This window comes from Phodopus roborovskii, unplaced genomic scaffold, assembly GCF_943737965.1.
Source record: "Phodopus roborovskii unplaced genomic scaffold, PHOROB, whole genome shotgun sequence".
NCBI lineage: Eukaryota > Metazoa > Chordata > Mammalia > Rodentia > Cricetidae > Phodopus > Phodopus roborovskii.
In genome coordinates this window covers 5,072,976-5,145,064 of record NW_026125444.1, presented here as the reverse complement: position 1 = coordinate 5,145,064, position 72,089 = coordinate 5,072,976, and positions in this window count along the sequence as shown.

Below are 72,089 nucleotides of genomic sequence, written 5' to 3'. Positions count from 1 at the left end.
CAATCAAAAATTAAGAAAATAAAACTTAGCCAGTTAAATATGTCTGTGATATCTTATATTGCATATTAAGACAGATCACTCAGAAACAGCAGTCCTAACCTTTAGCACTAATTTTTCAAGCAGGACAGACAACATTCAAACCATGGATCCCTGTTCATATCACATCAATTTTATGGCACTTACAGAGCTCAAGGTGGTCAATATACTGTGTGCAAGATGTAAGCATATTTTCCTTCTTCATTTCCAGATGGCCCCAACATCTCCCTAGAGATATATACTCTGATGAGATTCCCAGTCTGTCATCTTGGTCTCTAGGAAAGAAAAACATAAGCTCCCCTTTTGTTTGTTGATTAGTCAGTGCCTTAAAGTACAAATCAATTACCACTGCAGCAAATCTGTGTTTTATAATATAAACAAGGATGTCCCCAACATGTGAAAAAAGGAATAGACATTCATGTTATATACAACTATTGAGTGTGCTGCACATAGCACCTGAATAAACATGTAGAAAGAGTCCCCAAGACTCTGTATTTTTGTTTTGTTTTGTTTTGTTTTGAGACAGGGTTTCTGTGTATTGCTTTGGAGCTTGTCCTGGAACTAGCTCTGTAGACCAGGCTGGCCTCAAACTCACAGAGATCCTCCTGCCTCTGCCTTCTGAGTGCTGGGATTAAACACATGTGCTACCAATGCCTGACTCAGGACTCTGTATCTTTTTTTTTTTTTTTTGACTTTATTATTATTTTTATTGTACCTGTCGATCCCAGCCCAGTTCCCTCTCCCTCCCTCCCTACTTCCCTCTCTCCCTCTTACCTTCTCTTCCCCATCACATGCACCCTGACCATCCTCCCCTCCTATCCCTCTACCCCCATTCCACATGTAGGGCTATACCATCCAAGTGGGGTCATGTAAATCTGTCAAGTCATTTGAAGTAGGGACTAGGAGTTCTCTCCTGTCTCTAGGTTAAGGGAGTGCCCCTCTATGGGGGATGTGTCCCCAAGGTCCTTTTGTGCACCAGGAATACATCCTGGTCAAGACTCTGTATCTTAAAGAATCCTCAAAAGTTCACAGAAATTAACACAGGAAACAACAACAAAATAACATGTTTGAATTAGACTCAAATCTATTGTGGTCAGTTACATAACTTTTTAAAAATCTGCTGTGTCCCGATTGGCTTGGGTCTTAGAACCCTTACAAAGATTGGTTAAAGAATGGAGGACAGATACGCAGCAGTAAAACTGATCAGGTGGAAATATGCTGTCTTTGGAAACCTGGAATGTCAGTGTGCTTATCAAGCAATGTATGCAAGGAGTTGGCTTGTCTTAGTAGAAGTAGAAGATGTTCTCGGTAGGTGCAGCAGTATCCCACTATAAATATCAGGGAGCAGGAAGTGTGTTATGTTGCTAGTCTTTGAACATTGAACAATCATTCATAATCATCATACTAGGACTCCCCAGGAGAGCTTTGCCACCCTTCTGAAGCCTGGGAAACTGTCCTTACCAATGTCTCATGGGTCTGACATCTTGAACTCCTCCATATGACCATGTCAATGTCTACAATACACATTCAGTCTGGACTTGACTCTTTCAGGGTTCCTCTGCTCCCTACAAAATTAACATGTACACGTCTAATTTGTTTTCTAATTACATAAAGACAATCTTGTACAAATGGCTAGAGGTAAGGTAAACCAGGACCTATGGAATAGAGGCCAAGAGCTGGGGTTGGTGGTACATGCCTAAATTCTAGCACTTGGAAGATAGAGGGAGGGGAGTCAGTAGTTCGTGTAACATGAAAAATAAAAGGACTTTGGACACTGATATTGGGGTTCAAACGTCAAGCTAAATATCAGAAAAGCAAGTTCTTACCTCAAGCTCAGGCTGAAAGGGCTGATCCATGTGTGAGCTTTTCACCTAGCCTCAAAACACTGGCTCTTCTCAGCATGGCTGGAGAGTGAATGCTCCTATATTCAGTGTGGCTGGAGAATGAATGTCTCCTACTGAATACTGAAGACCCTGCTTCTATCATTTATATCCAACCACCCCCACCCCAATGCTAAGATTAATGTCGGGTGATCTGTAACTGCTTTAGACGGGTTCAATCTCTTGTATCCCTGGGTGACCTTGTACTCGAAATCTACTGATGGGAGATGTCATTATGTATATATGTTTCTCATACTGGTTAATGAATAAAGCACTGTTGGCCATTAGGAAAGCAAGATAGGTGGGACTAGGAGATGAGGAGGAAAGAGGAAGTAGTAAGGAGGAGTCAAGATGGAGAGTCTGGAGAAGGCAGAACCACCAGCCGCCTCTCCCTAGTAATACCACGTGGAAATAGGTAGAAATGGGTTAATAATTAAGACAGAGCTAGCCAATAAGAAACAAGTAACTGGCCAACAGCATAATATCAAATACAGGGTCTCTGTGTGTTATTTGGGGCTGGTGCGGTGGCAGGACAAGACTAGTTGGCGGGAGGAAAATCCTTACTCCTTACAATCTACCTCTTAATCCTGAGTCCTAGGATTAAAGGTGTGTATTACCACCTCTCAGCTTCTGACTGCTGTGATTAAATTAAAGGTGTGTGCTTGGCTTCTATGACTTGTGGGGGACTTTGGTTTCTGAATCATCAAGCAAGCTTTAATAAATCATAAATATCACCACAAGTTCCAGCCATATTGCCAGTCTAGGGATAGTCTGGACTACAACTGACCCTAACTCTAAAACAATTTGTAAAGCAAACAAGCATTGCTCAGTATTACATATTTGGAAGAAAAATAAGTGAAACAAGCATTGGAATACTAATGAATGTAACAGGTTGATTTTCCACTTTACAACAGGACACATATCTGTTATGAGTTGTTTTCCTGCCTGTCTGGTCCCACCTGGCCTCACCAGTCCCAAATAACACACAGGGATGCTGTATTAGATATAATTCTGTTGGCCAGTTACTAGTTTCTTATCAGCTAGCTCTGTCTTAAATATTAACCCATTTCTATTAATCTAAGTATTTCCATGTCTCATCTTACCAGAGAGAGGGCCTGGACCTCTGTTCTCTCAGTCTCTACATGCTGACTCCTCCTTACTACTTCCTCTCTTCTCCTTGTATCCTAGTCCCACATATCTTATTTTCCTATTGGCCAACAGTGCTTTATTCATTAACCAATATGAGAAACATATTTACAGAATGATATTTCCCATCACATATCATTATGCTATTATTGATCTTTTTCTTTATGTATTGATTATCATACAATTGATGGAATTATATAGATATTTTATTTTAAAGCCAATGTGAAAAATCCATTAATATATGCCTTATGCAGTTAAAATTAAAATAATACTTGACATTTTTAATTATGAGTATTTCTGAAGTAGAGAAAAACAAAACACTAGTCTGAAAATTGATACATTAGTAAGACTATGTAGATTACACCTGAATGATTGTGAGGAAGCTTGAGGGCTGGTGAATTATGTCTAGCAACTACTTACTATATGTAATCATAAAAGTTTACCTGAGTGATGTTTTTCACATAAGATAAGAGTGTCATGAGAACAAATGTGTACTATTAACCATGTGTACTTTAATAGGACTTCTTGGTGTACAAATCATTGGGGTAGAATGATACATTGAGACATAAAGACCATGAATCAAGCAATAAATTGAATATAACACTAATTATCTTCTCTATAAACTAAAGTGTATACAGTAGATGGCCATGATGGTATTGCAGTTTTCAAAATCCAAGGTGAAAAAATACATCTCAACTTCTCTTCTAAAAAACTCAATAGTCTATCGCTGCCTCTGACTAACATCAAATTCTATATCTCTACTTCTGTTTTTGGCATGAAAACCCAATACCTAATGGAAAGGTCATTATCATTATTAAGTTTTATAAGAAAATCACTACGCACTAGTATCTATTTAATAACAGAGACATCATGAATGTCAAATTTAACACACTTTGCAGAGTGCTAATAACTCTTAAAATGTACCTTGTCTGAAGTAGAAGTCAGTATTGGAAATTTTATATTACTTGCCCTGCCTGAAAGCACTAAAAATATTTCTGTAGAAAATATTTCTACAATGGCTGGTTTTTAAAAAATAGCACCTTCTTACAGCTTTGCTTAATTTTGCATTCAATTTCAAAGTAAATGATATTTAAAATCCATATTTTATTGAAAATAGTATGAAATAAATAAAAGAGATATTTTAAACATTTCATTCTATGTTACTGTCAGGATAAATAAAGCATGTATTTATGTCTTTATTTGCACATTTTTAATGGTATATATGCTTTATATACATTATTGATGATACAAGAACTGCTTTTTTTATTTCTTTTTTTCTGGTCTAGAATTGTGAGGATATAAAATATGCATTTATTCAGAAACTAAACAAAAAAAAAACTTTAGTAATTCTGCATTACAATGACCCTAATTCAGGTCCAGTGATAGATTGGAAGAGGTTGTTTCTTTTTCTATTATATATTTAAATTAAAAATAGGAAGATGTAGTTTCTACTAATGAGTTTTGTAGGGTTGTTTTAATATGATGTCCCTGAGGAGATTTCTTCACTCGGTGTGAAGGCTCCTAAGAGGTGCTTGTGCACCTGATTAATTCATAAATGGCACTGAGGGCTGCACACTTGCCCAGTCCTAGTTAAATCATAGTATGCAGCTATTCCTCTGTAGGATGCATTCATTGCAAATTGTGAAGTTCTTATTCTATACCTAATTACAGTATTCTACTCCAGACTGATTTTTCCATAAATTCTTGTAAATGTGATGTCCATTTTAGAAGGTAGAAAATGAGGTTCATTAAAATGACTTCAATCTATAAGATTTTAATGCAACAATGATTTGTGACTCAAGGGGAAATCTCTGTGAAAATCAAAGAAAAAAATGTATATGTAAAATACAGTGTTGTGAAAATGCAATCATTTTCAAATGTATTTGTTTTTATAAATAATATAATAATTAAACAGTTACTATTCAGGATATAAGAAAAAAAGTAAAAACTTTTCATGGAGTAGATAATAGTAGCTTCAGGTCATGGAACTTATGAAAAAAATATATGTTAAAGTGTGGCACTTAGCCATTATACATACGCCCCGTGGAGAATACTAACCAAATGTGTGAGAATTGATACATATGTGTAAAATGTTGGGACTAGAACATAGTAAGTCATATGTAATGTTTTGTGTGAAGTTTTAAAAAAAATTATATCTAGTCTAGTTTCTATGTAAATGAGATGTAATTTTGTTTTAATGTTGTGCTTTAGCCCTAACTAGTAGTGTATTACTGGCCCTTCCTTTCCCTACCTGCAGACATCACTTTGTTGATTTTATTTTCATGAAGTGAACATGAGTCTTTCCTTTATAATTGGACAAAATGATTAGCCTTTCAATATTAAGTATCTGAGCACATTTTAGAATTTTGACTGACAACCATCAACCAAGTGTGTAAGTAGTGTGTTATTCAAACCATGTGGCATCACATGCCCCTTTTATAAATTCTACATATCATGATACAGTATTACTTATTAAAATAGAGTATTTGTTGTCACATCTAAGATGAGTATTCAAGTGTCTTCTGAATCTCATGATTATCTTTTCAGAGACTCAAATTCTAGCCTCTGAAACTGTGAAAATTGTACTAGCTGCATCTGCCATTCAACTCAATCAACTAAAAAGTCATATTTACTTATTATTTGGGTTTTTAGTACACACACAAGTCCATGAAGTGTGTGAACATTTATCCAGTTCCAATGTCTGTTTCATAAATATGGCCCTATTCTTTAATTTAGGAGTTTAGAGAGATCAAAGGAATATGTAGCTCATCAGTGTCTTAAATGAACATAAAAGTAAATGAAGTAGTTTATAGACTTTCAGGGGTTTTGCAATTAGTTTACTGGTATTGAAAGAACACAGTAATTCATGAGTGTTGTTCCTTCCATTCTACATTTTTTTTTTACAAAGAACAAAGTGGCAGGGGAAAAGGAACCATGAAAAGGCCAAAATAGAAATGTGAAAACATTTCTTGGTGTTGTTTAATTTACTAATGACATCATCATCAGGATTGGGCTACACTCACCATCAGACACAGCTGAGTTGTTTCAAATCAGCTGGACAAAATGTAACTAAACCCACTTAGACCCTGTCTGCTGCCTTTTAAGGTCTTATGGTTAGGATGTCAAATTTTCTGTTTTTACATAAAGATGTACTAAGCTTTATTTTACAGAACCTTTCATATAAAATCACCAAGTTGACAAAGGACAATTATCATCATTTTAAAATGCTTTGGATATGTGCCACTTAGCCATCTATTTTTTTTTCATTACCTTTCACATTTTAGACCACAGCATAGAGAAATTTGATCACTTAGTAAAGCTGTTCTGACCCCAGTCAAAATAAGGTAAAGAATTAAGTGGTTACATGTGGTGCTAGGATAAAATTACTGTTAAGGTTCAATCCACAAGACGATGCTCTGATCTCTCATTGGACAAAGGAGTACATTGTTGTTAGGGCCAATGGCATACCTTAAATCTTGGTCCCTTAGCTGTTCAGCTCATTGTGTGTGAGGTGCTGGTGATGTTCATGTTGATGAAGACACTGGCTGGGATGAGTCTCACTGCATCTTACAGGAGTGAGAGAAAAAGTGCTTCTGTTGCTCCATAAGTGAAATGCACTGAACAAATGCAACTATCAAATAAAAGTGATTATTTTCGAAAAAGTGCACTGGGAAGATATATGACATTAGTCAGCTATCACACAGTAGTTTCCTACAAGTAATATGAATATTCTTTCTTAATCTTAGGTCTTAATTAAGAATTCAGGGGAAGACCCTCAGCAGTCTAAACTTTATTTACTAGAGATGGATCACACTTTCTTAATTCAGCATTTTAACATGTACAATATGTAATAATATATCATATATTTTAACATTATAATATATAAAAAACATTTAATGTACATAATTAAACATTATAGAATTTTAATTTTCTGTGGGTATTTAATTACAAAGGGTAATTCGTTGTAAAATATTCATTTATAGTACGATTGTGAATTGATAACAAATGACCTGATATCATTTGCTTCACAACTTATCAGACTATATTAAAAAAATTCTACTTTTATTTTCACTGAAGTCAATTTGAAAGTGGGAAAAAATACTCTGGAAACAAGATTTTCTTTGTGAATCATAAAAATTTCTATTGTATTAAATACTCCCACCAATTATGACAGTTTCTATTATTATCGAATAAATGTTAAATATATGCTATTATGAAAACTGAATCATTTGTACCTTTTCACTTTTATCTTACTTAGTTAAGGGCCAATATATTAAAGGTTCTTGACCACAACTGAGCAGAAGACAATGTGCCTGAGGGGCCCTGGGCTTGGGAGTTGAAGAAGGCACCGTTACATAGATCTGTTGCTTACAGGAGAGCCTCACTGGTCTGTGTAGACTTCAATGTCCTCCTCTAGAGGAGGACAAACTCATTTCTCCCAAACTCCCTGAATTTCAGAGTAATATAACATCATACAAAGAAAAACACAATATTTCGAAAGGGCAAATTTCTCATTTATCTAAAACTGGCTTTTAGTACTTTGAAATGATTGGATATATGAAAATTGAGGTCACAAACTCACTTAATACAGGAATAACAACTTCCATACATCTGATGATGTTATTGTAAATTATAATGCCTATGATATAAGCAGCATAAAATCTTAAAGAATACTTTAATTTTCAGCATGTCTCTTTTTAGATTTTTCTTTGATTGAAAAGACATTTTTTTTTCATATGTTCTGATTATGGGCTTTCCTTCCCCTAACTCCTTTGAGATCCTCTTCACCTCCCCTCCCATCCATTCCACTCCCGTATGTCCTTCCTTTAGGAGGAGGATGGGAAAACATCTAAAAAATAGTAATGCGATGAAAACAACCAAAGTAGAATAGGCCAAAACAAACAGATAAACAGACATAAGGAAAAGAGCCAAATCAAAGAATAAGCAAGAAACACATGTAGAATCAGAGATACCACACACCCATAAAACACAAAATCAGAAGCCATCGTATATAAGGAAGGACTTGTAAATAAATGCTCAGACAAAACATTAGGCCACGAAGAACCTCTAGAGATGCTACTGAGTCCTTATTGTGTTTGCCATCCACTGTTGGGCATGGCCTGCTTTTAAGCATGGTTTGTTCTCCAGTGAGACTTCATTGAAAAAAACTAATTTTTTATCAATTGGAGATAGCTGCTGGGTTAGGGATGGGGGCATGTCCACTTCTCAGTGCCGAGACCTCCATCTGGTGCAGACCTGTACAGTGTGGTCTCTGTATGTCGGTCCTTGATTCCTTCATGTCCTCCGTCCATTCTGACTTTTTTTCTGCTGTTTTCTAGACTTGTGTTTAAGTTTGAATTCAATGTAAAAGGATATTGTCTTACATAAAACCACTTTGGCAGAAAAGAAATTATTATTAAAAAACAATAAAGATTGTTTTGTGTGTGTATGTATTCTGAGATAGGGCTTCACTGTGTGACACTCTTGCTTGTCCTGGAACTGCTCTCTAGACCTGGCTGGCCTCAAACTCAGAGATCTGCCTGCCTCTGCCTGGGATTAAAGGTGTGCACCACCACTGCCTGATCTATCAATAACGATTTTTATAAAATTGTTTAACTCAAAATTTTATTCATTGGTATTTATTAAGAAAATAAAGCAAAAGAAAAAGATTCAGTTTTTATCTTGCAATATGAAATTACAGAAACTATTTACAATAAGGGGACCTTGTGTTGACAGTATTGGCAGCCGACTGGAAATAAAATGTCTTGTGATTATGTTACTCTGACCTCCCATTGGTTTCAGGAAGAAAGGGGAGTTTGGTGAGCCTTACCCATCTCACATATGTGTTCCTTAGTGACACCTTTGTAGACAGAGCTGGAGAGAAGCTTTGGGAGTGGAGGTTTTCCTTTCTTTCCAAGGATCCCTCATGTTGGAGTTTCTGATATTCTTGTTTGTTCCAAAAGACACAGCAAGACTCCCAGGTTGTGGGTTTGGGAAGGAAGGCTCAGCTTCCTTAGTCTTTGTTGTACCAGGCCTAAGGTACCCTTAGCTGGCCCGGTACTAAAACCAATCCTTTGCTTCTATTTATAGTCATGGTTAAAAACTGTTAGGAGAAATATAAACTCCAAGGACAGGAGAATTACAGAAATAGCTTTATTCCTTCCTGAAACAACCAGAGGTGGGTCTATTCCAAATGATATTTATGTAAGAGTGTCTATGACAATTTAACATTCTAAGTATGATCTAATAATACTACTGATTTTTAGACAGAATTCTACCATAAAAATCTACTTTATTAAAAATATTTGCATATGGCATTCTCCTATACCAAAAATTTATGAATTTTAATAAAGTTGCTTAGATTTTATAGCCTACAGACATAATTGTTCATAATCCTGGAATATTATTTAAGGGGAATTGAAGTTATATAAAAATACTTAAGACCAGAATTACATTTTTGGTTTCCCATAGCTTTTATATGCTGATTATTAAGTTCACTATAATAAATGTAAGACTAGTTGTTTAAGATAAAAACCGTACTTTGTAATATAAATGTGTTTGTAAAATAACATGTTCAAAAGTGTCCTGATAACTCAGGATTTACTTAACAAAGGGATTATAGAATAACATATACTTCAGTTCAACACTGCACTACTAAACCATTGTTTTAAGATAAAGCCAGAATAACAGAAAAAATCCTACATAATTGTAATGAGTGAATAATGAGTATTGATAATAGCTAAGCCCCAAATCCATAAAGTATACTTAGCTCCATTTGACAAAAGTAAAAACATCATATGGAAAGATATGAAATAGAAAAAAAGAAGATCTTGATATTTACCTCAGAGCTTTTTGTAAGTCAGATAATTCCTGTAGTCTTCCTTCTCTATCTTTTCTTGTATGACAAATGAGTTATTATGCGCCATTCTTTAAATTGTTTTCAGTTGAGCACAACTTAATTGCTGGGCTTACAAGTCATCAAGAGGCTATGGCTTTTCAGAGTTTCACAACTTGAAAGGGCTATTGTTTGATCACTCACTATGATAGATAACCTTTGTTAATTTGGTGAAGTTAGAATCACCTTAGAAATGATGAGCCAAGTTAATTGTGTCTGTGAGGACATTTTCAGCAGGTAGGGTTAAATGTGGTAAGAAGATGACAGCCAAGTTTGGATGACACTATCTCATGGTAAAGGAATAAAGGGGAGAAGTATGCCAGTGGAGTGCACATCGCCATTGCCTTTTCTCTGCATCCCAGTTCACCATGATGAGGTTTGTACTGCTCCAACAAGCCTCTTCCTTCCCACAAGGGTCTAACCTTTCTAAAACCAGGAGCCAAACTAACCTGTCCTCTTTTTATTTTTACCTTTTTACAGATACATAAGGGTAAATGTATTCTCTCACACATTCCCCAAGGTTGTATGAAAATGAATTTTTAGACAGTTTCATAAATGGATTATAATGGTATAATTTAACTAAAAATTAAGAAGGATTGATATCATAAACAAAGATGAGATGAGAAATAGTAAATAGGAGTAAGATTCATAAGTTAAATATGTTAAAGTAGTAAATTCTGGTATAGGTATAAACTAAAATATAATGTGCCAATAACAATAAAAGTTATAGAGTGGTGCTGTTGGTTTTAGCTAATATATATCCCTTGAGGAGAACATATCTAGCTTTATTTCTGATGCCATACGAGGAAGCTTAGGTATATGGGGGGACAGAGATAATTCACACTGCTGTGTAAACACAACACATGGTAAAGCACAGAGTGGCATCTCTGAGAAACCAAATGATGAATAACAAAAGGCAAAGATAGGACCGGAGGTATGACAGCTGACCATGTATATAATGCATAAGATTTTGTAACATAAGGGTAGGTGTAAACACATTTTTCAAGATCCTTGGTTAACAGTGATGCTTTATTTGAATGACTAAGGACAAGGTATCGGAGATAGTTACTGGAATCTTCCAGGTTAAAAATCACAAAGTTTCAAACCTGTAGCAGGTACAGAAAACTGAACATTTGTACTGTCACAGCTTCAGTTTCAAAGACAATATTATTTTAGCTATATTTTTACCATGTTTCATTCCTGTCATACCGTCATAGCACTACTACTGGGATGTTCCTAAGCAAATTCTAAACATTATTTTTGCATTAAAATAGTTCAATGTACATATTAATAAAATGATAACATAAAACATAAATATCTCTCTTAAGTATCATTAATATCCATAAAGAGCCTCCAATAGCAGGTAAAGGATAAAATGCTAAAGTTTTCTATTTATTGTCTACAGATCTCAAGTAAAACATAGTAAGGATACTTACTTTTGGCCATAGTTAGTTATATATGCATATTTAACTTAATTATCTTTTGGAGAGAAGAAATAGTAAAAGAGACACTTTTTCTTAAATAGCTGTCAGGAAAGCCTTGAATGATGTGACCACCAGCAGTAGGTTATGTACTGTGCCTTTTTAAGTAGACACAAATGGCAGCAATGAAAGTTCTCCTTTACAAAGACTTTACCATGCAGTGGGCAGCTGGGGTGATATGGCTATCACCTAGGGAAATAGTTTGGATAGCCATAACAAATGGGTGACATAGCCCAAATCAGTAAGTGTGAAGGAAGCAAGGGAGAAACATAAACCAGACAAAAACACATTTCCAGGCCTAAATTTTTAAGTATTCTGTATTTTGTCATGTGCTAAACCACAAATAGGCACCCACAGACCTGTGGTTCAACATGCTTTTGTTTCTAACCTAAACAAAGTTTGGAGCATTGCTCTGCAAACCAACCAGAGCAGACAATGACTTACACATGATATATATATGTATAAAAGATGTGTCAGACACTAATTGGAAAGCTATAGTTTGGAAGGAATCGATGTTGTAAGTGTCATATCAGAGAAGTAAGAAGAATTAAGCTACAAAAACACACTGATGCTTTACAGGTGTTAATGGTTCTCCTGGTTACACTGCATTCTATGGAGATTCTGCAGAAACTGTGTACACTACTTATAGGATTTACAGCACAGTACACAGACCATTGGAGCTTCAGTAGGTCTGCAAGTGATTCTCCAACTTACAAGTGAAAGTGCTTATTAAGTAGGAACAGATGAGAGATGTGAGCCATCTCTTTAGGGGAGAAGCCAGTCAACATTTGTGCAAAGGAAACCTCTCTCGACTAAAATAATTACCTCTGCTAACTCATTTATGATCTTGTTCTCTGTTAAAGTCATAAAGATAGAGGCGTTTAAAGCATTCATTTTTAACTGGATTTTTTAGCTTGCACAAGTTTGTGGGGCAATGGTATTGTTTAGTGATTAAGGATGACTGACTCTGCTTCTAAAATCATTCTCCAGAATACACGTGTGCAAAATTCTTCAAGATAACAGCAACAAAAAGTCATCTTCATTCATCATTAACTCTATAAATGTTGGTTGGTGCCCAAGACAAGCACATTTACTCAGTGTCTGTCAGCAGCACTGCACACAGTATAAGCCATTGTTCCCAGTTGCAGAGGCCTGCAGAGGTCAGTATAGCAACAGCAACAAGGCGCCAGATAGATCCAGGGATCACTGCTGTAGGAAGGCACTGGGACCACATGCTTATTGTTTACTTACACTTACCAGGAACTGGACACTATAATAAAATATGCAATAATTAGGATACAACATACATTTTGAGTAATTTTCTGTTGTAAAAATGTGGATTTAAGCAAAAGCAACAGAGGGCAAATACTTTTGTTTAGAAAAAGGAGGCAGAGCAGAACGAGGGATGGAATTTACAGTTGAAACAATATCAAGGCTGTGTGAAGGCAAATTTACTTTTTGTGTACTGAAAGACAATGACTGTCCTGAACTTGTGATGAGTGATGAAACTTCTTGCACTGGCCTGGTACCTGCTAATAAAGCTCATTATTAACATGGGCAAAGATGGGACTTCCTAATTTTGTTTATTTTACATTGGTGCATAAGTGACGATCTTATTTCGCGTAACATACCAAACAAATTAATGTAAAAATTACCTTCTAATACAACAGTTTTCGTGAACGATTTAAATTTTTATGTCCACTTTGGAGAGAATTACTTTACATTTGTGCATGTAAATGTTTACAAATGTGTGCACACATTTATTCATTTTCTGACACAAACCTTTTTACATTTTTTCCCCCTCCCAACCTAAAACTGTGAAGAATTGACATACTTTAGAAATGGCATTCTGTTTTTCAGGATCTGCTTTCTCCGTGATGACCTATCAGTGACCTTAATCTTGACATTGAAGGACGACCATCTCCCAGGGTGAGAAGTAATACAACTTCAATATCTCCTCTGCTCCAGACATGTATAAAACAGACACTATAAACATATACTCTAGGTTTATTTTGGCTCCAGTTAAGCTGACACCATCAAACTCATTTAGTTTAGAACTTGCAGACATGGTGTCAGTATCTGATCTCTGCTGAAATCCAGAAGGTTAAAGAAAAGCTAGCTAAAACAGCATGGGGCTTTTGCTGAGGCAGTAGTGTAGATTCTGAAACTTTTAGAGAACTTAATGCCACAAGCGGCACCATTTTTATGTGTGGTTTAACATCGATAGGCAAAATGCAAGTGTTTCCAAGGCAAATAGGAAAAATTAAACTGATTTGACAGGCAGACTTAGAAAACACAATTTACTTAGCTACTTTTAAATTAAAATATGCATTCTTTCTAAATGTGGACTGCAAGCACATATACAAAGAAGTCAAGGAGCAAAGAATGGATTTTATCATCTACAATGAAGTATATTTTTGTTCTTATATTTGTTGCAATGCTTATCTAAAAGTTTAGAATGTCCACTGAAGAGCTCAAGTTCCCTCTGCTGTCTTAATCCATGACCGTAGCAGGAGTTTTTTGTTTTTTTAAATGAGATTTCTAAAAGTTTATCTTGAAAATCAAACAAGAAACTAACAACATCCAGTAATAGAGTGAGATTATGATGATACTATATTACACTGAAATGCATGTGAATGTGGTATGTGTCTCTTAAAATTTTGTTGGACAGCATCAAGCAGTCTGAGAATGTTTTTCTTTCCTTACCTAGTTGAGAGCATCCGCCTCTTCACTTAAAAGGAAGCCCTGTACAGATTCTATTTGGCACATCTACATCCCCCTACTCTTTGAGGATAATGATAAGTGAAACACAGGTCACTTAAAACAAGCACAGTTACACTGTGGCCATCAACCTTTTCAACAAGATGACTAGTGATTGACAAATGGACAGGTAGCAATATACATTGGTGGCTTTGGTGGATAAAGAGCCATTTCATGTTCTGGCTGATGGAGATAGAAATTGAGGTTCCATCCTACTACATAGAATGGTACAAATTTAGAAGTTATGAATGAATGATTTGTATTTCATTGAATATTTTTAAAGACAAATGACTAAAACTTTGGAAAATAAAACCATGGATATGGGTGGTTTACTGTATCTGTAATCTGGTTAAGTATACCGAAGATGACACATCCTAACCCATAAACTTGTCACTATGATAAAATGTCTGCTTAGTGGAAAATGACTGGAGACTTGAGCTCAGCATCCAAACGGACTTGCTCTAACCAGAAGGCTCATTCCCATAGGGAAGCTTGTAGGATGGTGGCAACTGTGCTTAAGTCTGAAGAAATGTGAGAATAAAGCAGAGTTTAGAGGGGAGAACTGTTACAGAGTTGGCTTTAAATAGTTGAAGGGGTCCAGCGGAGAGGGGAAAACACAATTTAAAAAACACTTTTTTTCAATTGAAAAAAATATGTATTTTTCATATAGTGTATTCTGATCATGGTATCCCCCCCCCATCATCTCCTATCAGATCCTCCCCTCCCACCCAGCTAACTCCAAGCCTTCTAGAAGACAAACAGGCAAATAAACAAACAAACCAAAATCAAACAAAATAATAAAGGAAAAAAAAACATGAAAACTATTCATGTGAGCACACACACACACATACACAAGCCATAAAAGAACAAATTTGGAAATTATATTACACAAGCAAAAGACAAGTAAGCTTAAAAAAATGTCCCAAGATTTATGAGACAAAAAACATTTCCAAAAGTACCACTGAGTTTATTTTATTTTGGCCATACACTTCCGGATATGGGGTCTGCTTATTGAGACTCCATGGGAGTGGTTCACAATTGAAAGTACCCATGGGTTGTAGGGCCCTGCCTGGACCCCTGAGGTACCTTGAGTAAGCCTGAGCTGTTGGCTGGAACATTCTTCAGTCTCAGCTGTAACATCTTGCCTCAGATTTGTTGCTGGTACTCTTCCTAATGTGCTAACAGGCATCTGTTAGGGAGGAACTAAACCCAAGAACTTGCACGCTTGATCCTTGACTGTTTTCCACTGGGCTATGAGTCAGTATATAAGCCCTCTCCTTCCCCTCGATAAATGGCATTTGGCATTCCAGCATTTCTGTTGCACTTTTATTTAATTTTCTAGGCATTCGGCTGATTAGTGGAAAAGATTGTAGTGTAGACGCTACAATGGATTAGGGGTGGTGTGTACTTCTGTCGTCACTGGGACCCCATCTAGCCTGGACTGCACAGACCCTGTGCATGCTGCCACAGCCTCTGATTTCATATGTGTGTCAGTCTTGTGTCTGAAAGGCCTTGCTTCCTTGATGTGTTTCATCCCCACCGGCTCTTAAAATCTTTCCACTTCCTCTTCTGCATAGCTGGGATATACTCTTGAAGCTAGGAAAGAAAAAAAAAAAAATGGATCCTCTATACTTCCAGGAGGAGCACAGACGCCTGGACAGATTTCAGAAATCACATATGTGTGTATGCAACACTTAAACTATATAGAACATAGTTACATATAGTATATTGTATGTTTTGTTTATCATATTGTTTATATAATAAGATTTTGTTGCTGTAAGTTGTTAAACTTCAGCATTTTGTGTTGGTGGTAGGAGGAAACCAGCATAGTTTTTCAGAAAAAAGGTAAGGAAAATCCATAAGGATAACATAGAATGAGGCTGAGTGTAAAATAATATTCACTGCTAAGGTTAAAACTGGAATTTTTTCAACACTAAATTTTGAGACCTGAAAGATACAAGGATCTTCTGAAATTATTCCAAGATCTGACTAATAATGTTTACAAAAATACTATAAATTCGTATCACTAAATGCAGATGGACCATAAAATTATTACTGAAAAATATTTTAAATTAAAAAGCAAATCACCATGATACATGTGTTTTTTTTCCCCCAAGTATCTCAATAAGAAAAGTAATCTTACTATTCTCAGTTTCTAGATGAGAAAATGGAAGCTGGGCATGATGCTAAAATTACATTGCTAACAAGAATATAGCTTGTATTAAACACAGAGAGTTTGGTTTCAATGCTCATGCTACAAAACTTTCCTTCTGGAACATTGTGGATGGATCAAAATGGACATATAGGCAGCAGTAAGTCATTGACTCAGTAATAAAAATGTTCCATGTTTAAAAATTAATTATATGTAAACTGCCATATCACTCTCTAAAACATACCACCAGTACAAATAACAGCAACAAAAATCATGAGACAGAGATTTGAGCTGGCTGTTTGGTGCCTGCTTTAACTACAGCGAGGAGGTGGCAGAGGCAGGAGAATCACAGTGAGTTTGAGGAACAGTGATGGCTAAATAAAGAGATCTTGTCTAAAAACTTGGACGCAAATTAGAGTTCCCTAAAGGAGGGAACGTCAGTTGAGAAAATACTTACATGAGATCTAGCTGTAGGACATTTTCTTAATTAGTGAGTGACATGGGAGTGCCCAGCCCATTGTGGGTGGTGGTATTTCTGTGTTCTTGGCTCTCCCTTCTATAAGAAAGCAGGCTGAGCAAGCCATGAGGAGGTAACTTAGTAAGCAGTACTTCTCCATGGCCTCTGCCCATTTCCTGCCTCCAGGATCCTGCTCTGTTTGGGCTTCTATCCTGACTTCCTTCAGTGAGAAAGACTGATGTATAACAGTAAGTCAAATAAACACTTTCTTTTCAGAGTTGCTTTGAACATGGTGTTTCATTCCAGCAATATTAACCCTAACTAGGGCATCCTCACTTGCTTAGAAATTCCAAATTACTTAATTATAAGTGATTTGTTGGGGTTCAGGAGTTTGACCCATTGTTGCTCTTTCAAGAAACTAGGTTTTGTTCCTGGCACCCATGTGATGGCTCACAATCTACTGTAACACCAGTACCAGGGAATCTGCCATGAGTTTTTGTCCTCTGTGGACAAGAGACACTCATGTAATACACATTATTAGATGAGGTAAAGCAGTCATACACATGAAATAAAATATTTTTTTTAAAGAGAAGTAATTGATTAATAAGATTTTATTTGATTTTTTTTCCTAAAACTTTAAAGATTACTTACCCTAGTTAAACTTTAAAGTTTAAAGTGGTAAAATATGTTCAAATATTTTCATGTTAGTTTGAACATACAATTTTTGAATTAATTAAATATAGGGTGGAGAGTCAAATAACTACCATAGTGTAACTTTATGTAGTTAAAATTACCAATGGAAGTGCAAAAGTAATTTTAAAGTTTTTAATAAGTAATGAAATGTTTACTTTCTAAATTAATTGCTGAACTTATAATTTACATATCAAAAACTTTTCTTCTCATTGTACACAGCTTTGATCATACTATATTATGAACTGTGTAGATATCACTGGTTTCTGAGTTTATACCATTTTATGGCTGCAAAGATAAGTATTCCCATAGGCATTGTAGTCTTTCTTCTGTTAGAATGAGCAACCTCTCTTCCTTTCTGCCTGTTTTGGAGTATTGCCTATGAGTGGAGTAATCCATCTTTGACCTTTGGAACAGACTTCTGTCCCTTACCACAATCTTCTCCACTTCTCCATATTATGTCATGGATCTTTTCTTATTTACTTATAAGGACAAATAGTATTTTGCTTTATAAATTTTCACATTTTATCTGGATGGTCTTTAAGACTTTTTCAAATTTTGTGCTGTTATGATAATACTGCACACACATCACTGTACATGTCTGAGCCAGAAATTTATACTCACTTCTTATGAGTCCGTGATAAGGTGAGCTGCTGACTACATAGGAGTTCTTGTTTATTATTGTCTGTATGCAATATTACTTTCCAAGGATGCTGTGCAATCCCAGCAGCAATGCAGTAGAACATATTTCTTTATAACCTTGACAAAACTTAAAATTCATCTTCTAATGTTACTCAGCTTAGTTTATTGACTGGATAGTTCATTATGGTTTTGTTTTTCAATATTTTTGCAATGACTAACACTTTTTTTGTCAAATCTTAGTATATCTCCAGTTTCATTAGCACTTAAACATGGCATGAAGGAAAAGTCCCATGAATTGCATCAGTGTTCTTATTAGACTAAGCAAGGTAGTTCCTTTGCTTTTATTAATGTTAAAACATAGGGAGAAGACACCGTTTGCAAGGTTAAATGATCTCTGCCATCATGAAGGCCTCCTCATACCTTGAGCTCAGAAGACACCCCACTAAAACTAACTAGAAGAAAAGCACAACTGGGTATGGTATTTTGTTGTAGAAGTCCATCTTTTTATATATTTATTAGCCATGCATGTATAGTCTTAAGAGAAACTGCTCTGTCAGTCCAACAGTTTTAGATTCCACATGGATTCAATGTAGACCATTCTTGTTTCTGAGTTTGGCTTTCCCTTCCTATGATAATGGCCTACAGGTTTATTTATATTTAGTAAATGATAGGCTTGCTTTCATTTTGTAGGTTAAATAATATAATACTATGCTTGTATACCAAATTTTTATATATCTATGAATCTATTTATAGATGTTTAGGTTAATTCTAAATCTTGGCTGCCATAAATATTGGAGCAATTAATAAGGGAATGAAGAACTCCCTTTTGTCTACTGATTTTGTTCCCATTAAATATATTCCTAATAGTGTTTGATTGGCATCTTTGCCAAAAATTCATTGGCTATGACTGCAGATAATCTGTCTGTTTTAATTGCCTTAGTATCTGTTTTTACAATATCATGTTGTTTTGATCACCACAGTCTTTTAATGTATTTTGGAAGTAAGAAGAGTGACACCTCACACAAGATTGCATTTGCTATTCAAGATCTTCTGTTATTCTCTTTGAGTTTTATAATTGATTTTCAAGTTCTATGAAAAATGACTATGGAACCTTGACAGGGGTTACATAGAATCCATAAATCACTCCATTTAAATTAAACATTTTAACAATACTAATTTTTCCTGTCATGAACATAGAATACCTTTCCATTTATTTATTTCTTCCCCAGTTTCTTTCATCAATGTTTCATGGTGGTCAGCATATGGACATTTCACTTTATTAGTTAAATTTTTTTAAAAATATGAAACACTTCAACAATTTCTGTATTATCCTTGGGCAAGGGCCAATTTTATGATATACATCACCAGAATGGCATATACAACTGGCTTTTATTATCAAATTTTAAGTTTTTCGTTTCTGCTGGCTACAAACAGCTTATAAAATATGCGATGCACAAATACACTCTCATTCTTTATTGTTTCCTTATCATATGATATAATGCTTTAATTTTTGTAAAATAATATTCATGGTTTTATCTGTCATTTATAATTTTGATAACATATATATATATATATATATGGAAACATTTCTATTGTCGAGTTATAAAGATATATTAGTAGGTTTTCTTTTAATAATATTTGGTTTTTCATGCTTACAAATAGTTCTGTGATATATTTTGGGTGAATATATATTAATATATACAGTACGTTAAAGGTGTAGTTTCAGTTGTTTTCACATGGCAACGCAATACCATTCATTGAAAAGTCAGTTCTTTCCTTTTAGCATCTGCTGTTTTTCCTTGCTTAGTAAGTACCCTGGAATTGGTTGGCAAAGCCTATAGTTTTTCAGTCACTGTCTTCTCAGTAACTTTAAGGAACAACCAATGAATAGACAGCGGTGATCTTGCTGCCAGCAAGTCCCTCAGGCTTTTCCAGGTGGTCCTCTGTGTTTTTAGAGGAATGTCCTAGCCTTCTAAAAATTGTCTACAACAAGGTAAGCTTTCACCTGTGGAGATTCCTAAAATTTGCTAAAAAAGAGAGAAGAGAGTGTTTTGATCTCTTTCCTTGGCATGTGCACATACAGTCACACACTAGATCCCAGGAATATGTCAGAGATGTTTAGAGCCACCTGTATAAATGAAGTTCCCATTTTCTTTCAAGAGTTGCAGATATACTTGTTAATGCTTGTTGTGTTGCTGTTTCCTCTGAATTAAAACATTTCCTCCTGAAGCTAGAAAGAAGACCTTTAAGGCTCAGGATGTAAACTAAAGTTAGAATTTCCAGAAGTGCCAGAAACCCACAAGATTCAGGAACCCTCTCTCCTATGTTTTGTGAGCAGTGAAAAATGGGTAGGGAGAATGGATACTCACTTGGAGCTGCCTGTAAGTCATGAAAGGACTTTAAGGGATGTAGATTTTGGGAATCATCATCCACCCTTGGGTGGGTTCCCTAACAAAGGTGCTACCTTTACATCACTGTGTTCCTGTGCATAATTACCCACCCATCCTCCTATAAATTATCCCCATAAATTAAGTGGTTTTCTAAACTAGATTTGGGTGAAGTTGTTTCCTTGGTCTTTCATTGGTGTTCTATCAGGATAGGAAAGGTAATTGTTTACAACCACCCAGAAAAAAACAAATGATGCTGCCTACCATTCCACCAATTACTTTCCACACATGACTAGAGATAGATTTATTATTGCACAGCAAGCACCGAGTCAGACCAAATAAAGCAGAAATAAAGAACTGAGCTTTTCAAGGGGGCTACTTCCCGATATTCTTCCTTAGGAATTGGACTTCTGGTAGTTTCCAAACCTGTTTACACTCCCAGTGACTCCTTGGTTGTTGAGCTACACAGGTACTGCCATGAGGCTGCTGCTTTGTTCAGACTGATGTAGTTGAGGACAGGTAGATGGGAATAGAACAATCTAAAATGCCATAAAATTTATAATTCTCATTAATGTTAGTGATAGTTTTGAACAAGCTCTTTTTAGGATGTTGTAAACGTTTAGTTCATTACTTTTGATTAAGTTTCTGAAGAAATTAATTTGCTTACCTTTTTTTTTTTTTCAGTTTTCTCCTTGTTTTCTAGTGGAACAGATTCTACTTTCTGCACTGTGCTTCTCAGGATTTATTTTAATATTCTCAAACTTACTTAAGCTCCATTTAGACTGTGACATTTAGAATTTCTGGAAATTACCTAATATTAACCACTTAAATTTATGAAAAATTAAGTAAAATGTTAGATGAATCCCCAACATTTTGTCATGTAGTGCATGGCTTTATTTATTTATTTATTTTTATGTTTTTGGTTGTAAGCCTAGCCTTTAACGGCTGAGCCATCTCTCCAGCCCTATTTATTTATTTTTATAATGTTCTGTTACTAAGTCCTCAGCACCCATTTGAAAGCCACTTTTACATTAAGTTGGCTTGAGGGGCCCACCTGAAAAAGAATCGAGATGGCCTTGCTTACTCATTGTCTACTAGAGGGAGAGAATGACATGAAAGGTCTTTCAACATCTCTGTATAAGGTGGTCATGATTTTAACATGTGATTTTAATGCTTTAAGGAAAACAATGCATAAAAATCGCTATTTATTGCATCGGATGGAGCAAGCTGAGCCCTTCTCTAAATATTTAGCAAAATATCTCCAAGTACAAGTGAGCAAAACAAAAACTGAAAATGGTAAAGTGCAAGCCATTGTATAGGCACTGCTAGTGTGCCCTCTGCGGTTCTTGTTTTGTATACAGATGGATTACCTAATCCCATCCAGTCTTTATTTTGTCATTTTTTTGTAAGATGGATTGTTTTTAATGACATGCTTTAAACTCTTTTTTATGGGCTTCCCCGATGGGTTGAAAATCCCAAAAGAATGTCCACTTGAGACCTAAGAAAATTATTATTAATTTAATTTTGATGTTCATATTCTGAATGTTTTATTAAAAAAAAAGTTTGGCAGGAAGTCTATGTAGTTTGACCTTATGGTTGGAAATTTCTACAAAAAGCTGCAAACATTAGATACGAGACATGTTTCTTTGTTTGATTTCAGTGCTTTCGTTAGTAATTATTTTGTGGTTTTATCATGTTTTACCTTCATTAAGTATGTATATTTTGGGGAGGGCCCATCCATGTATCAGGGCATGTGTATGAAAGTCATTGGACAATTCAGCTTGTTCCATGCAAGAGCAGGGTATATAATTCAGTTCCTCAGGCTTTTTGGCAGGTAGTTTTTTTGTTGAGCCTCAGAAAGAAGTATCTCAGTGCATTTATGGCGAAAAATTCAGTTTCATCTCCATCTATTAGGACAACCGTATATTCATGTAAGCAACGACTGTAGCAATTAAGTGTTCCAAGAATTAATGCACTTGTTTTGTGTTGGAGTCGGAAGTAGACCAACTCCAGGAAGCACATTGTCCTTGTATTAATATAGTCCTGGTTCAGTGGACCTAACAAAAAGAACACAGAGCATTATCAGAGCCACAGAGAATCGAAATAATCTGGGGAGTAGTGAAGGAGGACACTTTCTAATTCTTCCTCCAGACCATCAGCCATAGAATAATTTCTATCTCCATTGTCAAAAAGAATAGGGGTTATACCATCTAGAAGTAACTTGGATGAAAATTTATTCCCCTACTTTTTACTAATAAAGCAACTATGTTCTGTTGTTGACAATTTTCTCTAACTATGACATTTAAAAAAGTTTCACCATAATATAAATCAGATAAGTTTGCCTTTTCACCGATGGATTTTACTATATGTAAATACTGTGCTACATGAGAGAGATACATTATCTTACTGACTGTTAAGTTTAAACTTGGAATTTGTTTCAATGAAACATACAATGAAAGATATATAATGCCTTGCTTCAGAGCCTCTAATAAATAACTATGCTATCATTTTATGCACTGTCCCATTTATGGCCAGGAGGTATCTGTTATTATGTAACTCTTGACACTCTATGAAATCACACAATCTTATTAATTTATAGAGTTCCAGGACTGTTACAGTCCTCTCTGTTCCTTTACTTTGAATGAGTTTACTTTGCACTTTGAATCTCACTGGGAAATTACTTCTAGCTTCAAGTACTCATTTTTCTTTAAACTTCCTTCATTTTTCAAATTTTCCCTAAAAGTTACTTTTTGCACTTGGGCTTCAATTACTCTCTTTTTGCATGATTGTACTTAAGTTATTTGGCTACTACTTTTTTGACTCATGCCATCTATCAAACATCCTAAGTAACTGCCATCTAGATATTTGATATATATTTCTTAAAGGGTCAACATTCTAGCCTACCCTGCAAAACCAAAAGAGTAAAAATAAAATGAATTCTTCTTCATTTTTACAATTCATATTACAATTTTATAAAGAAAATTCCATGAAAAATTAAAAGCAGGAAAACACTAGAGTGAGGTTTACATATCACTAAAGTTCCAGTTCAGACAGTGTTTGGCTGTGTTCAAATTGCTACAGTCTTTAGGTAGCAAGAACTTCAGCAATGTGCCCAGGTTTTGACCAAGTGCACTAGGTTCCTGGTCATTTTAATGTTTGCATTTTAGTTTTAGTTAAGTTCTTTTTGGTACTGAGAGAGCCAGTGACAGAGGAATTGACTGAACTTTTCAACTTTTCATTGTTTATTTAGACATTGAATAGACATAGCCAAGAAGAAATCTCTCCAAAATCACCTCAAAGAAAAATTTCTTCAACTGAATAAGATCATGAGAAAATAAAATCCCTCTGTTCTCAAATAACACTGTAAAGTTACAGAAGTAGAGTGAGGGGAAATCAGTTCAGCCATGGATTATCAAAACAACAGAAATGTAAACCAGGTATCAATTTATAATATTTGTTGAAGCACATTGACACTGATTCAAACTGTCATCTATGTTCTCTGATACTGAAAATAAAATACCAAACGTACTAAATGTACAAAAGTCTAGCAATGAAAAGCACAAGCCTTCCTTTTATACTATTATAGTAATATGAGCAGATCTGATTGATGAAGTTCAAATTGGTTGTTTTTGTCTGAATTCAGGCTTGAGTCAACATATTTTAAAAGTTTCACACAGTGTTTCCCCATGGGGCATACATTTTGTATTTGCAGAAACTGTTCTAAGATTCCCAATCCTTTTTCCTGAACACTGTGGTTTTCTGATTTTTGTTTCATTTGAAGAGACTGATTAGGCTGCCATGATCTAGAACTTGGATAAAAGAAACACATTTTATTTTTATTAGAAGTCTGGTTTAGTGCAAACTTTTAAAATACTTGTAATAAAGGAATTGGAGGAGGTTCTAGTACAAAGAGTTAAAAGGAGAGAAAAGAGTAATCTTTCTTTAGTAATGTATGAAAGATAGTTCAAAGTGCCAATAGAGGTTTGTTTATTTCAGTAGGAATCATCAGAGATGGTCCATCCCTTGGGAATCTTGTCACTTAACCATGTCTAAGCTAGGCAGATGTACTTTCCTTTGAACTGTTCTGACTAGGGAGGTGGCCTGTGGTCCCCAAGGTTCTAACTGATCCCATGGAAAAGAATCCATTCTGTTTCCTGCATTTCTCATCTCAGCATCAATCTATTAGGTTTGAAAGAGTGAAACAGAGACCTTACAAATGCCTAAAGACTAGAAATTTAGTTCAGGGGGGAAAGAAATTAAGAAGAGAAAAAAGAAAAGAAATCTCTAAATACCTGAGCAGGCAAAAAATTACTCATTTTTTTTTCACTTCTAAAGAAGATGAGTCAAATATGAGCCCATTGAAACCACATGAGTAAAAAAGATGAAGTTGTGTGTTTTGCACATCCTTCAGAACAGCAGAGGGATGAAAATGAGGGCGAGTTCCCTATTGTCAAACACGCCCAGAAGAAGCAAACTTTGACTTAGCCAAGAGCCAAATAAGCTGCTCCTGAATAATGAGATCTTGGTTTAAATCTGCAGAGACATCCTTTTTATGTGTGTGAGGTGGACTTCTGATTTCATATCTGGAACAAAGTTTGAAGTTATTTTGTGACTCTGGCATAGGAAATGAAGGAAGCCCTTGTAATGGATGACTCGTGGAGGTTCACTGTGAGTGTGTCTTTAACTCCCTTGTGTACATTACATCTTGAATCATTCAAGCTCAAGACTCACAAGGTTTTTCTTTACTGAAGTGCAAGATACCTGTGTGGGAAGTAATCTAAAGCCAGCTTACCAGGAAACTATAACCCTAACACTTGTATCTTTAAGTACATACTATGGAAGAAATAGTATCTTCTGGGCCTCTCTCTCCTACTTCTAGAACATTAAATGCAAAGATCTTGTAATAGTTTATATATAAATAGATTTTGAATATATAGCAGAAGACAGGGGGCAAAATTTAGAACCCGAGTTTTTGAAATCCACTGAGGTTTAAGCCTAGTTCTTATCCCACTGTATAATATAAAATGTTTCAAAGAAAACAAAAACATTGGTTCTCCATAGGTATGAGATACACTTAAAAATTTACATTGCCAAAAACATTGACTTCTTACAACATCCTAGAAGATTACTAAATGCAGAAGCAAATTTGAGACTTCTACCTTCATTTTTCAGCTGTCTCCTTTCTTCTGGGGAAAATAATTGATTACATCTGACCTACACATGTTAATCACTCAAGAATTTAAGTGGTTCACATACTTTATCATGGTTTCTTAAGTATACATGCCTCTTATTCTCTTTCCAGTTCTTTCTATATTTTAATCTAAGTTCATATAAGTATCATAAAGACAAACAAGGCCAAAAGTTCCTTTATATGTTCCCTTTCCCAATATGTATGTTTAGTATTTATCCTTTCTCTGATTTTGAACATTTCTTAACTCTGTAATTAGTGTATTTGGGAAGGTGGCTGAGTCTAGACTGTTGAGAATGGTAAAGCCAGACTTTTGCCCCTGAAATAAAAAAAAAATATGAACTCCGACACCAGAATGCTAAACCTAATTTCTCCTTTTCCCTTCCCCTGGATTGGCTAGATGACCACAAACTTTACATGAATTAAAATTTATTGTGATGCACACTTCTATACTTCTCTATAGACAGCTCCATGCATCCCACCTGGTTGGAGTATAGCTACATAATAGAGCATTTGTCTAGCATACATCATAGGCCTTTTACTCTGTCCCTAGAATTACAAGATACCTACTTTTGAAAATACCCTACGGATTCCAGATGCTTAAGCTTTCTTCTCTCCCATTTTCATGAAGCATTTTCAGGCTTACTTTTGTCAGGGTGATCAGCCTCTCTACATGTGTTCGTTAAGAATCCAGAGAGCTTCAGATTTTCTCAGACCAGTAAGATTCATAAAAGCACATATCAATAACTGAAACACTCTTAGAATGATATATAAAAATAACAATAAAGAAAATCCCCCAATAAAGTCCTAAAATGCACTCTCAGGGTATACACATAGAATCAAAATTAGGGCTACAGTTTTTTTTTTTTTTTTTTTTTTTTTATCTCAAAGACTTTCTAATGAAGAAAGATGTTAAGTCGTAGAAACGTGATACTGTGCTATGGGAAGTAAATAGCTCTCAAATTTCGTTATTTTGTAGAACTTTTGATATCCCAGATCATTTGTTTACATTTGTGTATCTGAGTATATGAATTTCACTATTTATTAAGAAGATGAGCTATTGCCTAATTTGTCATTAAATTAAATGTAGAAGAAATATTAATACATTTTTCTATTGTTATGCAAAAATATTTTTGCAAAATATACAGATAACCTCTGAAGTCATTGGCAGAATTAATAAATTTCAATGAAAGTATGCATGGTAGAGCCCTTTACATGAAAGTGTGATGCTTTTAATTGAATGGCTTGACCTTAGCAATGGAAATAAAAATACTTGCTGAGCTACAGGGATGTAATAGACCCTGACCACAAATAGGCATGATAACAGGTCAACACTAATTTTGCTGGTGGGATTTCACATATGATTATAATGAAAACTCTAGGCTTTCATAAGAGAATCCTCCAATTGATAATTTATTGCAAAGTAGATATTGTTTATAAATTATAATAGTGCAGAACATCCACACAAGGCCTCATGTAGATTCCCACATTCTTAGTTGCTTTTTGTCAGAAGGTAGGAATAGGTCACTAGATATTTCCCTATCAGTTCTAGAAACAATAACTGTACCCTTTTCACTATTGGAAGACGCAGGTGATTGTACTGCTGTCTTCAAACATTGTCCAAACCACCCCTAGTTTGTGAGCAGAAATTCTATCCATGAACACTTAAGACCAAAGAAAACAGGACCAACTAAAGATCAAAACAGTCATGACCCATACCAGCTTTCTATGACAGAGTCAATTTTTTTTTTGTTATTTTAAAAGGACAGTTGTTTGTTTTTTCTTCTGACTAAAATCATGTATTCTTCAAACAGCGGAGTAAACGAATCATTGACTACTAAGAAATTGCTTGCAAGTTTTTAGAAGCTATAAAATAAAATAGCTTTAAGCTTTAGAACGTTCTACTCAGTTGGAGACTCTCGTGTCTTTGTGATATTCTGGTGACAATTTCTATTCCAAGTGTCAAAAAACAAGTCTGCTCTCCAGAGTGAGTGCAGTAGTATTCTCTCCTTTTAATATTCTAATCGTGAGGTGTGAAGTGAAAGGGTTGCACGGTTGCACGGTGTGACTGTGGCAAAGAAGTAGAGTGTCAATGAGACGGGGAAGGTGACAGACTCTGAATGGGTCCCTGAGGTGCTCTTCAAGTGCACCGGATAAAGATTCCCCTGGGAACATTTTCTCATTAGTTCTCAGACACAGTTCAGTAATTCAATAGCACTGGGTTACCATTAGTCATGAGACCAAAATATGTTACTTTCCAGGGTTTAGTTCCTTTATTTGTATATGTCATTCTCAGACTGAAAATTATGAGCCCTACTCTCAGGCAAGGCAGCCAGCAGGTTGTTTACCTATTGAAGTTTTGGACCTGGGAGGTGGGGTCTGTAGACTTTTCTTTACATGGGAAAAATATTTTAAAATATAGAGATAATCAGAGACATTCCTATGCAAGTGTCGTTTTCTTTATAACTGAGCTATTAAATGTACATATACATCACATACAATCACTATTGCATAAGGAAACAGACATAGTTTTAAAGATCATGGTTTCTAAAAGCATAACACTTATGCTATGTATTGCTGCTGTTTAAAAGAGTTTTTTGTTTTTTTGTTTGTTTGTTTGAACTCATAACATTCTAGAACAATATTCTCTGGTTTGGAGGTTATAAAGTTATTTTCCCTAAATCCAGAAAAACTGAATGATGTACTAAATAAGTGAATATAAAACTGTGATATTTTATAACTGGGGAAGATCAAAATACCCTGTAAGTTAAGCAATTTCTACTGACTACTTAGCAGAGATGGTAAACACATGTGCTTTATTTTTCATTGTCATAAATATATTTACCCTTTTCTATGCCATGAATGCTAGCAGAACTTCCAATTGCACAATTGGGAGTAAGTGGTCCTCTTACTGGCTAGGTCTTGTAAAAAAGAGTGTTCACTTGAATTGGTCATTTCAGGGCCCTGATTACATTAAGAGAGCAAGAATGGAATCTATGCAAATGAAGATTAACTCCAGCACTAAGAGACTATTGTAGATTTTTGTGTTCCATAAGACAATTTATAGTGTTTTACCTTGCAGACAAAATGGTCATTTTCATGCTTAAAATGTAACTATTATAAAGGGATTGCAGAAGCTCCATTTGCTTAGTGCCTTATTCTGAAGGAATACATCTGCAGTGTGCACTCATTGAACCCTGACATTCTGAGTGAGCCCCACTCTCAGGACTGAGAAATACTTGTTCTTACAAACACACCAAGGACAATTAGAGTTTTTTTTTTTTTACTGTTAGAAATCAGAATATGACCTAGGAAAGACAACTAGAGCAAATGAACTAACAGTAATCAATATCTCATAGACATACACGCTCATCACAACAGCAATGATTGGGATTCTTACTTAACCAATGGGTTCTGTGCTACTGTGCTGCCCACAGAGTTATGGTTGAGTTATGTATTGTAAATATTTATAAGTGTTTCATATTAAAGTCATTGTCAGTTGAGGCTACGCTGCTTCACCCTCTGTTATCCCAGTGATCAAGGGGGCCGATTCAAATGCTTTCTTGTCAGAATAATTTTCTTCTGCAGGGTTCTCAATTCCCCAAACACAACAAAATACAAATGAATGGAAGAGTGCCAGTGGACATGACTGCTAAGAGATAGCAAGGGTTTTAAGGACATTGTTGACTATACTTTAAATTAGCAAAGCCATGAATTTCATCTCCCAAGGTGATCGTCTTTCTAGGTCTTGTGGTTGCCCAGTGAAAGGAAAGAGTGTCCTCTTCTACCCACTCCACCCCTCCCAGTCGCCATGTTTTTCTATTGTGGGAGTTAAATAGGCTTTTCTGATGATGTGGCACATTTCCTCTTTAGTTGTCACAAAAGCCAGGCTAATGATGGAAAATATATTTGAACTAATGAGAAAATGGCATGAATTAGCAACTGTTTGGTATTATCGATAAATTTAACTGTACATTTTTAAACATGTAGGATTAGTTGATATTATTTTCATTAAGTCAAATCAGTACAAAAATTTTTACTAATATTATAATTCTTTGCTATTATCTCTTAAAATTACCTTTCAAATGTTCTTGTGATGACAAAAACTAACATTTGGAATGGGTTAATACAACCTAAGCTTAGTTTACAGAATCATGTTTGTGATGATAGACTGTTTTCTGCTCTGTTTTTGGAGTGAGATTTAGAATCTTTTTCAAAGCAACAGAAACAGGTAATCCTTAAAATCACAAATCACAGCTCACTAGTGCAAAACTCCAGGTAAAAGCAAACAAAAATATCTGCCCACCACATATATTAATCTGAGCATTTGAAAAAAAATAAAGCATTGAAAATTAATTATGTTGTAAATTGTTGCTTTATTTTACATTTGTTTATAATTAATCATATGCAAGAATCAAAATCTATGTTAAGAGTTAGCAAACCAGTGCAGGACCACTTTTTAAATAGTAGTCAGATCCCCTGGAGGGATGCCTTGTAAGTAGCAAGGCTGTGATTTTTCAAGAAGTTGCTGTAAGTGATATACTGACAATGTCCAAGCCTTCCTATATTTTTCTACCTTGCTTTTCTGGTTCTACATGAAGTAGAATTTAATGACCTTCTTACAAACTTTGGGCACCTTCTATTTTATCATTGGATCACTCCGTTTCTCATATCCACTTGCATTGACACCTAAAAGCAGATGGGCCAGAACACACACACACAGACACACACACACACACACACACACACACACACACACACACACACACACGAACATGCACATATGCATGCTGCACACATGCACACACACTTACTCATGCACACACAAGCAGATGCACATGTTCACAAGTCAGGAACCACTCAACAGATGTACTCTTGTGTGGGCATCATATCACTTTTTCTGAAACATTGAAGGCATGACTTTCAAGTAGTTTTAAATTTCAAATCAGCTTAGTCCACATTTAATCTAGACATGTTGCTTTAACACCAAGCCACTCCAGACCTTTTAAAGTTCAGTGGCTGCAATATAAAATTCTTCCTTATGTTGCACCAATAAATTGAGGCATGCAGCTTAATTCTGTGCTATCATGGGGATCATTGTAAAGTGAAACAAATCAAGATGCTTGCCCCGGTGTGTACTTATGGACAGCTGTTGTCAAAGTGAAGGTTCAGGAAACTAAGAAAGCACCTGCATAGATGCGTGCAGTGGGTGTGGGAGTGAGTGGTGAACAAACAGGGCAGATTGCTTCCACCACAGTTACAAATTTCTTTGCTTTTCTTTCTTTTAGTATTTTATTTTTTTATTTTTGCTATTGGTCACTTTATGCACTACTAGAGTTACTGAAGCTGAATCCCTTATCCAGGAGGACCATTTTTGTAACTGAGTTATTTATTTTTTTTCTACTTTTTTTTATTTTTTAAACTAAGCAGCCAAAAGAGAGAGAGGCACTTGACTCTTCCAGCAAGTGTCTCAGTTCCTTTCATATTGTCAATAGCCCAGTGATAGCACTGTTCTTTTGACAGCTAAAAGCAGATGTGTGGGTTAAGTATGAGAGCAATTCAAATGTCCATAGTAAACTGCAGGGGGGCAGAGAGAGCTCAGAGAGCAGCAGCTTTAAAGTAATTGACTAATACAGTAAGGATATTAAAGTCATTTAGTGCCAAAAGGGAACACACTGATCCCTGACCCTCAGCCACTTTGGAGTAATCTAGTATTCAATCCAGCGTGTAATGACTGCCAGGCCTGTCAATCCTCCAGGCTCTCCAGTCAAATGCCTGTGGCTACTATTGGCTTATGGTAAAAGGACAGAAATGCAAGGAAATGCCTCTCAATCAGCCTCAATGTGATAATGTTATTGCTCCAATGTATTCTATATTGTCCCTGCATAGTTTAATCTGGTGAGACCCATGTCAAAAATTGCCCATGCTCCCCAGAGGTCTTTACTCAACCTTTTAGCAATACAAGTGTATTTCAAAGGAAAGGAGGTAACGTAATGAATTATTTCCATATATATATATATATATGGTCAGCTGTAGCTCAAAGTCTATCCATCTAGAAATTAGAAATGTGCTAGTTATCTGATTTGCTCTTCTCTTGTCCAATGGGTAAAATGTTTTACTATTAAAAAATATTGACACAGACATTTATTTACATGGCTTATTCATATCTAGTAAGGTGACAAAAAAGGGTTTTAATAGGGGAAGATGTCACAAAGGGAAAAAAAAGTTTTAGTTATCTCTGCCATTTTGAGCCCATAAGAGTTGCCCAAATTCTGGGAAGCTTGCAACTTAAATGAGGTGTTTTGCATTTGTGAAATATAATTATTGGTATAGACTGAGAAAAAAAAAACTGACAATGTAGGAAATTGCCATTTTTTGTTATTTTTATTTTACTAATGACACCAGTAAAAACTGACCTATTTAGAGTCTCTAAAGTTGAAGAGTCAAAATGGAATAATGATTATTCAAAAAATCATTTTAATATCTTACAAAGAGCCTATAATCCTTAGTCATCCTCTCATTGGTTTCTTGGAATCCGATCCATAGAACCTTTGGAAAGAGGATGCTGCAGCAAAGGAAACACACCACTATTTTTAGAGAACATTAAGATTACATAAGAGGAAGCATTTTCCTATTCCTGTTATGTAGGAGTGTGGCCAGGTCTCCATAAGGAAGGTTTTACAGAAAATCAGGAATAAAGTGATCTTCTATTTGCTCATGATGCTGAAATAACTTTGGTTTCAAAAAACAAATGACCTTTACCGCCCTTCTCTCTGACCTCTTTTGCTTAGCACATGAAAAAAATTTAACCAAAGCAAGATAGTGTTCTAAAACTCAGTTTTTATAAATATTGTGTTTTCTACTTAAAGTGATCTGTATTTTATATGTATTTTAATATTAATCATTATTATAATTATTTTTAGATAAAGGGTAAACAATAGGAAAATCTTACTTTTAAGCTCAATAAATCCTAAGACCTTGGGGGCAGAGAAAGTGCAGGGAGAGTCCCATTAGGATATCTCAGGCAATTTTACATCAGTTCCCATGACAGGCTGTTTCACCACAGGCTGTTGTTTTCAAGGGTATTTCAAATACCGCATGATGGGATCCGATGTGCTATTAACACAAACCATTATTACCTATTACCTTTTCATATATATATTTATATGTGACCTTTGTCACCTACAACATTGATACTCTTCATTAAGAATGGACCTTGATAGAATGAGAGAAAAAGTCAGCCAGCCATGGCTTGGCTTTTTTTCTTTCACTGTCTAATTATCTTTTTAACGTTTTCAGCCTTACCTAGGAAGTGAAACAGAGAGGAAAACCAAATAGGTCAAAAGCATCACAGGACTTCAAACCAGCTCATGATTAATTTTTCTACTCTTGCCATTCCAGGTGAAAGCATATTTTACAAAGATTCCAAATTCAGTATCATTTGTTCCTGGAAAAAAAAGCAATGTATCTTTAAAGTAAGCATCTAATCATGTAGTCCAAATACGAAAATTATATTTTCTGGCCATAGCTCATATTGCAAGCCTCCCTGATAAGTCTCGTTCCTTCCTATTGATTGTACCTTCACAGAAATCAGCAAGTTGCTTCTCTCCCTTTCCCTTTGTATAGCAGCATGGTCTTGCTGACAGGTGTTAAATATATATTTAGTCTTCTGTAGAACAAATGTGGAGATCATCATTCTGCTTGGGTTAATTAAGTAGTTTCTCCTTTAGCTTCAGGAGAATTAAGGGCACATGTGTCATTCCTTATGGTCAATATGTGGTTGGAAAGGAATTTACTCCTTTCAGCAAATATGGAAGCTCAGTTCTGCACATGGCACTAAGCCAAGATCTGATGGAGTATCAAGAAGAGTAAGATGTGATCCTTAATTTTAAAAAGCTTATAGAGCAGGGTGGAGGTGAAACACTAAACAAATAACTATTGTGCAGAGAGGGTGACTCAACTTATTAGGCGCTCACAGCTAGACCATAGGTCTACATAATTAACAGACATAGGCACATTAGAGCTAGCATTTTTTATTTGTTAAGTTGTCTTTCCTAACATCCAGGAAAGTCACCTTCTTATGAAGCCAGTGTAGTATTGAAAACACATGCTTTATTGCATATGTTATCCTAGCAAATGTGTATCTTGAACAATAGGTACAGTGTTGCCAAAAATCCCCCACACCACTGAAGCACTGACAAATTGAAATCCTGCTTTTAATTGAAAGGAAATATAAGATTTCAAGGGTTAATTATTCTGTATTCTATAAACAAAGCAACCTTTCTGTGGGCTCTTCTCTAATTAAATTGACCCATAGGTCTGTGGCATCACGAACAATGTTGTTCCTTATTCTCATCTGAATATAGGGGTTTAATAATATTGAGTACATTTATTCCCTTCAGGTCTGCTATTTTTCTTAGAGGTTATCACCCAGAACAAACTGCAGAGAACAAAGATAATACCACTAAGGTGAAAAGTGATGAGAAGACATCGAAATTTTTAGACAACAAGGTACATAGTCTATTTGTATTTATCCTAACTTTAAATACTTTAATCACAAAATTACAATGGTAGGGAAGAAGAAAAAGTCTACATTTGAAACAGTAAATGCTATTTTCTATGACTCTCATAAATCATGTTTGTTGCAAAAATTGAACCAATCAGGTAAAAGTTGGATGATTAGACCACAGCCCATGTTTTAATTTCCCTTTTCTAGCTCGTGGACTTCCTTCTTCAGCCTCTAGGGTGTCTGGAGCACTGTGTTGCATGTGTGGGCCACCAGGAGCATGATATCACCACAACCCTGCCTGACTCTGACTCTTGACTTAAATATCTGTTTCATCTTTACTCTTTATTGGTGTAGAATCACTTCCATTTCTAGCCTTTTCCTTTGAACAAGGATGCTTGACAGACCCTTCATGGTTAACCAATAGCACACTCCTTCTAGTTGCATGGGATTCATTATATTACCATCATGTGGCTCCAAGTAAATGTTTAAGATTGTTTTTCTCTTTGAGAAATGTTATAAAAATGGTTCTTTGAATATAATGCACATGAGTTTATTTTGAGTGCAACTTAGAGGTAAGATGCTAGACCTTGCTCTATTACATATGTTCAAATTGAAAAAAAAAACCTTTATTAGTTCTCAAGACTGATTGCACCAATTCTTTTAATAACAGTATATGTGAGTTCCTGCTCTATAGCCTACCAGTAATTGGCTGTTAAGTTAAATGTTTTATTATTCTTAGCCATGCCGGGTGGGGCATATATTAGCATCTCTCTCTCTCTCTCGTGACATTGTCATGTACTAGGGAAGATAAGATAACTTTCATATTTGTTGGATAATTATGGTAGGATTTTGAATTGTCCTACAGTCTACTCTGATACAATTGATAATGTGAAATGTGTGTTCTCCACTTGAAAGTACTGAGAACTTTCAAAGTTTAAATTAGAGGAAATCAGTTTTACTGAGATATATAGCTCTCACAACTGAATTTGAGCATAACTCTATATGGATTCTTGTTTGGTTTTGTCTATTTTATTTCTAGTTTGCCCTTTGACTTTATTTTTAGCGTTGTAATAAAAAAGTGACCAAATTCATAGATAATTTTCTTTATGTTGTTTAATTTTTAAACATAATCTTGGAAAATGTCATGCGTGTATCTTGATTATATACAACCACCACTCCTCGCTCAAATTCACCCAAAAACCAACCTCAACACATCTTACAACTTCATGACTGATTTTTTTTTTGTTTGTTTAGGCTCACCAAGTCTAATTAATGCTGCCCATATATGCATGTTTGTGGAGTCATCCACTGAGGAATATGGCAAACCTACTATGACCACTCCCCAAATGAAAACTGTCTCTTTCCAGGTTGTCTGTACTTATAATGGTTTTCTCAATCAAATAAACAAAATGCAGTATTCTTTATAAATTGTGTTGATGTTTTTCTCAAGATCTTTTGTAGTTTCAGTATCTTTCCTGTGCTAAGCATTATTTTCTTTTAATACATTGTTATCTGAAAATAACATTCATGCCTAGACCTCCAATCCCCTATACATTTGTCTTAAGCTTTGACTACAGTTTTTTTTTTGTCTACAATTTGACTCCTGATGAAACCCACCTGCTCTTAGGCAAATAGTCGTTCTGGATCTGGTCTTTTCAGGCTGGCATATAAAGGCGTACAAATTTGCCTGCTATAAGAGGATCTGCCTCTCTTGCTGCCCTGTGAGAAGTGCCATGGTACAGCTGTGCACTCACAGAACAATCTAGAAGTACCCTGATGACCTGATGTAGGGATGTTGCTTCTGCTTGCACATGCAGTAATATGCATAAAACCTGACTGAATACTTTTAACAACTGTGATCCTTTTCCAAATGTTTTCCTTATGAAGTAGTTGAATTAAAACAAATAAACAACTGACTTATCGATCATACTCCACTGACTAGTGATTACTGTTTATATGTGTATATATATATACACACACATATATATGCATATATTATTTTACATATCAATCCCTCCCTCCCATGATTCCTGTTTTTATTCTGCTAAATTTTCATGACTTGCCAGATGTTACTTATGATACATTATATTTAAATTTGGTTTTAAGAATACTTTAGTATTTTTACTTTTTTAGTAGTATTGTGGTTAGCATTTACTTTATTTAATGAATTTTTGATAAATTTTTGTTGACTGCTCACCAAAGTTCATGGACATTAATGGTATATTGTTCATTTATTTTGAGAAAAACTAGAATCTTTGAAGTATTGAGTATTACTATTTAGTAAGAGATTATTTTTTCATTTAATCACATTTTTTTATCCCTTACTTTGCTTTTCTAGTTATTTATTTATCCAGATTTGGTCAAGAGAACCTAAGGTGGTTATTTATATTTTGATACAAGATTTTCAGGTAGAAACTTTATATTTAATTTAATAACCAATTCACTAATAAATGCCATACAATTATAGTTGTGATAGTTAAAAAATAACAATTAGCTGATCCTGGAGATTAAGGCTTGTAATCCCAGATATTTTAAGCAGCTGGGGCAGGAAGATCAAAAGTTCGTGTTTATCTTGAGCTACGGAGTGAGTTCAAGATGATCATGGGCAATTTAGTGAGGCTTCGTTTTACAAAGCAAAAACTGAATGGAGATTTGTGTCAGTGATTGAGCTTTTGCACAGCATATACAAAGACTTAAATTCAATCTCCAGAAATACCAATACAATGAACAAACAAATATCATGAGTCAATATGTATGTGCAAATAAATAATGTTGTTCTCTGTGTGTTAAAGGTGCACATACTCAATTTAATTTTCTTAGTCTATCCAAAGTTAACCTATGTGTATACATTACTAGTCATCTTTATATAATAATCATCTTTATACTGGTAGTGGTAGATTTACAGTACAAGGTATGTTTTCAAGTATATTTATGTTTACATTTAAGATACAATTTCAACCATATCATAATATTTATGTACCTCACGTGAAAAGTAAGAGTAACATGTTTTCTATGTTGTGGAAATGTATAATAAATGAAGTATAAAGATTAGTGATATATTTCTCCTATGAAAACAGTTCTTGTCATTCTTGTTTTTCAATTTGTTGTTTTTCAATAATTTATTGCCTAAGCACCTGACATTCACCATGCCTTGTATTGCCTTGTTTTCCACAAGAACATACTGTCTATTTGAACAACAATTGGGTTCTGGAGTGTTATGTACAACCATGTAAGTCACTCAGACAGTTAGAAAATATGCTCTGAGTGCTTAGGAGCTGTTTACTTAAAATATACTTATGAATCAGTGATGACTGAGCTGAGTTTTAATTGACCATAAAAAGAAAACCAGAGAAAAGAAAATCGCAGTGGACCGGAAATGATGAAGATGGCTTCATAAATTAAGTAGAATTTATATAAAGGCTTTTAGATTTCTTAAGAGACAGATGATACATAGCACTGGTGAAGTAGAAAATTTAGAAGTAAGAGAACAAACTAGCAAGATAATACTGAGTTATAACGTTTGAAAGTATGATGGGGCATGCATGTTGTTGGAACTGCCACCTTCTTCCCATTCCTCTTCAAGGACTCTAGCCACACCCTGTCTCCCATTATAGGAAATGGGCTACAACTTTAAAACACTGTCTACTTCCTGTTTGGATTCACGATTTAGTGCTGTGGTTCTCCCAAGCTACAGGAACATTACTGCTGGCTTGATTGACTTTTCAACCCATTCCATTCTTCTCAGAAATCTAAATGGTACCATGCAAGCTGCCTAGGGGGCTGCATTTTTGTGTTTGTAGTGAGCTGGTTCTAAAACTCTAGCTTTCACCTTCCCAATTCAAACCAAATAATTTTATGCTATGTAAGAAAGCTATGATTTCATCTGTAGTGTTCCTTCAGGCACATTTTATTCTAATAGAGCCATATACAAACATTATATAATGACAGTGTAGTCTTCTCTATGCTGGATTTTATACATAAACATACATGCATTGCTAGACAACACCTAAACACACAAGCAAAAGTACACACGTGCATGCTTCTTTATCACTTCAGAATAAAAATGCAAATGAATTTATTAGCCTAAGAGTGGCACCAAATGGAGATTTATGCACATACATTTAAAACACAGAACCCTTGAAAATAAGGCAGTTGCAGCCTATCAATTTTCCTCTTTGACAGTTTTTTAAATTCCCCTAAAAAAATGAAACAGCGTGAATACCGTCAATATATCACAACAGCCGCATTAGGTTTTGTGATATACATCATAATATAAAGAGAGCACTATTAGAGCACAACCTGGGAGCCATTAAATCATTCTAAATCACTGTTACATTCCATTAGTGTCAATGGCGAAACCACATAATAGGCTTTATTACAAACTTCACCTTGGTAGGCCATTGTCTGTAATAACCACTTCTCTATGATGTGGTATCATACCCAGAAATCCAGGGAGATAATAAAGGCTCCCTTATTTCTTTTTTATTGGATGGGTAAAGTTAAATTTAGCTGTAAGTAAAAAAAAAAAAATACTGAAGCTTTGTTCACTAACTGTGAGTTGCTGCTTTTTGGACAAAAAAGAGGGAAAAAAAGAAAGAAAAGAAAAGAAAAAGAAAAAAAATTTAGGCAGACTTGGGAAGAACAGTCTGAAATAAATTTAAAACCTTGTGATGCTGAGGCCAGGCAGTGCTGGGCAGTGGCAGCAATTACGATGTCATTTCTGAGATGTGGTTTAGTCCATTTGCACTCCTCTTCACACTTTTGTTCAGGAGCTGAGTATTGATTACAGAAACAGTGCAAGTTTCAAACCTGCCCTTCCTCTCATTCTCCCTGAGTCTGAGCTGTACCCTTTTTAAAAGTCATCTGGGCACTTTGTTGATGTGAGGCCGGTAAGGACTTCAGTTCCAACAGAGATCAATTTTCAGACAGATGAGGGAGAATCGTGGCCAAGAATTCTGTGCCTCTCTTCTTTCCAAACACAGCCACACATTCACATCTTTGGGGAAGCACCAGTCACAACTCCTCCATTCTTTATTACCTACACCCACATATAAAATGCTCCCTACAAATATTTCTACTGTGCACTAGAGAAACTGGGGAAAGATTAAAAAATAAGTGAATAGCTACACTGCTCTAGAGATGACTAGTAATCTCAAATGATGGAAGAAATTTAGCGTTTGATGGACTACCCAATCTAAAGTCAAAAGCAATATATTTTTGCTGGGCTACTCATGAGTGATGACAAAATATTATTAAATGTGGATTATGACTAAGTGATTGTGTTTCTGTTATCTGCCCCTAAAAGGTGAACTGTGCGTTAAGATTAATTCAGTGTCTTAGAGATCTCCCCTGTGGTTTTGTTATGGTTTGGGCCCAGACTCAAAACAAAAGTGTTACTAACTGTATCCCCAAAAAGGAGGTTATTTTCTCGTAGGAAGAGGAAGGGATGAGGCAAGGGGAAGAAATAATATACATTGTGGGTAATGGGATCCAGACATTTCACAAGGCTAAATAAACAAAACAGGCTGAAGGTATAACACAGAGGTGGGACCCTAAGGAGATTATTGTCTTACAGGATCAAAGAATGATATTATTAGAAATCAAAAATGTAAGGATAAAGTGTAGAAATCAATTGTAACCGCTGACATTGTGTACAGTGTTCTTCTGCAGTGAGACTTTTCTTTTAAATGTGTCAAAATTGATAGTGAAATTTAGGCAGACAAGATGGCTCAGCAGGTAAAGGCAATCGTCACCAAGCCTGGTAACAGAGTCTGATCTCCAGGAACACACGTGAAAGGACAGAGTCCCTCCTCCTGGCACTCTTGTGTATGAACACATATAAGCTGGCAAGTGAGGTATGTGGAACTTGCCTTTCCAAGTCACAATTACAGCATAGCTGCAGATGGCGTCTCTGCCTCTTAGGGTTCTTCACTTTGCTCCCTTGTATTCCCTTTCTTTTTGCCCTCTTCTCTCTTGTGTTCCCAGTCATCTTCACTGTTCCTTCCTCACCTTCACTGCCTCTATCCCTCCCCTCTTCTTTTAGCCTTCTGTTCTATATTCTTCCTTCTTTCCTTCATGTTTCTAATTAGAAGGCTTTTACAACTTCAGCTGATGGATACTCTGCAAATAACAATGCAGGTAAATGCTAGCATAGCGCTCTGTGGAAGGGGAATTAAAAATCAACCCCCCAAAAATGCTTTTTATTGGCATTTGAACAGAAAGCAAGCATAAGCTTGATTGACTGTCTTTACCACTCAAAGGACGTTTTCCAGCTAGAGACTGATTGTATACTTTCAGGGTATTATTGTAGTTCCCTTTTTTGTTATATGCCTGATTAGGAATATCATTGATGTTCATGAGGAAGACAGGGTACCTGCTGGAAAACTCCTTGCTGTACTTCAGGAACACCAGTTTGCCCGTTCTTCTTCCTTCCTTCCTTCCTTCCTTCCTTCCTTCCTTCCTTCCTTCCTTCCTTCCTTTCCTTCCTTCCTTCCTCCCTCCCTCCCTTCCTTCCTTCCTTCTTTCTTCTTTCCTTCCTTCTTCCTCTCTCCCTCCCCTTCCCTCCCTCCCTCCCTCTCTCCCTTCCTTCCTTCTTTCCTTTCTCCCTCTCTCCTTTCTCCTTTCTTCTTTCTTTCTGTCTTTCTTTCTTTCTTTCTTTCTTTCTTTCTAATTTTCTCTTTGAACTGTTAGAGAAAAATCATGATTGAGGTCAAGACTTAAGCAGTTTGAAAGACATACAGACCCCTCGACCCAGATCTTTAGCTTCTTCAATATTCTTTAGGAAATCCAGGGAAACCTTCAGCTACTAATTGCCAACCTGGTTAATCTGGCAAAAGCAATAAACCCACTAAATTCCGAATACTGGTTTTGATGCATCTGAATTCATGTGTGATATGTTAGTGAACCCTACATGGGAAATAAGAAGAAAAATGGCCTTGACCTTGACATGTTTTATAGTTTACAATTTCTCTTTAAACATGTTTATTGTAGGACTAGACAGTGGTGTTAACTTTGAACAATCTTGAGAGGTTGTTTGCTTGCTTTTAATAGTGCTGTGTCTTAAATCAGAGCCCCGAGGCTTATGCTAGGTGATTGCTCTGCCACTGAGCTACAACTCTAGCCTTTTCTGAAACATCTTATATATAAGGTACAAACTTGAAAAGTAAGTAGAGTTAATCATAACCAAGTAAAACATAATACTATGGAGCTTCGTCCTAACTGATGCTTCTACAACTCAACTGCATATGGCTCAGTGATCAATGTGGAAGGGTGCAGGATGACTATAAGACCCAGCAGAACAGGGGGTGTGCTATGAGATTGTTTATCCTAGTAATATCAGAAACAACACCCAGGAAGTCTCACTAATATGGCTACCTAAAGGTGGATTGAACAAGGCTGATCCCAATGGATATGCCAATGTGGATGGAGCCTGGGGGAGCTCTGGGCTCAGGAGGCCTCAAGCCTTGACAAAGAACTAAGAAATTCTAAAAGCTTGAGAAGTAGTCTACACAGGAAGATGATACCAATTGGTTATCTAATATAAAATTGTCATTTTTGAAAATGTTTATAGACATTGTAAACATTATAAAGACTGAGTAGTACTTATGTATTTAGAAGTATATAAACACATACATGTAGCTCGAATTCTAATTAGTCTTAATAATAAATAATAAAAACTGGAGTCAAATATCAAGGTAAATGCTGAAAGATCAGAGAAATAAAGGAGCCAGCCATTAGAGAGACATCTTCTAAATCCTCAGACTGCAAGGGTAAAGATCCTGTCTCCATGAATCCTCAGACAGAAAGGTGTCTCTGAGAAACCTCAGACTGAATGCGCTGAGTTCCTTTCTCCTCCTGACTTATTTTCCTTTCTTTCCATCCAGCCATATCCCTTCCTGTCTCCACTTTCCTAGTGTTGGGATTAAAGGCATGTGACTCCCAAGTACTGGGATTAAAGCTGTGAGCCATTACCATTCTCTGTTTCTTTTAGACCGGATCATTCTCATGTAGCCCTGGGTGGCAATTAACTCAGATCTATATTATATGCCTTTGCCTCCCAAGTGCTGGGCATTAAAGATATGTGCTACCATTGCCTGGATTCTATGGCCAACTAATGACTAGTTCTGTGCTCTGATCTTCAGGTAAGCTTTATTTGTTAGATGGCAAACAACATATCATTTGTATATAATTATATCACATGTATATAATTAATATATATATATATACATATATATATATATATATATATATAAAAACAATGAAGAAAGAGGGAATGAATGTGAAAGGGAAAGAGGCATTGGAAGGTTTGGCGGGAGGAATGGGGAGGAGTAATTGAGATAATTATATTACAATCTTAATTTATACGACAAATAGGTTTTTTTTGGGAAGCTTACCTTATAAAAAGTATTTTGAATAACCAAATACAATGCTTATAACAACAGGTTTTGGGAACATAGATTTTTATATTAACTTGTTTCTGTAGACATTAATTATATTAGTTGTTTTATGAAAAGAGGGCTCTTGTCTTTCACTAATATAAATCAAATGTAGGATTAGTTTCTCTAAATATCAAAAAGAAAGGAATAAAGAAAGAAAGAAAGAGAGAAAGAAAGAAAGAAAGAAGTTTTTCAAACATGAAATTTCTTTGTTGGCATAGTTAGTTCATATGAATTTCCTTACAAATCTTTACACATGGCAGGTTTCTGAAATTATGACTCTTTCTGAGAAGACGGCTATAGAATTTTATTCAGTTCATTCCTGACAATATGTTAGAAAGCTGCTTGCTTAGCCAAAAATATTACCCCATCACCTCAGTCAGATCACCTTGAGCTACTCAGTTCAACTAGCCAAGCCACATGGAGTTACAAACACTGGTTACTAATTAAGACTTCCTTTAAAAGTTGGAATTAAAGTATAAATGCTAAGATTGTTATAAACCTGTTGACATGAAAGACATACACGGGAATATCTACACCTATGTAAAATTTAGAATAAATACAGCAATTCTTCTTTGCTGGTTTAGTTTTTGTTTTTAAGTTAACTGAAAAATGTGATTTTTAAAAAGGTAGGCTCACTTTAAAAATAAAGAAATAAAATGAAAAACATACCAAAAATTGCTGAAGGCTTGCTACATGACATGTAATTGATTTCTTTACAAATGTTTATTACATTTAAATTTATTTGTTTTATCTATGGGGGCGATGGGAGGCTGAAAATGTATCATGGCACACAAGAAAAGGTCAGAGAACAACTTTTGGGAGTTGATCCTCTCTACCATGTAGGTTCTGGGTGGAGAGGGGTCAAACTTAACTTTGTCAGGTGAGATGCAAGGTGTTTTATTTGCTGTGCCGTTCTGGCTTGGAAATTTTTTCTTTCTTCTTCTTTTTTTAAATTACTATCTTATTTCCCTTGCCCAAAATTGTGTTAGATGATGCCAGTACTATTTTCTAAATTATTTAACTCATTAAACTTTTTTTTTTTTTGAGATCAGGAAGTAAGGTATTAAATTGGGGTGCTATAACTTAAGTTGAACACAAGTGAATAATTTGGTCACTCATTAATTTATTGACTCAACCAACTTTATTAAGGTTCTTCGACAAATGCTTCTCAAGCTTCACAGACATTAACACGAGTAAAACCCAGTGCCAACTTTCAGGATTTTAATATTCTCTAACAGAGAGATGTGTTTGGGTCTGAAAATTCAATCTGCTGCTATAGAAGCTCTAAGAGAGCTGAATTCACCATGCTGTGTTGCTAGTTCTAGGGACTTGCATGAAGTGTCAGGAGAAGGAAGGAAAACTTTGCTCAGAAAAATAAATGCTATCACTGATCCCCAAATAAGAAGCTTATTTGTTAGATCTTCAGGTGAGACAAATAGAGCCAGTCATGCCATAGAAGCAGCCAAAGTTTTTTTTTTTTTTTAACCATGCTACTGTGTATATCAAGTATATGGGTGTCCAGGAGTTTAGAACTAAACATTCAAAGGCCTACAAGCATTTCTACTTTTTCCACTCATTGTGTCCCTGGGGGAGTTATTATTGTGAAGATTTAAAGACATATGGTAGAGTGAATGGTGATTCATAAGGTTTAAGTAGCGAGTCCTGTAGATACATCAGAAAGATAAGACAGTCTTGGACAAGTGACTGTTGAACTCCATACTACAAGTTCTCTGTTTTTAGATGTGCTTTGTTCTTTTAAATTTTATACTTATATAGTATATATTTTTATCCCTTTCCCTGCCTCACCATCCTTTCCCATCATCCTGTCTCTCCTATCAGTCACCTTCACAATATCTTTTCTCTATATTTACTAGTTTGGATTTTGTTTAGCTTTCCACAGTTTGATGTGTGATTCTGAGTCTGGCGCTGCCTATCAGAGCCTGTTGGGGGTCCTCTTTGGGTGTTAACAATGTGAGAGGATGCTTACTCAGTTTCAAGAATCTGTTTGCCATCGATAATTGGCACTATGTGGTAGGGCCCTGTACATTTATTCTGCTTCTATAGCTGACTGTTAGGAGGGTTCAACCTCTGTAGATACCATACTAGAGTTTATGTTGTGCTGTCCATGTCCTTATAGAAGACAACATTGGAGCTTGGCATTGGTGACACACACCTTTAATCTGAGCACTTGAAGGGCAGAGGCAGGTCGATTTCTCTGAGTTTGAGGACAACCTGGTCTACAGAGAAAGTGCCAGGATAGCCAAGGCTACACCTAGAAACCCTGTTTAAAACAGAAGGAGGAAGAGGAGGAGGAGAAGAAGAAGAAGAAAAAGAACAACAACAAGAAGAAAGCATTGTAAAAACTATCATCTCACCAGGACATTCTACAAGTTCTTAGTACAAGTTCAGAACTTCAGTCTTGATCTCCTTACAGCCCTAATTTGATACAGTTGTTAATAGATGGATCAAGTGTTTATAAAAGACAAAGGCTGCTCTTAGAATGTCTCTGTGCTGATGAACATCACTAACGTAATATATATGACCAAAAGGAAATTGACAGTGTGAAAGAATAAAATAACCTAGTTATTTAACTACGTCAGTAATTAGACATATTCCCAAGTTATTTCTGACAGATGATCTGTAGATTGCAAAACTATAGTCTTGTATAAATTTTAATCTTTAAACTATGTGTAAAATGTGTGACATTTTCTTGAATGAAGAACATTTTAAATTTCACAAATTATTTGATGCTTTCACTTGTAAAATTTTAATTTAATCTGCTATTTTGAGTAATTTTTACAAGTTTAAAGTTCTTGAGGCAGAAAAAAGTAGGTATTTTAATAGGTTCTTTTTAAACATAACAAATAAAATTTCTAGTAGTCTTCAGTTTAGTTATAGCTTTGCAATTTATTTTCGGGTTAATGTTTAGTAGGTTAAAACTTGAAAAATTTATATGTGCATCAGTCAGCACTGAGGTAGTCCTCTCAGGACCTGCACACATTCAAGCCAGACAGGGTCCTAGTCCAGGGAACAGGAAGTGGACATGGGTTCTAAAATCTAAAAAATTATCTGCAGCTGACATCTGATTGTAAAGGAAAACATGCTTCTTTCCAATGGAGTTTCATTGGGTGCTTTAACTGCTCTTCAGGACAGACCCAGTTTCAGGAGTAGTTTTCCAGCCCAGAACAGTTCATTTGTGTTTTTGTAGACTTTCATATCACATTGTTGTGTCTGGGCACTTTTTGTCTTATTGGTCTTTTGCTGATGTAATTTGTTTTCATTTTTCCCCATTTTCATGGGGTGATTTTTGTGTGTGTATTTCTTGTTTTTATCTGATTAATTCTTGAGAAGGATAGAGAGAGAACAGGAGTGAGTAGGGAGGTGGGAAGAAATTGTGGGATGGGAAAATGATGAGAATACATTGTTTGAATTATTTTCAATAAAGAAGATGAAAAAAGCTTTCAGAGTATTTGTGGGCATATTTAAAATACCTTTCATCCTTCAAAACATACAGAATAACTATTTCTGTGTATTAACTATACAATATTTGAATTTTCATTTATTTGTTGTTGTTGATTTTTTTCTTTGAGACAGGGTTTCCCCGTGTAGCCCTGACTGTCCTGGAATTTGTTCCATACAGCAGTCTAGCCTCGAACTCACAGAGATCCACCTGCTTCTGTACCCTGAGTGCTGGCACTAAAGGCGTTCACCAACTGACTTGGCTAACACTTGAAATTTTAAATGACTTATTTTAATAATGTGTGTCATATGATCTTTAAAGAATAACAAGGTCATATGTTTAATAGCTTACATTATCTTATTTAACAATTTAATTTCAGGAGGTTTCAATTCATTTTGTTCTTTAAATTCAAAAGAACATTTCAAAAATATATGACCAATTATTTAGAAAATATATGAAATGTATTTTAAAAACCAGTACATAGAACTTTTTGATTACATAATACACAGATATATATATATATATATATATATATATATATATATATATATAAAAGTAAGTTGTTTTTATCTTTAATTTAGGACATTGTTGAAAGGAAACACTTCGAGACATTGGTCCATCCAGGGTTCATTTAAATATGTATAAACCACCCTCACATACTTGCTACAGAGTCACTGACTTTAAAGAACTGTCAGAAATGACATGAGGCTTTCAAAATATAATTCAGCTAAAGCCAAAATAAGCATCATCAAATGATTTGTACTATCATAGCAAATAAGACACAGTGAAGGATATAGCTTGAGACATGAAAGACAAATTCACATGATAAATGGTTGTGAAAAATCAAGCAATGGACAGGATGGGCAGCATGTTCCAGGTACACAAGAGCCTCTCGGGAACTCGGATGATAGGAAGCTTCTAGTTCATTGTTGGGAAAGTAAAGCAAGAAAGCAAGAAATAAATTGTGCTAAATGCTGGCAAGAATTCTAAAGCAAACAAAAGTGGTATATAATATGGAGAATTCCTTTTGGACTGGCTCTCTGTATATTTGAGGAGAGCATTTGTGGGAAAATGACATTTAAGTGAGGTTCAAAAGTACAGAAGGATTTATAATTGTGAAAATACATCCATAAGGAATAACAAGTACAGGTGTCCTGAAGTGGTAACAGGTTTGTCTTGGTGACTAGGTACAATCTATTGCAGGAAGTGGAATGAAAGAGTAGCCTGTCTCTTAAGGCCTGTATCCTAACATCATGTAAGGAGAGTAACCAAAACAACCACAAGTAACATTTTTTAAGAAGATCCAGTCAATGCAAATATAGTAAATTTTAGAAGAGAATAGTTAATACAAGGAGAACTTTAGAGCTGTTTCAGGGATCCAATGAGCAGAGAGAGAGAACAATTCCAGGTGATGATTTGAAACTAGGCTAGAAAGATCTTCTGAGAGATTACATAGGAACAAAACAAAACAAAACAAAACAAAACAGTCCAAGTCCAAGTTGAGTCTATTAGTGTTCCTTGTGTTCCTTTCCAGGCATAGACACTGAAGCATTCCAGCTTCTAACAGCCTGAGAGAACAGGAACATCACTCAAAGTTAAGGTAATACAAATTTGTTCCCCCAAATTTTGTGTCAATTCACTTCCTGTTCACTGAGAACTGGTTCAAAAATAATCTTTGGCTGGAGTTACAATTTTTAATTTTCAGATGCAGAGCATTATGGGAGTTGTAGTTTCAAAATTATCCATATGAAGAAACTGTATAGAATTATTCCATAGAATTATCCAGGCTTGTGAAATTTCATTTACTTGTCAAAAAAAAAATCATTCACTACAGGCAAATAATTGAAAGAATTGAAAGAAATTCTACAAGATATGTCTGTCTGTCTATAGCAGGAGGTGACACCAATTGTTGGCTTCTTTCCTTCTCCTTTCACAAAATGCTCAGGCATAACAACAAGGGTTCCAATAATAGTGATACTGCTACACATCCAGCATCATTAGCAACAGTGGTCACTGAACTTTATTACACATCCAGCGTCACTGTGAGCATTAGCAGCAGTGGTCAGTGAACTTTCAATACACACACAATATGCTCTGAGAAATCAGATTCTGCACTGAGCCACATTCAGACTACGGTTCCTAATCCACAGGTATTTAGAGATTTTTATAAACATATTTAAGTGAATCGTTGGTTTATGTTTGAATAAACAAAGAGAAATTTTAAAGAAGTCAAACCAAAGCAAAAACATTTTAAAGTGAGAAAGTAAGAAGGATAATGTCCATCAAAAGCTTTGTTGACCTCTACACAGGTAAAGAGGTTTGTCTCCAAGAAAGCGGTGGTGATGGGCAAAAGTTGCCATTAGTGTGAAGATCAAGTGTCAGTGTTTTTGCTTGGATAATTGTACACTTTATCCTTTTCATAGATCATAGAAGCCAGGTCTTTTGCTTTTGAATACATGTATCATGACACTGTGGATTGCTTATTGGTTATTTCTCTTGACAACTTGAACTTGAGCATTAAGTCCCACTGACAACAACTATCTGTCAAAAAATAAAAAATAAAAAAGAGGAAATTAAAAAATAAGATTTGATGTATTTAGGTTTCATTATAGAAGCACTTATGGTTGAAAAAAATATGTACCTGTCAAGATTTCAACATCTCGCTGGGGATGCAGGCAATACTGTTGTGATTTTAGAACCTGGGTGACAAATACACGTTTCAGTAGTAAAGACAAATCAAGGGTTTTCCCATACCCCCTCTTTTTTAATTCTTTTTTTCCTTCCAGCTTTGACAGTCATACATAACAATTTGAGACCTAAGTGCCACTTTGATGCACTGTGCCATTATTAAGCGGCACAGTCACTATAGGACAGATGATGGCCCATACTGAAGGAAATGTGAATTAAATAGCACCATGCCATAGAGGAGCCAAGTGGCCCAAAGAAGTCTGTAACATTTTTAACATAATTAAAACTATGTTTCTGACCTTAAAAGTATATAATTTTAAATAATCTGTGGTAGTAAATTGTAAACTAGAAAAGAAAGTATTTTTAGCAATATTGTTAAAGTTTATAGAGATCACTTAAATACATTGACCAACATTCTAAACCAATAATTACTAATTTTAGTTATGTATGCTTAATGGGTATTGAGGAGGAAGAAAGAAAGAAGGAAGGAAGGAGAAGAGAAATATAAACTATACATTCATGTGGTTTTTAATTAAAATAAAATGAATGTTTATTATACAACAGCAATTCTTTTACCGTATTAATAGAAGAGTATTCCAAGAGTATTTTTAAAACCTAAAATATAAGAGTTTTCACTAAAGTAATATTGACTTAAAATACTTACATTAATTCTTTTGTCAATATCTCTACAGTAAATCAATACTCCTAGAGCTAAACAACAGCTTTTGTCAGAAGGCAGCTAATCTGGGTAAGTTTTAGTTACAACTCATTAATCAATCCATCACTATTGGGGTAAACATAAAAGCAAAGCAACAAGAATTGTATAATTAAAGCATAAGTTTAATATATCTATAGAGTTTCTTATCATGATCGAGGGAATAAATCATTGAAAAGCTGCACTACTGTAATGCTTAATGTATTTCTGTTAACAAAATCAAATGACTTCTATAAAGTCTACAAAAAAAAAAATAAAAAAAACCTCAGTGCTTAATGCACTCCAGAGAATAACCACAAAGTGTGAATTTTCTGTACAAATATCCAAGGTAAAGGAATTATTGTTCAAACGTTTATTGCTATATATTCATAGCAAAAGGCAACAAGAAAAGTCTGATATATTTGTTATGTGTTTGTGCTTCTAATACAAACTGATGAGTGAGATAGAATTAGAAGTTTTGTATTCAATAGTCCAAATTGTGTTCTTTCCTTCAATATTTTTCAGCACTAAGATAGACAAAGCTGAATTATTTTTCTTCTTTAATATTCAGTCCCACAATGCAAAAAAAAAAAAAAATAAAATAAAGAAATAAGAGACACTTTCTATGTCATTTAGTGTGATGATTTAGTGCTGCAGCCCTGTGAAAAACAGCCCAAAGTAAATATAATATTTCTGATGTACTTAAACCAAGTTGTTAAGGAAAAAGAGCAATTTCTTCAGTTTCTCACTTTACACTTCTGAAGTGCTAAAGGAGTTTTTAAAAGAGAGAGAGAAAAAGTAATTATGGGAAATAAAATAAAAATTTTCTTAGTTACAATTCCTGGCCCTTAGCTGATTGCAGTAAATTATAAATTATGCAGTCAATGTAGGCCAACAAAAGAAGACATCTTCAAATCTCAGGCAAAGGTAATTACTTAAGTCGGCTGAATGTTCCCTTTTCATAGAGTGTGATCTCAGTCTGACAGCTCACACTGACAGATGACCTTCTCGGCAACGGTCTTATCCTCTGGATCATGAGCGGTGTGCCTCTCTCCCTGAATATCTCTATATATTTGTGACACTAAGCTTTCAAATACAGCTATTGACAAATCAGAACATCAGTCTAAGCGCTGGTCTTCCCATCACTCACAATAAAGTAGCTATCACTTGCGGTGGTGTAGAGCAAGTACATCTCTGAAAAATGAGTTCTCACCAAGTGCTAATTTGACACAGCTCGCTTGCCTTTCCATAATTGCTCTGTCATTGTCAGTTGGCAGTTCGGGCTCATTCCTGGAAGCTGTGCCGTACAATTGGATACAATTACTCCCATTTACCACCACTATTATGCCACTGATGTTGCCCAGTCCGCATATTGACATGCCTCATTAAACCTGGATGCGGGCCATTAATGAACATTGTTAGCATTTCTCTTAAACTTTTTTGCCTCTAATAAACAGTCAGTGTTCCATGAAGGAGCACTGCCATCCTTGTGATATGATATTTATTATCTTATGGGGGAAGGGGACTCTGCAAATGGAAAGTCTCCAGATGCCGAGAGAGCCAGTTACACAGATAGATCAGTGGAGAATAGCAACGATCAGCAAGACCCTCCTCCATCAGGAGCATCCTGCCATTAACCGAGTGACCTCTTCTATCCAAAAGAAGACAAGTAGAATAAACGCCAACACCCCAGAGGTGCCCATACCACAGCAGGCTTCTCAAGGTTGCATCGTTGCCAACACCTCCCCCTAACCCTCTCCCACCCCCAGGTGGTGCTATGTGCCATGATGAAGTTAATTTTGCCCTGGGTCTTCAATCCATTATGTCCAGCTAACTTCAACGCACATTTTTATTCAGAGATAATTATGTGTTGATCAGAGAAGTCAGTGGCTGTCACCCATATAGCAGGCACACCTGCAGCGTGACATAGGTGGTAACGATGGCATGCTCTTGAGCTGTCATGACACGGACAGGGACTTTATTATGTATATGTCATCATTCCTCTTAAGAAAATTATACTTTCCCACACAATGGCAGTAATGAACCCTTGCAATACTCCTATAAACCTCATTTGCAGTTATATTCTTGACCTTCATTAAATACAGAGTAAACATATAGAAACACTATAAATACACGAGAAGCACCATGTCTCTAAGGGTTTAAAAATAACTTTATTGCTCTAGGAAAATATGAATTACCAAATAGGAAGTGGGCAGCTTTTACATATAAACTTAAAATATCTTAAGTGGAGAGAAATTCTACTATTTATTTGAATATTAACTTTTCTATAATTACAATAAAATATTTATTCACCTGAAAATATTTGTTGAAACAGTTGTTTAGCTATTAAGTGGGTTTACCTGAGAAACTAATAATAAGTCTCAGTTGTGTTTCATAATGTATTTTACACAAAAACTGAAGGAAAAGACTTGTGTAGACAATGATGATTTCTAATGCATGTTGCATTAAACTTTAAACAAAAAAAATTGTTTTTTCAAAACAGTTGGTGTACACTATCTTTAACCACAAAGGCAGCAGAAAATTGACAGGGTAATTTTATTAGTTGGAAATTTGTTTACAACACATAGAATGTATATATGTATTTTTCAAATATAATACAATTAAGCTCAAGTTAAATTTTCATTTGGGTAATTTTTTTACATTTAAAAACAATGAAGTTACTGACCACAGATAATTCTAAATCTACATTTGTTTTAATTCCAAATTCCAAATTCATTTATCCCTATTGGCTGAATAGCTTGGGAAATAATGCTGAGTATCAGCCTCTATGATCATGGCATTTTTAGGGATCTTTTCATTAGCCAGAATATATGGCCATCAGCATCTACATGTGATTTCTGGACAAATTTCCAGTCTTTGTAGGATAAAGACAGATTCTTTCAAGTAGGCAAGGGATGTGATTTGTTGATTTCCAGAGAAGTTGACTCTGAACTTGCTTGTCCTCTATGGTCTGTACAAAAATTATGGAGAAGGCATTTCTTAAGCAAGTTAGAGAAGCTTCCAAATAAACACCAACATTTCATTTATTACTACAGTCTTAGGACTTTTATATCACTTTTACCCTCATTTGTGAGAGTATATCAAGGAATGGGGCCATCAAGTAGGCTTCCCACAGTCATAGGACTCTCAACAAATTCCTAATGGCCATGGCCTTAACCAGGTTCTAAATAAGTATTTTCGTTTTTAAAATAGCAAACTTATTTGTTTCCAACACTTACTGTGGAAGTGTTCTGTTTGGACTGTTAGAGCGTGATGAATGCATGGGTCATTCCCCCTGAGAACCCTAACTTAAGCTCCACCATTACTAGGATCTACAGTTGTTTGGCCTTTTAGGTTTCTGCACAAAACTGAAAAGTTAAACAATGAAATTCATCCCCCCCCCTTATCCACAATATCACTATCCATTCTTTCAATCACCTGTGGCCTGAGAATATGTGGAAGAATATGAAAATAAGAATTTGTAAATTTTAAATAGCATGGTGCTCTGAACAGGTGAAAAAAAAATGTTCAGTTCTGTTTAAGAACATAAGTTTTCCTTATCCTCAGTTTGCCTGTGCTTTCTTGGTTATAATCAGTCAATCAACCTACCTATTATCTATCTTTTATAGATCATCTATCTATTTACTTGTATACAGATTGTGCTGTCGATCAAACTCAGAAACTCACACGTGCTAGTGAAGGGCTCCTTCAACTCACTTTCACCCCAGTCACACTGTGCTTTAAGAATTACCATCTGCTTAGTTAGTTAGTTAGTTAATTGCCACCCAAGTAGTTCCTTATAGAATTGATCATTTTACTTGTGAAAATAAGTTTTATGTGAATAAAAGTAAAAGGTTTGATTATTTTTGGCTAGTTTTTTTCTTTGGTAAAGGGAAGCTATTGTGGTTCAAATTATCTTAAGTTAATGTAAATTCTTGCAGTATTTACTACAGGACATTATTAAATTGTAATTATTTTAATTAATATTAAGCTCAAAACTGCCCCACTTTTCCCTGATTTTCAAATCCTGTGGGAATGGGGGTGGGTGGGTGTGGTGCTGAGATGTGACCATTAGGGTTTCATTTTAATGAAGGGAGCAACCATATTATCTGTTGTGTTCATGTTCTTGGTTGAATATCACAAATGTGAGAGATGAATCCCACTGAGCATCTGTCTAGCATTTCATGTCACTGGAGCAGAGAAAACCGTACGATCTGCTAATGTGGAAAGGCATAACTGGCTGAGTCAAGATACTGAGAAGTGGCCAAAGAATGGCTTCAACTTGCTTCAAAGCTTCTGTCTTAATTAGAAAGTTTGCTTCTGTGTGTATGTTGTTATTTTGGAGGGAGTGTTTTCTTCTTTCCTTCAATATTATTGTTTGTTTATCTTACGAGGTGATCTAACACAGAAACATACATGCTAGGTAAATTGCTCTAACACCGAGGAATACCCATAAACAGAACGGATTAGATTCTTTCATTCAAAAAATAACTTAGTAAGTACCAAACACTGATGTAAACCTGGCGACCACGATAAGGAAAAAGATGACACAAACTTTTGCCTACATTCTGGGGTTTAGACAACAAATAGACAAATAAATATATTCCTTATTTATGACAGGATGGGAAGAATTGGGAGGTTTCAAGGTTAAGGAGGGGGTCATCAGGAGCTTCACCGAGATGCTGACACAGGAGATAATGGAGGTGATGTACAGACAGATATACACAAGAAGCTAGCATGCCACAAAGAAGGATTGCCCATGAAGAACAAGAAGAACAAGCATGACCCGCTTGCTTGTCTGTGGAACAATCAGGAAACCTGTAGGACTGCGAATTGAATGGAATGAAACAGAAGACGACAGCGGGAAAGCAACTAGCTGTAGCCACGTATTCTCCTCAGGGCACAGTCTTTGGTTATTGGTTACTATTTTATATACTTTTTAAGTAGGGTAAGATTTTGAAACAGGGATTCATACAGATCAAATGGGCCTCAATGTCCTTATTTAGTGAAGATAACCTTGAACTTCTGATCCTCCTGCTAGTGCCTCTTAAGGGCTGGGCTTACAGGAATGGACTTACTCTGGTAGTTTTCCAGTAATCCTTGAGCTACTCTTAGACCATGGCCCCATTATCTCTGGCAGAAGCTTGACTCAGAAAGAGTCAGCTAGATGATTACTCGGATTCTGAAAGAAGAGATGCCAAAAGAGACAAAGTCCAACACAAGTTTTCTTTTTCTGATGACAGTAAGCTGGAGTAGGACTATGCACCAATCTGTTCAGTGTTACTGTATTACACACCTCCCTAAACACCATGCACAGATCAGCAATGGTTTCTGAATTCGTATTTTCCTTCAGAGACTAATTTAGCTGGCAGAGTTAAAGACATTTGAGACTAATTTTGCATAATTTCTGTTTTCTTATAGCATATTGAGCAGAAAATTTCTGTGAAGCGAGAAAAAAATGTTAACAAACACATTATGTCTATTGCTCTCCCACTACTCATTTCTTAAATATATGAAAGAAACATACTTGGCTTACTATACTAACTGGTTTGAATTTTGCTTGTTTGCCAACTTTTTGTCTCTTATAGTCTATGTGGCTAATACTTTAAACTAGCTATTCTGGTATATCTTAATAATCATAATGCAATATTTACATGTTATTTAATATGTATATGCATTATGAATCACTGTTAAATGAGCATCATTAGTTCCCTCTGGTTTTCCATAGTTCTCAAATATATTGTATTGCTATATATTTTTTATTTAGCTTAGTGTAGGGATATATACTAAGGCTCATATACTCTGATCAAAGGGTAACCTATGGGAGTTTGTTATGTCCTTCTACAGTGTGAGTACCCAGGATGAACACAGGTTGTTAGGCTTGGTGACAGATTCCTTAAAATTGAGCCATCCAACCAGCATAAGCGGGGAGCTATGATTGGGCAGCAGTGAGGTGCAATGTTTTCTCTCTCTGCCAACTCTAGGGATTAAACACAGGGTCTTATACATGCCATGGAATTACTCTACCATTGAGCTGTATCATCTTCCTATTTTTTTAAATTAAAATTTGTAGTAATTGTGTTTTCCATACATTCTTTAATTGATAAACAAATAAAATTTCCATATTTTTCCTAGATACTATTTTTTCCATTTTTTAAAATTTAAATTTGAAACAAGGTTGTTTTACAAATCAATCCAAGTTCCCTCAGCCTCCCATCCTCCCCTATCATCTCCACCAAACTCCAGCCCATCCCTTTCTGCTTCCCAGGGAGGGTGAGGCCTTCCATAAGGAGTCTTCAAAGTATGTCATATCATTTGGGGCAGGGCCTAGGCCCTTCCCCATGTGTCTAAGATGCAAAAATATCCCTCTGTGTGGGATGGGCTCCCAATTTCCATTCGTATACTAGGGATAAATACTGTTCCATTACTAGAGGCCCCATAGACTACCCGGTCCTCCTAATGAACACCCACATTCAGGGGGTCTGGGTAGGTCCTATGCTGGTTTCCCAGCTATCAGACTGAGTTGCATGAGCTCCCCCATGTTCAGGTCAGCTGATTCTGTAGGTTTCTCCAGCCTGGTCTTGAACCCTTTGCTCATCACTCCCCCATATCTATAACTGGATTCCAGGAGTTTGACTAGTGTTTAGCTATGAGTGTCTGCTTATGCTTCCTTCGGCTACTGGATGAAGGCTCTAGTATGGCATATAAGATAGTCATCAATCTCATTATCAGGGAAGGGCATTTAAGGTAGCCTCTCCACTATTGGTTAGATTATTAGTTGTGTTCATCCTTGTAGATCTCTGGGCATTTCCCTAGTGCTAGATTTCTCCTTAAGTCTATAATGGCCCTCTCTATTATGGTATCTATTTTATTGTTCTCCTCTATTCTTTCCCTGTCTCAACCGTCCTGTTCCCTCATGCCTACCTCTCCCCTCCTATTCTCCCTTTCTCTTTCTCTTAACGTCTCCCCTCTCTCCATGCTCCCAATTTTCTCAGGAGAACTTGTCCCTTTCCTGTTCTCCAGGGGACCATGTATGTCTCTCTTAAGGTTCTCCTTGTTTTCTAGCTTTTCTGGCAGTGTGAATTGTAGGCTTATAATTCTTTTCTCTATATCCGAAATCCATATATGAGTGAGTACATACCATGTTTGTCTTTTTGTGACTGGGTTGCCTCACTCAGGATGGTTTCTTCTAGTTCCCTCCATTTGCCTGTGAGTTTCAGGATTCCAATGTGTTTTTCCGCTGAGTAGCACTCCATTGTGTAAATGTATCTATCACATTTTCTTCATTCTTCAGTTGAGGGGCATCTAGGGTGCTTCCAGGTTCTGGCTATTACAAATAATGCTGCTATAGACATAGTTGAACAGATATCCTTGTTGTATGAATGTGCATCTTTTGGATATGTGCTCCATTTTTTAATTGGATTATTTGGTGTTTTGGTAACTAGCTTCTTGAATTCTTTGTATATTTTGGAAATCAGCCCTCTGTAAGATGTGGGGTTGGAATATCTTTCACCATTCTGTGGACTGCTGTTTTATCTTATTGCCTGTGTCCTTTGCCTTACAGAAGCTTTTCAGTTTCAGTAGGTCCCATTTATTAATTGTACATCTCAGTGTCTATGATACTGGTGTTATGTTCAGGAATTGTTCTCTTGTACCAATTCATTCAAGGGTACCTTCTCTTCTAAGAGGTTCAGTGTGGTTTGATTTATGTTGAGGTTTTGATCCATTTGGACTTAAGTTTTGTGCATGGCAAAAGATATGGATCACAATGTTATAACATGTTTTCTTCTCTTTTTAGTTTTTGTCTTATTATTTCATATCTTTACTTTTAATGTGTTATTTATATATTTATCTATATTCACTGTCTCTCCTCTCTCTCTCTCTCTCTCTCTCTCTCTATATATATATATATATATATATATATATATATTTTCTCTTTTAACTCTACAGGTCTACAGGTCTTTCCAGTTTAATGATTTTATGGGATTCCTGAGTATGAGAAAGACTGAGTCTTCTTTTGGATTTTTTCCTTTTCTTTGTGTGTTCTATCTAATTCTGATGTGTTAGCATTCTATTATAAATTATATATCATTTTATTTTATTATTGGCCCTTTGAAGCCTGTTTATTTTCTAATGTGAGACAGGAAGGGGGTGGATCTTGATGGGAGAGGATTATTGGGAGGAGAAACCATAATCAGGATATATTATATGAGTAAAATATTTATTTTCAATAAAACGAAGGGAAAGAACACTGAATATAGAACATGGGAAAAGTGACTTATTTTTGATGATACAATCTAAATAGCATTCCTGTTTTCCTTGTTTTAATAAAAATGCCTGTGTTTACTCAAAAATTGTCACTAAAATTGTCACATTACTATTTCTGCTATGGAAAGATACATACTTAAATTTGAACATTAACTTAATATGCATGTCAAGGATGAGATATGTAGTTCAGAAATGAAATAACACAGACACAATTTGCTTACCTCTAAACAAAACTCAACACTTTTGTCATCTGATTCACTGCTCTTTATAACAAAAAAAATTTGCAGGAGAAATTTCCACTATTCTTTACACATTTCTTATTTCTGCAGAGTTCTAGCCAACTACACATGATTCTATTCAGTTTATGTCAGCAATTGAATGGTTTAATTATTTTCTACAAAAATAGTTGCTAAAAACATATACTAGAATCAAATAGATCTAATGTACTGTCTTGGTCTGGATGAGAAGGCAAGGTGTTTGTCCTAAAGCTTCATGGACAAGACTCATGGGTAGGTCCCACAGAACCTGTTCCTGCAAGTGTTCTGAGTTCCACACACATGTGTGCACCCCCGAGCACACAAAATAAACATAATTATAAGTAATATCTTGACAACTGTAATACATGTGGGAAGAGGGGTGGTAAAGCAAAATCTGTACTGTAAGAAATTTCTCAATGCATCACGCTTACATGAGAAAATGAAAACTATTTCCAGGATTTTAAATTAAATAAGAAACAGAAGTTAGCATGTATAGGGCTGGCAAAATGAATAAGTAGGTAAAGGTGCTTCTTGCCTTCAAGCCTGGGTCTGATATGGTAGAGAGAACTGACTCCTACTAATTCATCTCTGAAGTCAACATGCAAGCTTACACACACACACACACACACACACACACACACACACACACACACACACAGAAAAACTTGGGGACAGGGGAGATGGCTCGGCAGTTAAGAGCGTTTGCTGCTTTGGCAGAGGACTTATGTTTGACTCCCAGCACCCATGTGGCACCTCACAGCCATCTGCAACTTGAGTTCTTGGTGATCAACACCCTCTTCTTGCCTCTTCCGGCATCGCTAAGGCGAAACATACATGCAAGTACTAATAGTTAAAATAAAAATAAATAAATCTTTAAAACAATTAAAAGTTACTCTATCTAAATTCAAGGTTAGAAATTAGAATACAACAATTAAAAAAAACCAGCTGGATACAAAGTCCAAAATTAAAAACAGCGAAATAATCCCTGACAATGTGAACAGATGTTAGTGGAGAAATTATAGAGACCCCCACAAAGAGAGAAAGGGAAGCAGGCTGAGTCTGTACCCTCTCTCCCAAATTCAGTCTGTCACTGCTGAAAAACATCTTCCAAAAATATTTGCACCAGATCTTTCCCACCTGTTTCCTTTCTACTTAGCACCAATGAGTACAAACAGCTATTCCTGCACCCGTCCTTAAGCAGAAGGTTGAAAAGCTATAAATATAGGATGCGCTATTTCAAAACTTAAAGTGCCAAATAAACTTAAACAAGGGTTAAAAAGCTCAGCTGCTCATAGTTACTTCAAACACGTTTTTTTATCATAAAATCCTATAGTTTTACAAAACTAATAGTCTCCCTTTCCTCGAAGAGTACGAAAGCTGCACAAGTGAACATCCACTCAGGTACTCTGAATGTCAAGTTCATTGTCTTCCCATATTTTACCTAAAAGTATTTGTTACAAGTTTTAGTTCATGTGACATCACAATGTGAGACATGTGACTGGGATGAGGATACAATATTCAGCACACACGAATCACTCCTTGTCTTACATGCAATTTATTACAAAGATAAATCCCATGTTTTCATACACTTGTTCCTTCACTGAGTTAAGGTACTCTTAGTATAAGCTACTCTCTGAAAGAGACTTTGTAAGAACTGATGCTCAACAATGAATTTTTATAGAAAGGTATGTTTTCAACAAACATGAATGCTGTTATTTGCAGCCAGTTGTGAGTGGTTGGGAAGCAAGCCAAAGCAGCCCATGCCGGAAAATCTGAACACCAGACCCTTATAGAGAATGATTAGTTAACACCATTTTAATGATGAATTAATGAGCAGTAAAAGCATTCTAATTCCAGTATATGCAGAACCTTCACTTTAAAGACAGAAGACCAGAGGACTGCATCCCCGACCTTTGCAATACTGTCAAAGGTTGGCCTCACTGCACTGAACGCCCAATCTGTCTTTCAAGGTTAACTACACATGCCATGATGGGAAATGAAACAATTACTAGTGAATTTTATAGGTATATTCTGTGAAATGTAAAAGGCAATCAAAAGTTGAAAGGAAAATTATGCCTGGAGAATGCATATAAGAAAAAGTATTATCCAGAATGTGTGTGTACATCTATGTCTCTGCATATTTCCTAAAAGACACCTTTGGAAAACAACGACTTCAAAATTTCTGCAAAAATACATGAACGGAAATCTTTGTATCAAAGAAAGGGAGCATCCGGCTTTGGGAGCAGGACTGTGCTGGGAAAGGATGGTACCTAATCATGTGGGCACCATGGGCACAGCAAGGCACGGTGATTCATTATGCTGTAATTAACTTTTAATTAACTTTACTCTGCTTTACTTATTTTAGAAAATTAAATAAACTTCATTTTATTGCTCACGCTAAACCAATGAGCAGAAGCCACAGTTCTGTTCTAATTAAAATAAGCAGTTGAGCAAAATTGTGTGTAAAGCATAATGAAGAACTGTTTCTGTCCAATTGATAGATTTCTTATGTTCTGAAACACTTTGATAGGTTTTTCAAGGATTCCATTAGCTTGGCACTGAAGGATTCTAAAATATGTGATTTAAGAAATAATATTATAGGCCAGTCTTAAGTATGGGGCATAATTGATTAAATCTTGTTAAGTCACATTTCAAATTGGGTGATTAAGGAAAGTGTGTGTGTGTGTGTGTGTGTGTGTGTGTGTGTGTGTATGTGTGTGTGTATGTGTGTGTGTGAGAGAGAGAGACAGAGACAGAGAGATAGCAACAAAGCTAGGAGGGAAAAGGGAAGAGAAAAATATTTTGGAATTGTGCTTTTTGGGCAATGGTCATTTCTATGGAGGAGAAAAAAAATCACTAAGCTAGCGTATTTGTGTGTGTGTATTCACAAACTATAATTCTTTTATTTATTGAAAGATTATTTTTTACATGTTGTGACATGATCCTAGGACAGTCACCTGAGTTCTAACTGATTTAGTTATGGGTCATGGAAATACATTGGACAAAGAATCAATACTTTTTTTTGCTGGGTGGTGTTGGCACACACATTTAATTCAGGAAATTGGGAGGCAGAGATAGGTGAGTCTCTGTGATATACAAAGCAAGTTCCAGGACAGGCATAGCTATTACATACAGAAACCTTGTCTCAATAAACTAAACCAAAACAAAGAATCCATTAAATTTTTGCTGTAATATTCTTGCATAAAAATCGACTGCAATCAGGAAGTAATGGCTCGCTCATACCTTTAATCCTAGCACTCAAGAAACAAAGGCAGAGTAAATCTCTGAGTTTGAGGCCAGCCTGGTCTATCAAGTGAGGACAGGCATGGATACACAGAGAAAGAAACTCTTTCTCTAAAATAACAACAAGAAGAAAGAGTCAACTGCAATTATTCCTTTCAGCTCAGCACCTAAAGAATTGAGACACTTTCTGTTTGTGTAATTCTTAAGGCATGGAAAGAACAGTTATGAAACTTTAATGATTATTTAATGAAACAGTTTATTTCACTCAATTAAGAACTTTTCAATTTCCTTGTTCACAGTCCTTTTACTGACCAGTCCTTAGCAGCAAGCAAATGATGGCCCATTTAAGTCTCAGATTATGAAATCTATATTTTTGCATACCTCTTAGTGCTATGATTTCTACCTCCTCCTATCTTCCTTTATCTTTTCTTTAATATGTGATATTTAGAAAAAAACATTCTTTTTCTTGAAGATACCTTTCCTTCTGGTTTCACTTGTGTTTTTTCTCAGTTACTTTGTCAGCAAGAAGGCACTGGGATCCTAGCCATGCTCTGCCTTTGAAGCCTCCTATGTGACCAATCTGTCTCTAAGACCAATATCCAGGTTCTTCTCTGTGAAGCAGTGATATGGGGGTGTGGGTAAGTGAAGACAGGCCAAGGTCCTCTCCTGGACTGGACAAATTTCCTGTCAGCTGGAACTTTTTCACATTCTTCCATCTATGGAATGCCCTGAGGTGTCTAGGGATTCACTTATTTTTAATTACTATTCCTATTATTATTTCCGATTTCTTGAAGTAGATATACAGCAAGTTCTCACTTAATATCAGGGTGACACATCTGTAGTCACATCAGCCCCTTTATCCCTTTACTTTTAGAACAGCATGTGTTAAGAAAGTGGAAAGCCTCTGATTTCTAAAGCCACTCCCTGAACACTAAGACTCCCAAGCTATACCAGAGCCATTCAAGAGGAAATCTGGAGAAAGCCAACAAACTTTAAATTTGAGCTCTGTCATGTGCAATAATAAACATGTGTTTGTTGTTTAATTGGAGGGCTAACATTTGTTTACTGGAAATTTGTGTAAGAGTGATATATACAATTTATTAATAGATTTTCTTTATTCTCAACTAGAAACATTGACTGAGAAAGAAACAGATTTTCCATAGGGAGGTAATTATGAATATTTATGTAGATGACGGACTAAAGCTGCATCATAAGTGGAAGTATAAAAAAGCATGCCATTTGAGGAGCTTTCTACTCAAATAGAAAGTGTAAATGCCTCAGTTGTCATCAACTCCAGCTGCACTCTCTGTATTTTCTTTAGGCAATATAAGTACACAGCTTATTATTGGGGATGGCTAAATGTCCAACTCAAGCAAAAGAGTTGGTGACAGTATTGATGAATGCTGTTTGTTTGGCTACGGTACTGACAGTCGAAGCCTGGCATGCTTAGAGAGTAGGTACCAGACCCTGGCATTTTCTCTTTCCATTCACTTTGACTCTTTTCCAAATTTTGGTGTAAATTTTTAGATGGGATTTTCTTGTGAACTGTGCATAACAGAATGAATGATGGGAAGACTTTAACAAATCTAGACCCGTGTCGTTTCATGTCCTGGGTGTTTCCTGTTCTCCCTACATCATTTCTGATTTACTCTCTGTGATACAGACACATCATTTCCAACCTTCTCTAAACTTTATGCATCGTCCTTGATTTTTATTTTTCATACCCATCCTCTCCCTGCCGCAGAGGATTTCTTAATATACCGCGAGGCTGAACGTTTTCTTCTTTAGCTTCAGATCAGTGCCTTTTGTCCTTCTGTCTCCTGATGCCCTGAATCATCCCATTCTTTCATTTATACAGACGCTGGCATGGTATTTATAGACTGTGATCAAACCCTCCTCCTTCTTCTACCCGCTTGACGATATAAATGTCTATGACCTGATATCTCATCCAACACGTTATTGACATCACTTTTATCCTGCCTTTCTTTTCTTTCTTTCTTTCTTTTTTTTTTTTTTTTTTATTAACTTTCCATTAACTCTCTCGGTTCCCCTCCACTTTACTACTGGCAGAATAAATAGGATACAATGATTCACTCATTATTTTTTTAATCTTACAATATAGAGACTTTATTATTCAAAAATAAGGATTTGTTAAAGTGTCAAGATACATATTTCTAGGAACTGCAGTTATTTTCCAGTTATTTATTGATTATGGTGTATATTGAGTCTTTTTAAATTTTGGTTTCTTCTCTGGGAGAGCCTTAATTCTGTTAGTTATAAGGAAAACATCGATTAACTCTACAAAGGGCTTTACATCCTTGATAATTTGATGAATACAACGCAACAAATAGCTTCTAGTTTACATTCATTTATTATGTGAAATAAATTGATTTCAGATAAAATTATTACTTATAAGGCTTTCATCTTTCTACATTTTAATTGGTCATTTCTAAACTTCAATCCTAATAAGTACATGTGTTTTGTACATATATGCTTGTATTTTCATATCCATGTGTATACTTATGTATGTTAATAAGCAGTTATAAGCACCTTATCGAAGTTTTAAATGTATTTTAAAATAAGGATTTTGAAAAATTCAGTGGGGAAATTTATTTGCCCTACTCATAAAAATCAAATCAAGTACAATATAGTGAAGTAGATATTTAACTGGAAATATTTTATTAAGCTTATTCCTTGTCTTGAATGTATTGGGGGCAGAGACAAGCATTGGGTATATGATATACTGACTTTAATTAAGGACTTTGAGTACCGGCCGATGCCAACTGTCTTTTTTTATATTATTTGATTATAGTATATGGTTATATTAAAAAGCTATATGGCAGTAAAAATCATAATTTTATGCTAAGTATGGGTTCAGATATTTATAAAAGTTTTGTAATGAATGTGCTGACACTCCTCTGACATTATAGGTAAAAGCAGGCATAGTTTCAGAAACACAGAAAGTGGCCTTCTTAAGAAACTCTACAGTAACCAGTGGTATCTAGTGAATGTTTCATTGATAAAATCAATATATATATATATATATATATATATATATATATATATATATATAGTGGGATCCCCTCTGTGCCTATAACAGTCCCTCATTTTTGAGGTCAGTTGTAGGATTTGAGATTTTTTTTCCCACTTCCCCATCATAATGATATCATCTTATTTAACTTGATTACTCTCAGCTCCACATACATTTTAGTGTATAATTTCAACATTTCAGGCTTTTGGTAACTTCATTAGGGCTTTAAAACTTAGAAAGAAAGCACAAAATATTTAATTTCCACCTGCCCTATATCAAATTAGCTAGCATCTTTAATACTGCAGGGAAATTAACCTCAAAAATACTCAGAGTAAATTATTTACTGTGATCAAAACACATATTTTCTGCTGTAATACCAATATATTTGTTTTTGCAACAAATCAGTTGCTTTTATATGCCATAGTTGTATTGTAGGAAACAGGATATCAGTTTATCAGAGTTCTGTCTTAAAAGCTAATGGAAAGTGATGAATCATCATGTTAATTTTTATATTAAATGTTCATTTTGATATAACCCTCCTTCTTCAGTCATCATCATTAAAAAAAAAATTAAACTAATGCAATGGTTTTCCAAGATGATTTTGCAAAAGTGATGACTGATGATGTCAGAGAAGGAACAAAAACCGGAACTTGAAATAAGGCTTTATAAGTCTGAAACAACAATAACAATAAAATAAAATGTTGGAGTAAGGATCCTCAGGTTGTTGCAATCTGAGAATGGCTAATTGTTCTAAGTCTAGAAGGCAATGGAAACGTGGACACTCTGTTCTTGGCATCAACTTCTGAATCCAGAAATTATAACATCAAAGCCAGGACCAGGAGACTGATGATGTCTATGACCTTGCTAGGTCAAACATTTGGCATTAGGATGCCAAAGAAAGGAGAATATTAGGATATATTCAAAAGGTCGTGACCAGGTATTTCATTTTGCAAAAGAATGAGCACAATAATGTAAAGTATAAGACAGAAAAGGATTATATTTTGTGTCCTTCATCTTAGTACACACCATTGACATCATAAGCAGAGGGATATAAACAGTTCCTAGCAGAAGTCAGGTTATGGGAAAACATACTATTAGAGGAGCCTAGGTTGTTAATTCCTTGTTTTGATATTTCCTTAATATTTGTGACAATTAAATTCCTAGTGTTTATTCCAGTCATTTCAGACTTACTGAAGTTCTACTATGTACCAAGAACAGGACTAGATATTGGTGAAAAATATAATGAAGAAATGTAGCACTTCTGTTTCAATTTATAACGGATGGTTAGATACAGATTCACTAACAGAAAATAACACAGTTTGCATATGGTGAAGAAATGTCAAGTACCATGCCCACATATAAAATGACTGCTGACATAATTTGTAGGAGCATAGAAAAGTAAATTTATGCTTTAAGAACATGCAAGAAGAATAAGTCCGTTTCAGGCAGAGGACAAACTATGGGCATACTAGAGACAAAACAAAACAACAAACAAATGAACAAAAAATATTGAGCTCCAATAGGTATTTTAGTTTTTATGTTTGGAAATCTGCCTGGAGCACTAAAAGACCCCTGCAAGTAATATGTGAGATATGTCCTGAAAATGGGTGTGCAAGGTAGAGACTGTCAAGTTTGAGGTATCAGAAAGAATAGGCAATCCCAAAGAAAGGTGACAAGGGAGTTCATTATGGCGTATAACTAGAAATAATAAAGTTGTAAGGTGGGACTGGACAAAGATGAATAAGTGACAAAGGTCACTACTATAATGGGATTATAATTGTCATATAACTAATAATGATCAAATGAATGTAAAAAGGCACTAATTTATCTTTTTTACAATTTAAAAACCAAAATGTACAGTTGGAGAAAGTAGCCATAGATATAGTAGGTGATTGAATTCAAGAAAAATTGGAGACAATGAGTCTTATTATGTGCTTTTCCCAATTAGTTCAAATTTATGACAGGAGGTGACATGTGCTCAGAAAGATAGGAAGGAATTGGAGGAGATATAAGAGCCAAAATAGGTGAAACACCCTCTATGGACAGTAGTAGCAATAATGGAGAAAAATGAAGAGTTCCAAGATCTATAAAATTGGTAAATTGGACATACACCATGTCCAGGTGCATCCCAAAGCTTCTAAATGAGACATAGGAAAAGAGTTTTTTTTCCCCATAATATAGGAAGATGGACCATAATATGTCGGTAACTTTTGGACTTATTCAGCTTAATATTTCTTCTGAGACAAGAAAGGAAACCAAATTGTTCTGTAGCTCAGATTGGAATCTCTCTCTCTCTCTCTCTCTCTCTCTCTCTCTCTCTCTCTCTCTCTCTCTCTCTCTCTCTGTTGTTTGTGCATATTGGTGCACATGTCATAGTGAATGTTGCTTGATTGAGACAACTTCTGTTGTTCACCTGGGAGGTTCTTTGGTCTTCAATCCCCAGAGGATGCTCCTCTTCCCACTTCTCCCCCCCTTCCCCTCCCTTTAGGAGCTTTACAGATGTGTGTACTACCTCATCCTCATTTTATGTAGGTTCTGGAGAACCTAACTCAATTCCTCATGCCTTTGCAGCAACATGTGCCTTATCTGTTGAGCTCCTTCCCTGGAGTTATTTTTTCAAAAGTGTTTTAGAGAGGAAGCCAGCCTCAATCATTTACAAAGGAAGATTTAGAATGGGAAGTAATGGAAACAGTGACAGTAGCCAACAATGTTAACATGCCTGTACAGGACAGTGGCTATAGTGAAAAGTCAGAATGGGTGACTTGCTTTTAAACATAGTAGAAAATGATATAAGCTGATGGGGAGATTGTAGAACCTGAAAATATAACTGACTGTCATTGTCTTCATCTTCATACAGAATGTTCTTCCTAATTCAGGCATGTCTTGTGGGAGAGTATGAGTCTTAAAGGATCAAAGGTCACAGAGATTTGGGCCCTAGGGAGGCCAGTAAGTAGTTTATCGAAGAGGAATGAAATTAATTTTTTTTGTGCCAAACAGGTATGAAAGTTAGACAAATCCATTCTCTGCTTACGCTATTCATCTGGAATTTCTTTTTTAAAGTTACTGAATAAAATTTTAGCTGTTTCCTCAGCTCTCTAATTCACATATGGATAAAATAGGATCCACTCAGCAGGTTGCAAGCTGGTGCCTCTAAACATATTTAGCTGAGCGAAAGGCACAAAATGGAAACACGTGTGTTTTCTTTTAAGCTAATCTGCTGCAGTGGTATTGTCAGCACTTTGGAGAGCCCTCTTCATATGTAGCTTGTCAGACTTTCACAGATACTGTGTGTGGAGTCATTTTGATGTCCGCCGAATCCTCCCTACAAATACTTACCCACTGTTTTATGATACTTACGAATGTAATAGCTTCTATAATAAGACATCTTATAGGAGTGTTAGATCACAAACAGGAACAAGAATGCTATTATATTTCAGACATTCATTACCTCCTTAGGAAGAGACATCCAAGAGCAATTGTACAAAAGTTTAATTATCAATAGACACAGCTGAGATAGGGTCTGAAATGCAAAATAGTACTCATGTCCCAGGACTTTTATGGAGATGGCAGATTTTATTTTTTAAATGACCCTTACAAACAGCATTCATGGATATACTGACAATATTGACCTCGATCTTTCATTTAACATTTTGCAAAGCAGTCCTCTGGTATATTTCTGTTAGTGTCGAGGACTCTATTCTTGTCGGACCACAGCACATATATTCAAGGTAAATTTAAGATGATCTTTGAATTTCTGAAATCTGTTCAAGCCAGAATCTTTCTGGTCACATCAGAATAATTTCTCATGCTGTTCTTTCTCCATTTGGTTCTTTTTCTGCCTATGTGTGGAATTAACTTTGTAAATACTCTTCATTTTGGAAAAGCCACATCAACAACAACAGAAAGTTATATAGTAAGAGAATAACATAATAAAGTTATGTACATTATGAGTGCTTATAACATATTCAAAAGTATTCTACGTGTTTCTACCATACATGCATGTTTGTCATGATGATAGAATAGATTTTGTGGGTGGACTAGGGGCAGGTGGAGATGGGAACAGGAGGGATGAGGCTGGGGTGGGGACGGATGGAGGGGGGGGAAATGAATACAAATTAAGTGTATTGAATTCAGACACCATTCTACCTGTGTCTGTTCCAGAGACATGTTCTTTTTACTCCCTCGGCTTTATTGCTTGTTTCCCTGGGAGATTACAGATTGCTGTTTTGTCCCCACACAGCTTCTCCTTAGTCAATCACTTGGCAGCCGGACATTCTAGTTAGTTCTTCCCTTTCACACACTGCTCTGTCAAACTGTTCGCTTACACTTTCCAAAGATCACGGCTAGCCAAGAACACAGCTACTCTGCAGAAAATCTGCTGTCCAGGCTCTCTACCCTAGCTGCCATAACAGCCTGCACATTCCTTCTTTTCCTGGGACACGTCACTCATGTGTTCCAGCAAATGCCAACTGCCCTTTAGATCTAAAACACTGTCTCTCTATTACAGACACTTTGCAAAAATTCATTTTACTTGTAACAATTTTCTATCTGGCAAATATCATTCATTCATTCATTCATTCATTCATTCATTCATTCTGGCTTATCTCATCCGGTGTTATGTTTCCAATTATGGGACTAAAATTTTCTGACCTATCTCTTTTTCCTTTACTAAATAATTACTCATGCAGGCAATTTTTTTGACTTATGCAATATACATTTCCATATTCTGTCAGGAGTATCTTAAAAGGAATGCATATGGTTTTATTTTTAAGGTAGTTATCAACTTCTTTTCCTATGAGAATGAGTACAACAGAGCTGTATGCACTATTAGAATGGATATTTAAGAGCCATCACTAGAATATTGTATTATTTCTGGTCAAAGGTGTGAAAGAACACAGGAAACTGCACACATAGTATATATACTCACTTGTAATAAAATCTACCATGATAGAAAGTGAGTAACATTTCCAGTTTTAATCTATGGCAATGAGTTTTATCAGAAAGAGTGTCAGAGAACATAAGCAGATAAGATTCCTGGAGGCTAAACGTACCCAATTAAGGTGATTTACCACGTCCCAAAATGACTTGACAAGTACATTTAAATCTCCAAAATGATATCTGTTCTTATTTCTGTCATGGATTAGAAAATTATGGGAATTTAAGATGTCATTGTCACCATCCTCCTCCTCACCACGAGAGACATTTGTTAAGTATATCCCTATGATGGATCTGCCTCTCAAACCTTTTACATATATAATTGGTGCCATCAAAGGGTTTCCAATTTGCTGCAATGGCAGTCAAACTTATATGAATGCTCACATATGTTAGATAAATGAAGTTCCAGGTTCCATAGTATATTATGGCTTTATTAAGTTTGAAATCTTTTTTAATGAGAAAAACTAGTTGCTGATGGTTTCAATCAAGGAATTAGAAATTTTCCCTTGTAAATGTCAGGAAGCAAATATTTTCAATCCCATGGGTTGAATGATCTCCATAACAACTATTCAACAGTGCGTCAGGAGCATAAATCAGCCATGAAAACACATAAATGAACAAATATGGCTATGTGCCTATGAAGGTTCATTATGAAAGAGGCCTGGCATTATACTTGACCTGAACATCACAGTTCTCTGATTTAAATGACAGAAGATAAAAAATATATTTTAAAAGATATATTTATTAGCAAGAAATAATATTAGTAGAGTTTTCAGGATAAGGGAAATGATGCCATGAGCCATCAAATGAAACTGCATTATCAAAAGCAAAAGGAAAATTCTTAGAAGTAGTACCAATACTTAAGCCTGTGACTGCTGTAGAGTACTTATTAATTACAGGTTGGGTTTGAATGGTGCAGGTGTACCTCTGTGAGTTTGAGGCCAGCCTGGTCTACTGAGTGAGTTCCAGGACAATTTCCAAAACCTATAAAGAAACCCAGTGTCAAAAATCCAAACCAAACAACAAAAATAAAAAACACCCCCCAAATTAATAATCTATTTCCAGGAATATGCAATAATAAAATTCTTATTCCTTAAAAATATGGTTTCAAAATATAAAATTATAAAAAATTGAACAACTACAAGGAAAATCCAAAACACAGTAGGATTTTTAAAATGTGTACAGTTTCTTTATAAAGGCACTTGGTAAGATCATGGCAGCTTTCATATAGTTCAGAAACAAATGAAAAATCAGCCATAGACTTTTTAAAAACAAACTAACAACTTTATAAGCAAAATGAAGGCTGGTAGAATCACCTATTTTTAAAAGGTTCTGATATGATTTTAAGCAAATGAAGCATACTTAACCAAAGCATGGCAAATTAACCCTAGAATTGTTTTCCTTTTATTAATTTGATGATGATTGTACAATGATCCTATTCTCAGTTGCACTTATACTCATTCCATTTGTCTTCCATCATAATTTACTTCTTCAAGGTCCAAAACTGCATATGGTTCAATTATCATCCTTCTGGTACTGAGACCCTCAGAAGATCATGGAGGAGTATGGTATACCCCACTTAAAGATATCCTCCACCGTTTCCCATCTATTACTTGGTCCTATGTAATCTAGATTACTTTAACCACCCCCATAGTCATGGAAGTAATAATCAAAATAATATTCATTCAATAAATTCCATAAATGTTTTAGGTCAGAATTGGCTTTATCTTTAGCATGATAGATCTGTCTCTCTCCCTTTTTAATCTCTCTACCTTTCTCTCATCTTTGTGTTTGTGTGTCTGTCTGTATCTTATTTCTTCTGTCTTTGTCTCTGTCTTTCTCCCCATCTATGTGTCTGTCTCTGTCTCTCATCTGTCTCTTGTGTATGTGTGTGTGTGTGTGTGTGTGTGTGTATGTGTGTGTGTTTAATGAAGATTTAACCCAAACCCATTGAGGTATATCTTCAACCCAATTTCCTTTCCCTTTTACTTATTTATTTATTTATCTATTTCTTTCATTAAAATTAGATGTTTCCACATAATATATGCTAATTCCTTCATGTCTTCCCCATATACCCTATGGTATATGGGGGCAACTCCCTTTCTGTCTCTCATTAGACAACAAACAAGCTTCTAAGGTATAAAAAGAAAATAAGTTAAACAAACACATTAGAATAGGGAAAACCAAACAAATACAAGGAAAAAAGCCCAAGAACCTGATATAGACTCAAAAAACCCATTCATTCACAAACTCATAAATCAAATAAAAACACTAAACTAGAAGCCATCATATATATGCAAAGGTGTAGGGTGAAAATAGAGAAAATATAAATTAACTTATTAAAATAAAATTAATGTAAAATATTTTTTAAGGAAAAGCTCTATCATAACATTATGAGACAAAGAATCTCCAAAGAAGCTATTAAGTCAGTTTTAATTTTCCATTTAGTGCTGGGCATGCAGTAAGATGACAAGAGTAATTTGTTTCCCCAGCAAGACTCCCTTAGAGGAAGCTAAATTTCATTTGCAAATGTTTAGTAATTGGAGATTGCTTCTGGTTTAAGGATGGGGACATGTGACCATTTCTCCTCTTAGCTTTAGGGCTCCTTCTGGTGCATGGTGTCTCAATCTCTGTGAATTCATTTATGCATTGGTGCTATTTATTTAGAGAGGCTTGCTTTCTTGGGGTCCATATTCTTTGGCTCTTCTACTTTTTCCATTTCCTCATCTGCAGGGTTTCCTGAAACCCAAGACGAGGGATTTGATAGAGACATCCTAGTTAAGGTTTAGTGTTCCAGGGTGTCTCACTTTTTGCATAATATCTGGCGGTGGATCTCTGTGTTTGTTCCCATC